Below are 72,089 nucleotides of genomic sequence, written 5' to 3' on the forward strand. Positions count from 1 at the left end.
ATTGCGAAATGTGTTTAGTCCCTTGTTTGTGCCGAATCTGGGTTGCACAAGATTTGTGGAACTCCCTCTGGTGTTGTGGGCGTGGTATATTCACTGACCTTTGGGAAGTATTTCGACATGTACATGGGTACCTGTGTGGTGTAGTGTATCTTGTAGAACAGGCCCATTGCAAGTTGCTGTACTCTGTCGTCTACTCTAAGCCAACCTATGCTGTTTTAAGTTTCACTTTCACTTTTCACTACTAGAGTTTAACTTCACATGAAGCAGAGAAAGAAGACTCTAGAGACGAGATGACATGTTACACAACAATGGCAGAGGATTTATCAATATTTTGGATTAAAACACTGCAGCAGCTTGACTGGAGAGGAACTCATAGGACCAGTCCAGACCAGCAGCTCGACTGGAAAGGAGCTCAGAGGACCAGTCCAGACCACGTGAATATTAAAGTCAACCAACTTGTGTTCGGCTTTTCTCTGATTGGCCGCGACCCCCCGCCCCCACACGCAGGCAAGCGGCAGCCGTCCCACGTCCCAAATGAAATCCAAGGAGCAAGCGGCAGCGCGGGCAACCAACTTGTGTACCAACCAACTTGTATTCAGCTGCTGTACCAACCAACTTGTGTTCAGCTGCGGTAGCAGTGGAGCGCTGCTGACTGATTATTATGTTTCGCGTTTTTAACAACCAACTACCAGATTCACTCGTCACTGTACATCACCTCTGATGTATAAACAAAGCCCATACAGTTATGAAATGCGCTGAACTAGAAAGCGTAACGTTATTATGTTTCGCGTTTTTAACAACCAACTACCAGATTCACTTGTCACTGTACATCACCTCTGAAGTATAAACAAAGCCCATACAGTTATGAAATGCGCTGAACTAGAAAGCTTAACGTTATTATGTTTCGCGTTTTTAACAACCAACTACCAGATTCACTCGTCACTGTACATCACTTCAGCTCCAGCAGCAGCAGCAGCCGTGCTCCGTTGTAGGAAGCCCTTCAATGACAGCGCTCTCATATTTTGCGAATGCATAAACTATATCTTAAATTATGGCTATGTGTCTAATATGGCTGTCGCTTATCAATGACTTTGCGACAGCCATATTAAACACTCACTGTACATCAGTGTGGAACTGTACGCTGTAACGTTATGTTATTTCGCCCGTGGAGGCTGCTGAAGCGCCAGCGGGGCGACGCGGTGGTTTGTCCCCGGCTTCCGTGCGCCGCCCATATGAACGTATGTTTGCTCCTTATTTTCTCGATCAGCTGTGAGGGAAAGTCACACAGAACAAAATATGTGTGTTTATTTCCAGTGATTAACATTATTGGACGAAAAAGAAAAATATGAAAATGTTCAGCCTTTTATAATGTCCCAGCTGTGTTACAAACGTATTATTCATGGTTTTGTTTCAGGGACGGACACCTGTAGTAAAGGGGATTTTTACAAGCATCAACGTTTTATTCATCATCTGAATTTGGCAATATGAGCTTAATATTCAACATTAAAGATCAAAGTAAGCCTCTATAGATATTGAGCATAATTTTGTAAAACCATCAACCCTAGTTCCACCTAGCGTCTATAGTCCCGAGACGTATTCAATCCTAGTTCCACCTAGCGTCTATTTAGTCCCCTGAGACGTATTCAACCCTAGTTCCACCTAGTGTTGTATAATCCCCCCCGAGACATATTCAACCCTAGTTTCACCTAGTGTTGTATAATCCCCTTGAGACGTATTCAACCCTAGTTCCACCTAGTGTTGCATAGTCCCCCCTGAGACATATTGAACCCTAGTCCCCCCTGAGACGTATTTGTTAATATGTATAATATATATAAACATTGTTGTGCACCAGGGCGGCTGAGTGGCGCAGTGGGCAAGGCGCTCGCGACCAACGCAGGAGATGCTGGTATCGAGCCCAGCTCTCGGCGTTGCTACCGGCTTGGCCGGCCGTCATACTAACACAATTGGCAGTGTTAGAGGGTGGGAAAGCAGGTGGGTGGGGATTGGACGTTGTGGACAGCGACTCCTACAGGTCGGTTGGGTGACGCCTGTACAGCAGAAACAGGAAGTATCGGGGGCAGCGTGAGCCTCCCACGCGTTACTCTAGTCCTCGGCTCCTCGCCACTGAGAGTTCGAGCTGTCTGGTGAAAAGACCGGAGGGGACACGTGATGCAAGGCTTCTATCCTCACTACAGCCGACCAGTGGGAGGCATAGTCTAGCAACGTTCAAGATAGGGGAGGGAAGAATTGGAATCACGAAATTGGGATGGGAGAAAAATAGAAAAATAGGAGAAAAAGTGGATAACAAAAAATGTGCACGAGAAACTTGATCTTCAGCATGTATACGCATGTATGCGTAGTGTGTGTTTGTGGTCAAATGAAATAAATACCAAAATAAAAAAATATTTATTTATTTTTAAAGCAATGCCCATGCCTCTTGGGAACAGCAATTGAGTTTGTCAAAAAAGAATAATATGAGCTTCTTCCGCTACACTAAAGTAGCACGACAGCCGAGGCGTTGCCCTTAGAGACGGGCGAGGGACGGAGGGCCGTCCGCCTCCAAGCGGCTCGCCTGTCGAGGGGGCTCCGAGACCGGGGGGACAGACTGTGACGATGCCGGTGGGGGTGTCTGCTGATACAAGGGGGGGCACTGGGCGGAAGCCAGGGTCGAGGCGAGGGCCGCAATCGACTGCATCATCATCCCAAACAGTTCCTTCTCGTGGGCGTGCTGAGCCCGCTGCATCTGCAGGAGCAAGCGCTCGTCCTTGTTTTTGTCGCACATGGCTTTGGAGAAGGCCTCCAGGGCGGTTTGGAACTTGGTCTTCTTGCGCCTGGCTTGGCCGCGGCTGGAGGTGGACGGTCGCTTTGATGATGAAGATGAGGAGGATTGGGATGATGATGATGTGGCAGCAGCATTTGGTCCAGTAGTATCTACAAACACAAACAAAGTAAAAATAAGACATTGGGTGGAAGAAGACCTACTACTCAGTACAATAGAGGCCTTGCACTGAATGTTTGTGTAGTTCTTTCTTCCAGCATGGCTGCCTGTAACATAGCAACCATTGTTTTAGTAAATTACAGTTATCATGCAGGTGCGCTTTTTGTAGTTTGCTAACATTCTGCACTAGCAAGCAGTGTTGTGTGATGATGAGCAGCAGCTAACTCAAGTCATGGATGATCGCTGTGTTGTAGGATGTCGTCTGGTAACGTTAGATAGATTTGCATTGTTGTATTGAGAGAATTAGAATGTGATAGCTATCACGGCAAACCACTTGGAACCATGTTACATAAGTAAGGAAATGGCTAACCGGATTTAAACGGGTTAATGACAGCAAAATGACGGCCAACGGCCATGCACATCCCGACTACATACCATCACTGTTGCGGTCATCGCCCTGGGTTTCAGCAGGCGTAACATCAGTGTGGCTCAACGGGACTGATGCATCTGCAATGGCGTCTATCCTGGTATCGAACAGAGGCTCTTCTTGGCTGTAATCGAGCTCAGAGTCCAACACGTCACCTTCACCGGGGCAGAATGACGGCCCGTCTCCAAGCACCTGGTCCAGTTCCTCGTAAAAGGGACAGCTTATCCTCTCCCTGCCGGTTATGTTGTTTGAGCCCTGTGCTTTTCTGAAAACATGCTTGAGGTGTTTGATTTTACGTTGGCATTGCTGCCATGATCGACAGTAACCATTCCCCTCCATCTTCTTTGAAATCTCCTCATAAATCGCCCGGTTGCGATATGAATCGCTCAGTTTCCGTTGCACCGACTCTTCGGCCCAAATGGAAATCAGACGGCGTGTTTCGTGTGTAGTCCATCCACAAGAATCCATTTTGGCCGCTGTTGATGAAGTAGACGGGCCTCGCTCTAATGATGACGAGGAGGATTGGGATGATGAGGAAGCAGCAGCATCCGGTCCAGTAGCATCTACAAACACAAACAAGTAGAAAATAAGACATTATACAGCCAGTTCTCATTGGGTACTAGTACCTAGAGGCCTTGCACGGAATGTTTGTGTAGTTCTTTCTTCCAGCATGGCTGCCTGGAGTGTAACATAACAACCATTGTTCTGTACGTGGCAATGGAAGAGACTAGGGTTGCTATGTGTTTGTTGACAACTTGATATGAGAACTATATCAACAAAAAATACAATCATTTGATCTCTTATTACTGGATCTTGTAAACAAGTCACAGTAGAATAGTATGCTTTTCCACTGTTTTACCTACTCTACCACTGGGCAGAAATTAGGCATTTACTTTTAAAAGACGGTTACAGGCAGCCATACTGGAAGAGAAGAACTACACAAACAGTCCGTGCAAGGCCTCTATTGAAAGCGTGACCAGAAGTCGCAGAACGTAGCGGAGTTAGCAACATTACAAAGGTTACAAGTAATTTTGAGAAAAGCATACTAATCTGACACAAATAATATTTCTTTAACCAATGAAAGGAAGAGAGTGGTAGAGAACAAATGTAACACGCCTTTTGCCTTTCTAGAGAGACAGTACTGTTGCATGGCTAGTAACTGATTGTACTGAGGGAGAGAAGCCAACTTGTCCCTCAGTGAAGATTTACACTATCGTTCTTTATTCAAAAGGGGGTACAGTTACAATACATTCAAAAGTTCTGACAGTAATATCTGACAGCTGATCTAACTGACAATGATCTAACTCTTAAGTTATACCACTTGCTAATATGGTTTACAATTACTTACTACCATAATATATTCATACTTGTACCACACTGTACATACATTAGCTTAGTTAGTGAGTGACTAATAAGTAGGATTGGGAGTTGCGGAAAAAAAAGGGAGAGGAACGCGGAAGTGGAGGGTTGTTGTTGCTGCTGCGCAATCAATTGAGATTTGTTTGGAGAGGAAAATTGAGTTTGGTCGTAGCAAGATGCCTAAGAAGAAGAAGAAGTCTTTAGTGGAGAAGGAGGCAGAGTCATTTAGAAGTTTGATTGATGGCTCGAAGGGGAGTGATAAGTGGTGGGAGGCGCACAGGTCAGTTTTTAAGACGTGTAGTTTCCATGGTTGGCCCCGGCCCATGGAAGATTATCCGGGGTTTTGGGTGGATGAAGATGGGAACAAGTTCAGTGAGGACTTGATACACAAATGGAGTCGCAAGGAGTGGGAATTGCTCATGGATAGATTGTTCATGGATAGATATCTCGAGGAGGAGAGGAACAACAGTGATGGGGGTGAGAATAGCAAGGGCAAGGATTCGGGTGGTGACGGTATGGAGTGTAGTGGGGAGGAAGTCAAGTCAAGAGTCAAGTCAAGAGTTTTAATTGTCAAGGCATACAAGTATACAATGAAATGCGGGTGGTCTTGCCCACGACGATGTGCAATACAGTGGTACAACATATAATAGAATCCAATAAAAATACAGTGGTACAACATATAATAGAATCGAATAAAAAACAACAGTGCAATAAACAGGTAACATGGTGTGACATCTCGGTATCTGTACATAGTATTTACAGAGCATATAGGACATGCTAGGTAGCTTTAGTAGTGCAATACACTGTTCCTGTTGTTATACTAATTTAAAGTGGCCTTTCCTCTTGGCCATAAGTGTGCGTGTGTGCGGCATGAGTGTTAAAGTGGCTGCTAGTGTGTGAGCGTGCTCAGCGTGCGTGTCGTGTGTGTGCTTGTGTGTGCTTGTGTGTGGATAGTTCAGTTTCTGTGGCTCTCAATGTTCATTGTTCAAGGCTCTGATGGCCTGGGGGAAGAAGCTGAGCCTAAGCCTCTCCGTCCTAGTAGCTGGGGTTCGCAGGCGTCTGCCTGACCTCAGCAGCTGGAACAGGCTGTTATTGGGGTGGTGGGGGTCTTTCATTATTCTGCAGGCTCTGGATTTGCACCTCTTGTTGTATAGAACCTGCAGGGTAGGTAGCGCAATACCCGTGGTACGCTCGGCTGAGCGCACCACTCTCTGTAGGGCCTTCTTGTCCTGTGCCGTGCTGTTTCCATACCAGGCAGTGATGTTTCCGGTCAAGATGCTCTCTACAGCTCCTGAGTAGAAGGACTGGAGTATCTTCCCCGATACTCTGAACTCTGAGGAGAGTGGGGGAGAAGGGTGGGCAAAGGTGGAGAAGAAGAGTGAGGGGAAGGGGAGTAAGAGGAAGAAAGAGAGGGGAGATAGCTTGAGTGGGTCAGAGGATGAGGGTAGAGGAAAGGGTTTTGGAGGGTTGAATGTAGTGGTGCGTTTTGAGGGAGAAAATGGAGTTGGGGATATAGAGCCGAAACAGCTGTCGAAGCTCATTAAAGCGCAGTTAGGTGAGGTAAGGTACGGGAAGGTGTTGGGGGATGGGAACTTGTTTATAGGGTGTGTAAGTGTAGTGCAGGTAGAGAGGGCAAGGGAAATGAAGAGCATTGGAAAAGTGAAGGTCTGTGGAGTAGGGATAGTAGGGGAGAAAAGGGATAGTGGGTGCAAGGGGGTGATTGGGGGAATTCCAATTAAGGTTAGTATGGATCAGCTGTTAGGGGATTTGAGGAGTGACGAACGCAATGGGAAAGTTAAGAGTGTAGAGGATGAAGAGAGGGGCAGAGAAGGAGGAGACAGGGACCATAGTTATTCAGTTTGAGGGTGAGGTTAGTCAGAGAGTGGTATTTTTAGGGTATTTGGCATATAGGGTTAGGGAGTTTGTGCCAAATCCGTTGAGGTGTTATAGGTGCCAGGAGTTTGGACATGTAGCTAAGTGGTGTAGGAAGGGACAGAGATGTGGTAGGTGTAGTGGGGAGCATAAGTATGGGGAGTGTGAACTGGGAGTGGAGCCGAAGTGTTATAGTTGTGGTGGGAAGCATAGTGTAGCGTATTGGGGTTGTGAGGCGATGAAGCTAGAGGTAATGGTCCAGCAGGTGCGAAGGGAAGGTAGAATTTCATATGCGGAGGCAGCTAGGAAGGTAGGACAGGGACAGCAAGACAAGGGACAGGGGTTTAGGGAAGGGCAGTTGGCAGTAAGGATAGTGCAGGAGGATCAGGGAAAGCAAGATAGGGGGCAGGGTTTTAGGATAGGGCATCGGGTGGTAGAGGAAGTTCAGGCGAAGAAAGAGAGGGTGTTTAGGGAGAAGTTAGGTATGGCGGCCTTTGTGGCAGGAGTAGTGAATACGACAGCGACGGTTAGCAGTAGGACAGAGAGGACTAGGTTGATAGTTTTAGCAGCAGTGGGACACTTGGGTATGGAGGGGTTGACAGTGGAGGATGTTTTGACGGAGTTAAACAGGGTGGCTGGTCAAGTAGCGTTAGAGAAGGGGGGTGTTAGTGAGCGAGTAGGTCAGAGTCAGCCCACAGGAGGCAAGGGGGGACTCATAGATTAGGTTTGGATAGGGTGGTGATGTTAGGGATGGGTTTGTTGTTTTGTGTGTTATGGGGTTGAATGGAGTGTACAGTAGGTGGCGGTATGCAGCTTTTGTGGTCGCAATCTGCCACTATACCCAGTGAAGAAGAAGGTTATTGTGGAATGGTGTGTGCAGTAGCATAGATATATATCTATGTGCAGTAGGTGGCGGTGTGCAGCTTTTGTAGTCGCGACCCGCCATAATTTTGTTTTTACAGTGATCTCACTGTCATGTGGAGGGCGGCAATACGCCTAGATGCGTAGTCCGCCGGAAACTTAAACGAAGAAGAAGAAGAAGAAGACTAATAAGTACATACTGTTATTGCCGTGGTCGCCCTGAGTTTCAGTAGGCGTGACCGTGACGTTAGTTTTGTTCGACGGGACTGTTGCATCTGCAATGGCGTCCATTGTGGAGCCATAAAGAGGCTCTTCTTCTTGGCTGTAATCGAGCTCGGAATCCAAGTCACCTTCACCGGGGCAGAATGACGGCCTGTCTCCAAGCACCTGGTCCAGTTCCTTGTAAAAGGGACAGCTTATCCTGTCCCTGCTATGCTTGAGCCCTTGGCTTTTCTGAAAACATGCTTGAGGTGTTTGATTTTACGTTGGCATTGCTGCCACGATCGACAGTAACCATTCCCCTCCATCTTCTTCGAAATCTCCTCATAGATCGCCCGGTTGCGATATGAATAGTTTAGTTTCCGTTGTACTGACTCTTCTGCCAAAATGGAAATCAGGCAGCGTGTTTCGTATGTACTCCATCCATGAGAATCCATTTTGGCTATGTTGTTGTTGTTGTGGCATCGATCTTTGTTGTGTCGCACTAACATGACGCAGTTTGCGCTTGTATTAATTACTAACCTTGTTCCCAGTTTTATCTCGAGCCTAATCCCCTCTGGCCCAGAAGCCTATTGCTTATTAACAGCGGAGGAGTGCTGCCGAGTGCTTCCACGTTTTCCCTGATTGGCTGCGACACGCCCCGCGGCAGGCGCGGCAGCCGCAGAGCGGAGCGGCAGAGCTTGCGGAATTATGTAGCCGTAATCCGCCATGATTTTCATTCAAAGCTTAGCTCACCTGGCAGTGCTGCGATCCTGCAGTCCGTTGGTGACAAGTTCGAATCCCATCAATTTTTTTTCTTTTCTTCTTGCACTCCTCCGCTGTTAAAAAGCAACACGCTTCTGGGCCGCGTGTTGCTTTTTAACAGCGGAGGAGTGCAAGAATGTGACAATGTGACCATGTGACCGCGGCAGCGCGAGAGAGCGGCAGTGCGGAAATAGGCTGTCTATTGCCATTCTCTAAGACAAACGCTAACCTTAACCAGCTCCTTAACAGCGCCTAAACTTAACCCTTCTAACCTTAACCAACTCCGAAACAATGCCTAACCTTAACCTTAACCTTAACCATGCCTAACCTTAACCTTAACCATAGAAAGAATATTGCCATTCTCTAAGACAAACTCTAACCTTAACCAGCTCCTTAACAGCGCCTAAACTTAACCCTTCTAACCTTAACCAACTCCGAAACAATGCCTAACCTTAACCTTAACCATGCCTAACCTTAACCGGCGAAAGAATACATGTTAAAAAAAAAAAAAAAAAATGTATGGGATTCGAACTTGTCACCAACGGACCGCAGGATCGCAGGACCGCAGCGCTGCCAGGTGAGCTAAGCTTCGAATCGAAATCATGGCGGATTACGGCTACATAATGCCGCAAGCTCTGCCGCTGGGGCGTGTCGCAGCCAATCAGGGAAAACGCGGAAGCACTCGGCAGCACTCCTCCGCTGTTAATAAGCAATAGGCACCCCACCTATTGATTGATTGGTTGATTGATTGAAAACTTTATTAACAGATTGCAGAATGGGTACAATACAGTACAGCTCAATACACACAATTGTTAAGGGGATGCAGACCAGAGAAAGACTTTCGTCTTGTTTACATCATGGTCCCCCATTTTGAATTCACCAGGACATATATGACATACATGACATACAGATAGACAGTACTGCTACATCTATACATTTATGACATACCAGATTTGCAAATACAGTACTGTTTGTGATACAAAAAGAGTCCAGAAAAGAGAGTACATTTGACGTAAAAACTACATTGGGGGAGGTTGGGTGGGGTTGGGTGGGTGGGTGGGGGGGGGCTGTACATTGGAGGGGGGGGGGGGGGGGGGTTGGGTAGGAGGGGGGACGGGACACTGTACAACTGTACAAGCAAAACTGTAAATTGGAATATTGACAACCATACTTGGTAATTTACTGTACATTGGAGGGGGTTGGGTTAGGACATTTACAGGGGCCAGTTTCGAATTGCAGTCTCCCGTAGGTGTTCTTTGAGAGTGGTTTTGAAAGTGAGTAGTGATTCACATTCCTTTACAGCTTTGGGTAGGGCGTTCCACATTGATGTGGCATAATTGCTAAACGTGTTTAGTCCCTTGTTTGAGCCGAATCTGGGTTTAACATGATTTGTGGAGCTCCCTCTGGTGTTGTGATCGTGGTATTCACTGACCTTTGGGAAGTATTTGGACATGTACATGGGTACCTTGGTCGTATAGTGTATCTTGTAGACCAGGCCCATTGCAAGTTGCTGTACTCTGTCGTCTACTCTAAGCCATCCTAGGTTGTCAAAGTGGGCAGGGGTGAGGTGGGTTCTAGGAGTAAGGTCAAGCAGTAGTCTTACCAGTTTGTTTTGAGATGTTTGTAATTTTGTTTTTAGCGCCTTTGAGGTGCTTTGGTACCATGAGGTGCAAGCATAGTCGTAGTACCCTTGAATGAGTGCTCCTGCCAGAGTCTTCAGGGTATTCTTGATTGATTGATTGATGGATTGAAAAGTTTATTAACAGATTGCAGAATGGGTACAGTACAGTACAGCTCAGTACATACAATTGTTAAGGGGATGCAGACCAGAGAAAGACTTTCGTCTTGTTTACATCAGGGTCCCCCATTTTCAATTCATCATAACATATATGACATACATGACATACACAGATAGACAGTACTGCTACCTTGTTTACCAGAGAGGAGATCCGGTACAAGAATCGAGTTTGTTGGTTGACTTTTTTTATTACATTGGATGCCATTTTGTCACAGGAAAGATTAGCCTCTAGGATGGAGCCCAGGTAGGTAATTTCATCTTTCCTTGTGACAATATTGTCACCCACTGTAACTGAGAAGCCGTCGGTCTTGCTGTGTTTGTTATTTGAACCGAAGAGAATGGACTCTGTTTTGCCCATGTGTAATGATAGTTTGTTATCAGCGAGCCATATGCAGATTTTGCCTAGTTCCGAGCTGAGGTTTTTTTCAACCTGTAACTTGTTCTTGTCAGAGACCAGCAGGGCTGAGTCGTCTGCGAACAAGAACAAGTTGCAGTCACAAGCTGACGACATGTCATTTGCATAAATTAGGAACAGTAGCGGTCCTAGTATGCTTCCTTGTGGAACACCACAGCTCACTGTGAGGGGGGGGGGGGGGGTAGGGTACCATTTACCTCCACCATCTGTTCCCTCCCCTCAAGGTAGGATTGCATCCAGCTCACTGATAGACTATCAAAACCAATTTCTTTTAGCTTGTCAATCAGAATGGAGTGATTGACAGTGTCGAAGGCTTTTTGTAGGTCCAGCATGACCATGCCGCAGTATTTGCCCGCGTCCACCTCTTGTTTGATGTGGTCGTTCAAATAGAGAAGGCATGTGTCAGTGGAGTGGGATGTTCTGAAGCCAGATTGGAATTCGTAGATTAGATTTTTTTCCGCTAGGTACTTTTCAACCTGTTCGTAGACTATTTTTTCCATGACTTTCGAGATGGAGGTAAGAATAGAAACAGGGCGGTAGTTGCCTGGGTCTAATTTACTGCCCTTTTTGTGCAGAGGGGTCACTCTCGCAATTTTGAAGTCCTTGGGGACGTGTCCCTGTTTTATGGAGAGGTTTAACCCAACCCTACCCAACCTCCTCCAATGTACAGTTTTTACGTCAAATGTATATACTCTCTTTTCTGGACTCTTTTTGTATCACAAACAGTATATTTGCAAATCTGGTATGTCATAAATGTATAGATGTAACAGTATCTGTATGTCATGTATGTAATATGTCCTGATGAATTGAAAATGGGGGACCCTGATGTAAACAAGACGAAAGTCTTTCTCTGGTCTGCAGCCCCTTAACAATTGTGTGTATTGAGCTGTACTGTATTGTACCCATTCTGCAATCTGTTAATAACGTTTTCAATCAATCAATCAATCAATCAATCAATCAATCAATCAATCAATCAATCAATCAATCAATCAATCAATCAATCAATCAATCAATCAATCAATACAGTCTGTGGTCAAAATTACCTTTTTACGAGGATCGCCCGAACGCTCCAAGCACACTAGCAGCATCTCCCACAATGCACTGCAATGCCAACGTATGCAAACAGAAACATGGCCACCGGTGTTTGACACACAGTCAGCCGCTAGCTAGCTAGTTAGCATCTCAAATTCTCTTCTATCGCTGTGTTGCTGTTGTATTGAAACGGTATATTAGTGTCTGTGCCACCACGGCGATCGAAGGACATCCCAACGAGGACCTCAGCTAAAGCAAGCGAGCCTCCTGAAACACAGAGCATTGTTCACCAGCAGACAGGTGACGTTAACGCTAATACTACGAGCTACTATAGTAACGTTACTAGGGTAGCGTTGGTTAGCTAGGCTCTATTCAGCAGAGAACATGATTTACAGCCAATGTTACCTTTAAATGTATTATGTCATTGCTTGCTATAGAAGCACTTGTAGACGTTAGTGTGAACTATTGCACGTTCTAAGTGTTTTAGCTGTGTTTTGGGGGGTACAAACTCTCATTTACGACTATTGCTAATGCTAGGCGAGTGATTGATTGATTGAAAACTGTATTAACAGATTGCAGAATGGGTACAGTACAGCTCAATACATACAATTGTTAAGGGGATGCAGACCAGAGAAATACTTTCGTCTTGTTTACATCAGGGTCCCCCATTTTCAATTCATCATACTAACGGTGTAAGTGGATATCGTAAGTGGAGTAGACATTCCCCATTAAAGAGCAGTGAAATGATATTGATTTAATGTTATTTAGTTGGCTAACATTGATTTATTTAGCAGTTGAAGGGAAAAGCCGGAAAGCCGACTGTGTTCACATGACATCATTGTGTGATCTGTCTCAAATGCCAGCATGGCAACATGCTCACATCTGGAAAGTGGGTGGGAAATGGAGAGAACTCATCCCATTTTTCTCCCAGAATGTGAGGAACAACTTTGTACCGAAACACATTAAACCTTATTAATTCCAACTAATGGATCGTGAAGGAGATGTGTCTATAAAGGAGAGAAGTTAAATCATTATTATGCCACAAGACAACTGAGGCATCAAGGGTATTGAAGGGGCCACAGTGTTCTGGTTATTCCTGTGGTGTAGGGCAGTGAGAGTCTCAGTCTAATCAATATTTGTGACTATCTATAGAAACATAAATCAGATATTTAAGACTTGGACCTGTTGTGGTGTCATAAAATTGGGAGGTGCTGCTTGATGCTAGCCGGTCTACCGACTTGAGCTGCCAACTCAACCAAGCTGCTCCAACTTGTGCAGAATACAGCGGCCTGACTGGTCTCCAACCTACTGATGTCAGCCCATGTTAGCCCTCTCACTAAAGAGCTGCGCTGGCTTCACCTTGCCACACGAAAGGGGCATTTCACCCCTTCCTCCCAAAAAAACAAAAACAAATATTGCCTAGTTTAGGAGATATGGGCTGTCACTCCCATTCAATGGAGCTGAATGGCACTTGGCTTGTGGCAAAAAAACACTTGGAAAAACTCAAAAAGCAACGTCTCTCCAGAAATCATGACCCGGTTATTCAAGATAATACACCTTGTTGTGAGCTTTTTCATGTAGGAACTATTTTCTACCGAAGTACACCCCCATTCATTATTATGGGGTGTAGTTTGGTAGAAAATAGTACAACGTGCAATACTACATACTGAGTCTTAGTCTACCCCGGAGTAAATGAACAGATTAAGTGGATTAGCAGCAATGAATATAAAATATGCATATACAAATTAGGGTTGCCACGGTGTTGTGGAATTTCCAATGACTAATAAACGCATGACACCGGTATTACCGGTGACACAGTACATTTTACAAAATGACGCTCAATATCTGATACACTGAGTGTCAGTCTACATCTGTTTTGAATACATTTAAAAAAATGTAGTATCCATTTGTTGGACAGACGGAATTGTCGTTGATGTTTAGGTTCTAATTAAAAAAGAAACCAACAGACCGTAATAAACCATCCGTCACTTTTCTATCTGTTCATTGACCAATGTAACTGCAGCCTATTTATTTACATTTATTTTCTGAGCTCCTCTCCTGTCGAACTTTCACTTGTTTTAATCCCAAATCTTTGAAGTTAAAACTAAGTGAAACCTAAAAATAGCTGCTCTCCGCAATGTTGATTTACACGCTTGATAACTCGTTTAGCACCCTTGGTCGCGCTACTGAAACAGTAAAGGAAAGAGGGATAATAGCGAGGTTTATGAAGTACTTCGAAATAACAGAAGGGAATGTGTGCGTGTTTGTGTGTGCCACTGTGCCCTACCCGCACTGAGCCCCTCTGATGAACATGTGGCGTTTATGTGTGCACTGCCCGCAGTCGGTGATGGAGCTGCTCTGTCACAGTATTGTAAAAATCATTTTATTTATTTATATATATATTATATATATATATGAAAATTTGCCACCGATACCGATTGTTCAACTAACACAATCGGCCGATACCGATTCCGATATTTGTGGCAACAATTTTTTTTATATATTTTTAAAATTTTCTTTTTTTTGTAATATTTTTTTTTGTCATTTTAATTTTTTTTTATGAAACTACTGTATATTTGTGTTACAAATTGTGCTCACCGATATGAACATAGGCCTCTTTACTTACTTAAAAAAAGGAAACATCAAGAAATAGCACTATCAAGAAATAGCACTATCTCTCTCCCAGTATGTTCTGCAGGGCTGCAGCTAGATACTAGTTCTCCCAGCATGGTCTACCTGCTGGGCTGCAGCTAGATACTATTGTCTCAACCAATGAAATTTTGATTGACAGTCGATTCTGCCAATTACGTCACACACCGCTTGCACCCGCCTTTGCTGTTACCACCAATCGGCAAGCACGTATACATTTTTTACTTCGGCTTTTGTCCGCCATTGATTTTGAGTTGACGAGAGCTTTTCTACAACAACAATGGCGGCGCGGGGGGGCAGGTGGCGCACGGAGATTACGTTCGTCACCAACACCGGGAGACACTAGGATTCGCCTGTTCGAATCCAGCTCCCGGCGTTGCTATCAGCTTGGCTGGCCTCTCACACTGATACAATTGGCTGTATCAGGGGGTGGGAAAGCTGAAGGGTGGGTCCTGGGCGTTGTGGACAGCGACCCCTACAGTTCGGTCGAGGCGCCTGCTCAGCGAGGGTTGGAACTGAGGAGAGATAGTGTGGCCTCCCACACGCTACACTCTCCCCGGTGAGAACCTGCGCGGCCAGGTTGGCCTGCCCCAGGCTGCACATGCGTCGGAGGAAAGCATCAGACAGTCTCCGGTCTCCCGGACCAACAGTAGGGGAAAGTACGCAACAACCAGGAAGGGTGGGATGGGAGAAAAATCGGGAAAAAGGAGGGGAAGAAAGATAATAAAATAAAAAAATAAAAAACAATGGCGGCGCGGCTGACGTTTAGCTTTTAGCTCCGCAGGATGACTTAAATGAGGCATAATGATTTTACTGCAACTAATGTTATAATAAAACAAAGCCTTTCTATACATGTGTCTGATTGAAAACGTTATTAACAGATTGCAGAATGGGTAAAACTCAGGGCTCTGTGAGCAACAGAAGGAACTGAGCTAGTATGAACGCTTGCTACGTTCGGGTAAATAATATGCTGATGTTATTGAACGTGTAACACTAACTATATAACGTTAATGCCACAAAACGAATGCCTTGTTAATCATAAGTAGTAACTTTGATGCAGTAGCTTGTGTGTGTGTGTGTGTGTGTGGGGGGGGGGACTGGGGACGGCGTTGTGCAGGTCGCGAGTGAACTTTTTTTTGTCTTGACGCTACACAAATTGATGGATATTTATCGGCTACTGCCATCGGCACATTCGAGCTTATAGGCCGATTGCAGTCAACAAGGCACTTATCGGCCGATACCGATACCCGACCGATACATCGGTGCACCCCTAATTTAAATGTATTTGAATGTAGGCACTAGGGCTGGGCGATTCTTGCTCAAATGTGAATCATGATTTTTCTCTAAGAATTGAGATCACGATTCTCTCACACGATTCTTGTTATTTTTTCAATAAAATCATTTATTGCACTCTTTCTTAAACAGACAACATAACATATATGAAAGTGCTTGATTTAAAGTCTCTTGTAACATACAAAATAACTCAAGTCAAGGCGGCTGGGTGGCGCAGCGGACATTGCGCTCGTCACCAACGCAAGAGACACCGGGTTCAAATCCGGCGTTGCCTCCGGCCTGGGCCGGCCGTCATACTGGCTCAATTGGCTGAGTCCGCGGGTGGAAGTCGATGGGTGGTAATCTGGACGTTGTGGACAGCGACTCCTACAGGTCGGTTGGGGGACGCCTGCACAGCAGAGACAGGAAATAGCGGGGGTAGTGTGAGCCTCCCACACGTTACACCTCGCCAATGAGAGTCCGTGCTGGCCGGTGAAAAGATGTGACAGGCTGCCTCCTCATGTACCGGAGAGGACACGTGATGCAAGGCTTCTATCCTCCCTACGACCGACCTGTGGGGGGCATATGCGAGCAATGTTCAAGACGGGGGAGGGGAGAATTGGAAACAGTGAAATTGGGATGGGAGAAAAATAGAAAATAAGGAGAAAAAGTGGACAAAAAAAATAACTAGTCAGAATCGTCATTTAAAAAATGTAAGTAAAAAGTTAATTATTTTTAATGAAATAAATAGTCATAATTTAGAAATGAGATTGCATACGTCTATGAATCGAGATAGCGATTTTATTTCGATTAATCGCCCAGCCCTAGACTAGGCACTGATAGGCACAAATTTACTAAATGGGTTTGCCTGAACACAGAGTGTTGTGAAGGATCAGATTAAACCGAATATGTATATTTATTTATATATATATATTTAATTGTATTTGTATATCGTTTGATATCCCCTGTATATTCCTTGTACAATATACATTGAATATCCCCGTTTCTACTAAACAGCCCATAATAGTTTCATTCTACCATTGGACGAGAACCTGGCGCCAGGTTGCCATACCCCTAGGTTCAAGTTCAATCGTGCCGCCTAACATGTCGAGGCAACCCCCGGTTCCGTGCAGTAATATGCCGGGCGAAATACGTGTGGTACTATTTGTTCATAGCGCATATATATATGGCGCTCGTAAAGTAGAACTTTCTTTTAGTCCAGTTCTTTACCCTCCAACAGAGTGACAGACGCAAAAGCCTCCCCACGAAGCACGTGCGGTGTAGTAGGGCCTACTTGGCCCAGAATAGGCATTGAGATATCGTGTAGATTAATAGTTGAATGGTCATAGTTTGGCACCATACCGTCGAGTTGGACGTATTCTATTAAGCTAATAATAGTCTATTTATGTATGGTGCATCGTTCGGTTCGAGTTCTACAGTTATCAGTACCCCCATCGTTCCTGACGTTATCTGGACGCTTATCCAGGCTGGTCAGACCCCTAGTGGTGATTGCATCCGAGGAGCTCCGGGTCAAGAGCGACTGGACCTGTATATTGGATTACTCTACCCGACGACGGCGAGCCTTCCACGGCTCTTGGATTATGCTTTATGTGCTTTGATTATTCCATGGATAAAGGCCAACACTGTCGAGTGTTGGAATTACCCCCCGGAGGACTACAGGTGAGGCGGCGCTCTACACGTGAGGTCGCACCACGTCTCTCCGTTGTGGACCGGCAGATACCGTTCCACAGAGGGTCCAGCTGTGTTCGTCTACGGCCCGAGGTTCTGTGGGCACTGGGTCTAAGACTTTGGATTCTCCCAAGACACCGTCGGCCAGATGGGATACCGCCAGCGACTTCTCTAACCCCCCCCTCCTACTGTCTTACAACCAGCGGGACCCCCCCCCCCCCTTAGTGTATCCAGCTATAATCATTTAAGTACTATCGCTATCGTTTCCTAAATATTCCAGGTTGTATACTTACTCCCTGCGCAACCAGAGATTGGACATTCAATGTTGATTTACCTACAAATACTCATTTGCGATAAAAGTGCATACTTAACATTTCAAATCATAAATGTAATTAAGTGAATGTTGTATACACCCTTTGCTGTATTAAATATTCGATTTGGTCCATTTGTGTTGGTTCGTTTCATCAGGTGGGAAAGTGTTCATCATACTTATATCTTGTACTGGGTGGCCAGAAGTTAAAGTACATGAGGTAGTGGTATTAAATATCATATCTAACAATACAGTCAGGGAATTGTACCCCTCAGCTACACAGAGTAACACCGGTATCACAGACTACCATGGCAAGCCTAATATAAATAAGATCTAAGGTGCTAGTAAATTAATGAGTGACGTGTGTGAGTCCTTGTGCAAGGTGCACCAGAGTCTGTGCAGGGTTCAGAAGTCAAAGAGTCCAACAGTTCTCCAGCCGTTGTCCAGGCCGGTCTGTCGCCCGTGGTTGTGGAGCCTGGTGGCTACCGGCACAGGATTCAGTACCGGCAAGAGCCGGCTGCGGTGATTTAATGATTGATATGCTCTCCACTTTAGCAAATGTGTAGGCCGCTTCTCTTTCACCATGGCTTAGGTCGGTAGGATGGAACTAAGTTAAAAGCATTATAATCTATAGTACTTAAACAGCGTTTTGTGAATGGATATATGCACATTTGATTTCACCTTTTAATCATGGGCATGGGACTAACTGTTGAATATGAAACATTGTCTTTCAGTGTGAGTCAAAATGGCAAGTCCAAGGACCAGAAGAGTTCTGAAAGAAGTGAGAACCAACGATGAAAATAATGTAAGTATTAACTAAGCTCTGTAACTGAGGAGCCATGCTTTGTTTGTTTACAGTCATTTACAAAACCCTCCTTGGTCTCACCCCTCCTTATTCAAGTCAAGAGTCAAGTCAAGAGTTTTATTTGTCACGGCATACAAGTATACAATGAAATTGGATACACTTGTTATAATTGTCATCTACTCCCTATAACACCAGAGCTGCTCACCATATCTGTATAACACCAGAGCTGCTCACCATATCTCTATAACACCAGAGCTGCTCACCATATCTCTATAACACCAGAGCTGCTCACCATATCTGTATAACACCAGAGCTGCTCACCATATCTCTATAACACCAGAGCTGCTCACCATATCTCTATAACACCAGAGCTGCTCACCATACCTCTATAACACCAGAGCTGCTCACCATATCTGTATAACACCAGAGCTGCTCACCATATCTCTATAACACCAGAGCTGCTCACCATATCTGTATAACACCAGAGCTGCTCACCATATCTGTATAACACCAGAGCTGCTCACCATATCTCGCCACTGCCAGATGTTCCCCATGTAACACTTCCTTTGGTCAATCCTCCTTCCAATCTGCTGCTCCCAGCTGTTGGAACAAGATGCAAAAACTTTGAAAATGGACAAATTTACTCTCCTCACTACTTTTGAGGACTCTTATCGCAGAGTTGTTTACACACACACCTGCAACTGTCACGGGACCTTTTAACTGTAATTTGTCTGTTCTGCTTCATGTATTACATACCTTGTAATTTCATTTGTTTGTTTGATGTGTGTTTTAATTATCTTCCTCTGTATGTATCATCTGTCTCTTTTCTATATATATTTATATTTTTTTGTCGCCATTCCGTTACCCTTCGAGGGGACCTTTTGTCCTCTCGCCAGGCCGTCATTGTGAATAAGAATTTGTTCTTAATTGATCTGCCTGGTTAATTAAAGGTTAAATAAATAAATAAAAAAAAAGTTTCAATGCTTGTTCAAAAATATTGCCAGATCGTAACCATGGTTGAGCTCGGATGAAATATGCCGTCTACACCAGTGCCTCCAGTTACTGTGGCTACGTTCACACTGCACGCCTTAGTGCTCAGTTCTGATTTATTGCTGATATCTGATTTTTATTTTATTTGGCACATTATTATAATTTTTTATGTGGCCAATATCAAGATTCCAGTGTGAACTGGTCACACGCTCCTGAACTGACCTTCATGCGCAAATGAATAAAGAAGATGGGCGTAAAAGAAATTGTGACAAATGTCAATCTAGAGTCATGTAAAAGCTTGAAAGTCGCATTACTGTTCAGACTGAGGTCACATTGCAAAAGATCAGACCTGTATCTGATTTAGGACCACATATGAAAGTGGAGATCAGATTTGATGAGATTTGTGCTGTTCACACTGAAAAAAACAGATCTGAGTCACATATGAGCAAAAATAAATCCGATAAATTTTTCCTGCAGTCTGAACGTAGCCGTAGTGCTCATTTTGGTGCCATGCATGATTCGGTCTGGGACTCTGGGTAGTATCGACCATGTTTGAACTGGTTCCACTAGGTTCTTGATAACCAACCCTAATCATAGGTTGATGGTCATAACCATATGAGGCATGTAATAAGGTAGCAGAGTTGAAACAAAAACGATTTACTCACTTGAATAAAAAAAAAAAAAAGTTCCACATATTTACAAAACAGATTTGTATTTTTATACTTGGGTCTTGGGGAAGGTGTAGACTACCACATGCTGCCCTACTGTCGGTATGGGGAGGGTGTAGACTACCACATGCTGCCCTACTGTCGGTCTGGGGAGAGTGTAGATGTAGACTACCACATGCTGCCCTACTGTTGGTCTGGGGAGGGTGTAGACTACCACATGCTGCCCTACTGTTGGTCTGGGGAGGGTGTGTAGACTACCACATGCTGCCCTACTGTTGGTCTCGGGAGGGTGTAGACTACCACATGCTGCCCTACTGTTGGTCTGGGAGGGTGTAGACTACCACATGCTGCCCTACTGCTGGTCTGGGGAGGGTGTAGACTACCACATGCTGCCCTACTGTCGGTCTGGGGAGAGTGGATGTAGACTACCACATGCTGCCCTACTGTTGGCCTGGGGAGGGTGTAGACTACCACATGCTGCCCTTGGCCCTACTGTCTGTCTGGGGAGGGTGTAGACTACCACATGCTGCTCTACTGTTGGTCTGGGGAGGGTGTAGACTACCACATGCTGCCCTACTGTCGGTCTGGGGAGGGTGTAGACTACCACATGCTGCCCATGGCCCTACTGTCTGTCTGGGGAGGGTGTAGACTACCACATGCTGCTCTACTGTTGGTCTGGGGAGGGTTTAGACTACCACATGCTGCCCTACTACTGTCGGTCTGGGGAGGGTGTAGACTACCACATGCTGCCCTACTGTCGGTCGGGGGGGGGGGTGTAGACTACCACATGCTGCCCTACTGTCGGTCTGTGGAGGGTGTAGACTACCACATGCTGCCCTACTGTCGGTCTGTGGAGGGTGTAGACTACCACATGCTGCCCTACTGTCGGTCTGGGGAGGGTGTAGACTACCACATGCTGCCCTACTGTCGGTCTGGGGAGGGTGTAGACTACCACATGCTGCCCTTAGCCCTACGGTCTGTCTGGGAGGGTGTAGACTACCACATGCCTCCTCCGATACAGAGGAGAACATCCATTGTTACTGCAACATTCCATTATACAGTAGAAAACTGCAAAATATGAGGTTGTTATGAGTAAAATTGGTTATGTAATGGCAGTAACACAGTTAAGGTAGTGTTATATTGTGATCTTGGCACTGCTGTGCTGATCCGTAGCAGTTGGCTTCCACATGTGACAGTAGCACAACAGTGCTAAAACTTTATGCTGTACTAGCAATTCGTCTGTATTACTGCTTAAAATTTCAGGTTTAGTTGTATTTGTCACACATACGGTACATGTACAGTACAGTGAAGTGCTTGGTTCTGTATGAGCCCCCTAAGATTGTGCTTCATACAGTAAAAAGAATAAAGACCAAACACTACAAAATAATATACAATACAAAACTAAAGTACAAAATGCAACAAATGCAAAAATGAGGCAGATGTAGTGCAAATCTTTTAGTAATATAGATAAAATATGGTGTCGAGTTCAAACGTGTTTAATGTGTCTCTAAGCGAAAGTTAAGTGAGTGTGTGGATGTGTGTGCAATGCATGTAGAATGAATGTAGAATGTAAATGACTGTGAATCTGATGCAACAGCGTTGCTTCATTCTACATTATATCCGACAGAAATGGCTCTTTTATTCAATAATTTATTGAGTTAATTCATTCATTCCAAGTAGGGTTGCAAAAGCTTGGGTATATTAAGTTGGAAAGTGAAACCTTCCATGGGAATTAACAGGGATATATGGGAATTAACAGGAATAAGGGTTATTTTCACAGGCTGTATTTATAGAAACAATTTACTTATGAGTTGACCTTTTAAAGAAACACTTTAGCTAGGGACACTTGGCACATAATTTCACACATATACATATACCAAAGTTGTAAACAGTTTTGCCACATTAATTTAGTTTGACAGTTATTGAGAGTTTGAGTTCAAATGACATAACTACTAGTCATGACACAGAATCTCTTGTATTCATTATAGCTCAATGAAATGATGGATGTGGAAAAAATAGCAAATCCCTATTGATACTTTTTCAACACAAGGATTCAATGTCCGCCGATGACATCACTGGAGGACGGACATAAGTCAAACTCTAACTATCAAACTAAGTGAAGGTGTGCAAAATGGCTTTTGAGTTGTGCAATATGTGAGATTATGTGCAAAGTAATCTGCATTGTTGTCAATTGAAAGAGTTGATAAAAGAAATATGTCCCCTATGATCTCACTCCAAAATATAGCTTTTCAGCATAAACATCTGTAAAACGTATTTATTTACTATATTGTGGGCTCAACATCACTGCATTAGTGTGCAATATCCTGAGAACTATCAGTATGGGTGATGGAAGACTGCTCTGTGCAGGGAGAGGATTGTAATTCTACTGAATTACAAACTAAATTTGATGCTGAAAATTACCTTTACATGTGATGGGAATTTTACCGGAAAGTTTCTGGAAATTTGCCGGAAGGTTTCTGGACATTCATCAGAAAGTGTCTGCCCCTTTGCAACCCTAATTCTAATCAATACCTATTGTGCTTTTCTCAGCTTTGCTTTGAGTGTGGGGCTTTCAACCCACAGTGGGTTAGTGTGACCTATGGGATCTGGATCTGTCTGGAGTGCTCTGGCAGGCACAGGGGCCTGGGGGTGCACCTCAGGTAAGGTTCCTGAAATATTCAATGAAATTCTATTCAAGTATCACTATCATATCACAATATTTCCTTCTAGTTTTCCAGTACAAGTTACAATGTGATACGACATATTTTTCTTTTAAATTTCTTATATATATATCTCTCTTTATCGTTTAATACAATTGTCATGGTGTGATTTAATTCAAAGTGGTTTATTTTATTTGACTTTTTGAAAATGGCTGCAAACATATTTTTTGATCAACGTAAAAATATACAGTAATGTATATATTCTTTACGAATATGGACAACAGTATTAAAAAAAACAAAAGAAAATCCATACCTTTATGCCCGCTCTTAACTGGGCGATTTTCTGCGTCGTAGCCTACGACTCTCATCGCACAGTGTACATGCATCAGATTGATGGTCGTACCCAAGATTATTCAATTTGTGTCGCACAGTGTGGCTTGCAAGGAACTTATAAGATGCAAAATATCTCCCAGTTAAGAGCGGGCATTACATGAACCTTCATATTCAGTATACCTCTCAGCCCTAATTCTATTCTAATTTTACTCTCCATTGTCATGGTGGTCTGGTGGTAATTCGTATAACCCAGGCTTTCCCCAACATTGGGGTTGGAAGTGGGGTCCCTTGATATTAAAATAGGCTGGTTAGCTGCCATGTTCACATCCGCCTTCCCCCGGTCTCTAAATACACACCCTCAAGACCCCTACGCTCTACATCTTCTGGCCGCCTCAGACCCACTCTTATCCGAGTTCCGGGGGGGGTCATCGAAGAGAAGCAGGCTATTCTCGGTCCTCGCTCCACAATGGTGGAACAAACTTCCCACCGCAGTCGGGACAGCTGAAACCTGCCCAATCTTCTGTCGTCGACTAAAAACACACTTCAATAAAAAAAAATAAAGAAAAAAAAACCTTTGTACTGTCTTTTACTAGTATGCACTCTGCTACTAAGGAATCCACCTTGCCTAATTTACTACCTACTATGCTAATATGCACTCAATTCTGTAGCACTGAAGTCCAACACTGTTTGACGAACAATGTTACTTACCCTTAGCTGCCAGAGTTGTACCCTTCCCTACTGACTCGTTGTACACAACTTGTAAGTCGCTTTGGATAAAAGTGTCAGCTAAATGACTAAATGTACATTTTTGGGAGGGTGCGTATTCGTCCTGACTGAATGCACCTGTTGTGTCTCCTCCGCAGCTTCGTGCGCTCCGTCACCATGGACAAGTGGAAGGACTTGGAGCTGGAGAAGATGAAGGCGGGGGGCAACGGAAAGTACCGCCTGTTCCTGGAACTCCAGGATGAATACAATCCTAATTGGACCCTGCAGGAGAAATACAACAGCAAAGCTGCCGCTCTCTTCAGGGACAAGGTGAGTTCCTGGTTGTTGCGTCGTCGGTCTGGGCAGGGTGTAGAATACCACATGCTGCCCTACTGTCAGTCTGGGGTGGGTGTAGACTACCACATGCTGCCCTACTGTCAGTCTGGGGTGGGTGTAGACTACCACATGCTCCCCTGCTGTCATAGCTGTCAACCATCCAGTTTTTCCCGGGATTGTCACGTATTTCAACCTTCCTTCCCGCCGTCATCCCGTTGCCGTATTTTTCCCGTTTTTAAATTTAAAATAAAATTTTTACAAAATGGCTGCAATTCCCCTCCATGACGACAGGTGGCAGCAGTGTAGATTAGACCGTTAGCACAGGAAGTCAGACCGGAAGACGGTTACCACCGGAATAACAGCGACCGGCTAAAGGAGTGATTTAGGGCGAAATGTATTACATTCTAAAATGACCTACCTACAAAAGCCAGAGATGCGATACCGGCAAAGTGGGGTTGTTCCCGGAGAGCTCACTCTCGGCCGTGGTTTCTCAGTGTATAATGTATGGTGCTCTCTCTCAACATGCGAGTAGGGTGAGACAACACCATTCTTTAGTCCAAATAATACCCTACTTTATACTATATTATTGTCATTCGTTTAATGTAAAGTCAGTATTACATTGGCACTGCTTTAACGTTGCATTTACCCATAATCCATTGCTGTATTAGACTGTGCCAGTATAACTTTTGTAAAGTAATGAAGAGCAAATGTAAAGTTAATCAATACACAATGAAACAATATCTTTATCTATATCACATGTCAAAACTACTTTAATAAAAGAAGATTTCCGTTTTTCATTTCTACTCATTCATCCAAAACAAGACAGCAATTCCTAAATTCTGCATGCACCAGGAGAATTGAGCTCATAGCACAGATTTGGAGTTGATAGAATGGACATTGCTGTTCTTAGGAAATGTTGCACATGGTGGAAATAATGGAAATTAACATTTCTAACATACACGTTTAAAGTTGATACATTGAGGCATGGTAGAATTTCACTTTATAGTACAGCAGTATCCGTTTTTAACATTACAATTAGTGTCTGACACTATAGACGCATGTTAAAAGTCAGTCAACTTTGTCATTTTCCAATGTGTGCAAGACATACAGAAAAATTCAATTACGTGCCCCCCTTCCCACGGTGTATATAGAAAGAGACAATAAACACAAAAGTAACATAGGACACAATATACAACACACAGGACTATGTACAATATAAACAGTGCCTACAATTAAATTAATGAATGAATTAAATAAGAGGTAAAAGAGAACTTAGTGTAAATATTCTTTAATTTGTGTCAACGTTATAAAAATCCTATTGTATTCAACAAATTAATTATGATACACCAATGTGCCCTTTCTATCTATTCTAAATCTATGGCCTCCCGATTCCACGGCTGCGCAGTGCAGACAATATATATATATAATTTATATATATATATATATTAGAGCTGGGCCGTTAACGGCGTTAACGTGCTGCGTTAACGCTATACTAGTATCGCGCGATAATATAATTAACGCATTAATCTAATTTTCAGGAGTTGACCTAGAGCCCACCAAGATCATGCATATCAAGTTTGGTCAATGTCAGACCTTGCAATACACTGTAAGGCTACTGTCCTGCCTCACTTCCAGTGATGAAGCTAAGCTATGCTAACGGAGCGTCTATTCCCAAAGCTAAAATGCACGCACAGAGACAAAAAAGGTATGTATCTTCTTGTCTAACTCCAGGGAAGATGTTAAATAAGCTAATTTCCCAAAATGTTGGAGTTCCCCTTTAAGCCCTGGCCATATTTTCAAGAGAATTCGCCTGAAAATACATAAGTAAATGGAAGATTGTTCCACTTCTACAAGGCCATTTGCATGTTCTTGTTATCTAGGGACATCTATGGATCTCCGGGAATATATTCCCACTGTCAGAAATATTGTGTCCGTTACTAGGCTTGAGTAAATTGTAATGAACCAAAAGAGAATATCAATTTTCTTTTTCTTTTATTTCTTTTTTTTTTCATCTTTGATGATGAATAACACCATGCTAACATTGACCAGACGTGACATTTTTATTTTTGGGGTCTTAAGCAAAAAAAAATCTAAGCAAATGAATAAAGGGCAGATGATTTACAGGGTTTTTGTTGATACAGTACTGAATTTTGCCATCCGGAGTCTCCGGACACATGCAATTTGAAATATGAATATAGAATATCAGGCCTATAAATTACCTTATTATGGCCAAGTCACACATCTATGGATCGGGCCAAATATCTGGATTGACAGGGCAGAGAAACCGTGAATGAAATCTACTATATTAAGTACAGTTACTTTTTTGTAATATAAATAGCTCTGCCATTTTTCATCTGATTGAGCCGCTTTTTTTTCTCTAGACGTTCACAGAAGGGTAAGGAAACGAACTACGTTGTATTTTATGGCAATAACGTTCAGTTTTGAGATATGATCCCGAAAATAACGAGAAGGGGGAAGAAAGGTTCATATTGGAAGTCAGATGATTGACGGGCTGGTGTGAGCTGGGAAGTGTAGTTTTATGAAATTAGAAAGCCCATCGAAAGCCCTGGGTCTCCTCGTTCATAGGACTACACAGTACACACACATATGACAGTTTCCTTTATTTCCGTCGAATTCATCCGTTTTCCGTCGGGATGTGCCGAGATTTCTATGAACTCATATGTATTCATATAACACTTAAAATCATTGGTAAACAAACGTAGTGCTGAAAATATACACTTTGACTGTTTTCATAGGGTTAGCATAGGGACATAGAAGAAAAACTGCACATTGTATAGGAGTGTACATAGGATCCAGTGCCTTTAAGCGATTTATTAACATTACCATGTCTATTCTAGTTATCTTTTTATTATTATTACTATTGTTTTATTGCACAATCGTAGCAGGCATAGCCAACCGCATTTCACTATGCCCTGGTATGTATGTGATGAATAAACTCTTGAATCTTGAAGGGTCTTTACTCTTGGCTACATTAATTAATATGGACTGTATTGATCTATTTATGGTTTGAAATTATTGTTGGTCCGGTACCGGACCGCTCGGGCTTAACACATTGACCGCCAATCACGTTGTACGACGGGTTTGCTGGTCATGCGAATTCTGCCAAGCCACGGCGTACGACGTTATTGAGATCATATTTCATTTTTTCGCCATGGTATTCATAATTCCGCCACCCAGCCTCTGCTGAGACATTGGGACTCTGCACAACAGTGCCATGCTTCAATACCGCCGCCTGGTGGATGATCGGGCGAGTTACAACCGGAAATGGATCTGGTGATCTCGGTGCATCTGGGAAATCCGTCCGGCAGTCACATATTGTTGCAGGACTCTAGACACACATCCGTGTATATGGATCGCTGCCATAACTCAATAATCGATATGATTTGGGCGTTTATTGCGCCATACAAACCGGAAATGGATCTAGTCGATCGACGTCAAATAAGTGGGATCTTTTTCCTCCAGTCTCATTGGCGAACGGTAAGAGGACAGTAACGTTATTTTCAAGGCGATTGTACATTTCTTTATTTACAAACCATCTGATCAATAAATCAACCCATACTACATAAAGCTATTACGGAATTATAAACGACCCCCCCCCCCCCCCCCCCCGTTCATCCACGCATGATGAGTCATAACATTTAGGATCATGTACAGTTGACATTTTTTATATAGCGTGTATCGGCAACAAACGGCAGTTGATAATCTATATATGCGTTTATGCCTATAACTCACGTTCTAGGAATTACTGCAGAAAACGATAAAAACATACTTATATTCTAGACGGTATTTTTGGAAGAATCTATGAATGAAAAAGTATAACGTTCCTACATCCTGAACGATAGATAATCGATGTTGAATTGAATGGGCCATAGTAATGTCAATTTAGCAATACAATTTAAAAGGTTATAGCCCTGCAAAGAAGGTGAACATCTCCATAGGCTTAGACTGGTGGCAGTGATCATACATTGATGGATAGAAGCGTGGCAGTCAATGTGTTAAGGGGTTATGTGGATGTTGTGTGTAATGAGTGTAGAATGTAGAATGGAGAGTAGAATGAATTTATTTGGTAGTGGTCGTGTCTACTTTAGTGAAATGATAATCTTTAATCTTTGCATCGTATACGACAGGTTGCAACAGAAGCAGATGGTAAAGAGTGGTCTATTGAGACATCTTCTGCCCAAAACTGGACATCTCCTCAACCCAAGATGGGCCTTTCGTCCTCTCATCGGTAAGGGTGAAAGACATCTCTGAGAGCTCTTGTGTGTTGAAGCCTCTGAATCACCTGAGGGGCATATGACCCTGTGGCAGACAACAATCATGAATCAGATTTCCACGTGTCTCGATGCAGGTCAGGGGGTCCTGGGCAGAGCTCGTCCAAACCTTCAGACAAGGCTTTTGAGGACTGGTTGAGTGACGACGTCAACTCCTATCAAAGGTGAGAGCTGGCCGAAACATCGGAGTGGCTGCTGAACCACTGCCTCATACACATCACACACCTGGGCGACAGTGGCTCGGGAGGTAGAGCAGTCATCTGGTAATCCGGAGGCTCCCAGTTCAATTCCCGCTCCTCCCGGGCAGCGTGTCCAAGTGTCCTTGAGCAAGACACTTAACCCCCTAACTGCTCCCGATGAGCAGGTCGGCACCTTGCATGGTTGCTTCTGCCGTCGGTGTGTGGATGTGTGAGTGAATGGGTACAAATGTGAGGAACAAATTGTAAAGCGCTTTGGATAAAATCGCTATATAAAATGCACCATTTACCATTTATACACATCATACACATCCAACCAGTGCCTTCTCTAACCTGACAACATGAACATTCTAAATGGGGCCCAAGTTAATTTCCTGTTGCAATGTTTGCTAATACAATAGCAGACAGGAAATATCCAAACTCCTGGGGGGTCCGAGCTCCTGGGGGGGGGTCCTTCAAAGAGAAGCCGGCTCGGTTCTTGCTCCACAATGGTGGAATGAACTTCCCACCACAGTCGGGACAGTTGAAACCCGGCCAATTTTCCGTCATTGACTAAAATCACACTTCTTTAATTGACATCTGGTGTCCCGCTCTCTAGTCTTCCTATAGTAATTCAGTGGAGAGCATTAAATAAAACACAATCTTCACGCGCTACGCTGAAGTTCTTGATCCCCTGTTATTTTTTACACACTGTTACACACATTGCATGTCTGTGTTCCTGTGTGTGTGCCGCCCATCGCATGCGTGTGTCACTGCATGACGACATTGTCAATGTGTGCAATGAATAAAGACTTCTTCAAAGTCCAGATTGATTAATTATTTACTGTTCTACTGGGGGTAAAGCACATTTCAATGCTGTAGTTTCAATGTATTTTCTTTTGTACACTTCTGCAGTGGCAGCGGTTACAGCGGGAATCAAGAGAATCGATACGTCGGTTTTGGGAACACGGTGACTCCAGACAAGAAGGAAGATGACTTCCTGAACAACGCCATGACCTCCATTTATTCAGTACGTCACGACTAGTCTACAAACAACATCTGAATCTGTGTTCTCCCTCGCTGTAGAATGCCAGCTTTATAATATGTGCTTATTCTCTTTCTTAGGGCTGGAGCAGTTTTGCTGTTGGAGCAACCAAGTTTGCTTCTGTTGCTAAAGATAATGTAAGTATATCTATAGTAGTATGCTATATCCTGATGGCATGTGGACACTGAGTATTTTTATTTTTTTATTTATATATATTTCTTTTATTACCGTATTATAGTTTTTTTTAATACATTTGAATGAAATCTTATTTTCTCTGGATGTTTTAATGTCAATTCTCTGCTCATTTTATGCCTATTTTATGTCTACATTACTGGTGTGAAGCACTTTGGGCTGCATTTCTTCTTGTATGAAAGCTGCTATAGAAATAACATTTGTTATTATGAGTGTAGGGCAGAGAAATGTCAACTGCTCTCGAAAAGCATACAATTTAAATGTCAATTGAATTCTATTTAGTCCTTTGACTTAATTCAACAATAGTTTGGTAATGATAATGAAGACCTAAATAAATAAAAAGATTACACAAATAATATATTTCTCCCTCCTCTTCTCACAGACTACTAAATTGGCAAACCAAGCAACCTTAAAGGTATGAGCCGGTTTTTGTTTGTACACGTAACTTACAGTCTTACCTCAATATTACCTTACCTGACCTTAATGTGAGTTTTCACTTTTACTAGGGCTGTCACTAATGGCTGTTTTAATAATCGAGTATTCTATCGATTTTATTCAGACGATTATCGGATAAAAGAAAACACTGCTTTTCAAAAGCTTTTATTCCTCCCCGTCCTTCTAATGGAAAAATAAGCATCCTCAGTTAAAAGGAAAATCATTTTCACCACTGATACAATTATACAAAAAATGTAACGTTTTAGTGTGTGGATGATGAATTTGCTGTTGCACAGCGAATATACAGCAACATATTTGGGGTTAAATGAGCTGTAAGTGGGATTTCCTTGTTAAAATAATATCTCTACATTCCAAACAGACAGTCTCCCAGTCCCTCCGCTTTGCAGTAAACACGAAACATTTCCTGGTATCCCGTTCCCACTTTATCCAGGAGAGAGAACCTCACACTGCAAAAAATAGTCTTGACAAAAATAAGAAATAAAAATGAGTTTTAAGCAAATATGTGCTTGAAACAAGTACAATTATCTGTAAGATAATAAAAGTATGCAAATCTGAAGAAAAAAAATCTAGGGTTCTCTTTCCTGTTTGGATAAAGTGGGAAGGGATACCAGAAAATATATTGTTTACTGCAGAGCGGAGGGACTGGGAGACCCATGTTACTGACCTAACACTCACTATCGGTGATGACTGTCAGAATGTAGAGCTACATAACACTTATTTGAACAAAAGAAAGACCACTTACAGCTCCTTTCCGCCTGCACACTTGAATTGAGCAAACTCTTGTTTAACCCTCTTGTTATCCTCAAGTTTACTTTACACTCTTTATCCATGGGGTCATTTTGACCCCAGCCATTTAGACCTCCAGAAAATGATTATAATCAAAACTGTTACCCAAATTAGTTTCAGGTGCTTTATGTTTCTTTGTTGACTACCTAAATAACCATTTCAATAAATCGTTTGCCCCACTCCCCCCACCCACCCCATTATACATCCGGAATACCTACATAATAATTATGTGACCATCGAAAAATATATGAATCACCATAAAATCTGGAGGTTTTTACATGTTCGCTCCTCCCCTATGTTGCGTAAACTACCCATATCCTTGCGGGGAACTATATGTCTCCATGTTGCTGGAAATATCAGTTGTTCGGTCATGTGCACATCCCCCCTCCCCGTTTCACAGGAAATATCAGAGTTCTCGTGAAGTGGGTTATATGCACATCCCCCCTGCCCGTTTCACAGGAAGTGCTTAAGTAGTCTCCCCTCCCCCATGTGAACTTGCACTGCAGGTATGGTATGTTAGATTAGGGCCCTAAATAACCCTTTTTAAGATTATACATTTGCATGTAATAGTTGCATCAATATCACCCTAAACAATCAAAACAAATGTGTAAAATGTTGACATTTGCATATAGTTAACTTAAAACACCCCAAGACCCCTACGCTCTGCATCTTCTGGCCGTCTCAGACCCACTCCTATCCGAGCTCCGGGAGGGTCATCAAGGAGAACCTGCCTTTTCTCAGTCCTTGCCCCACAATGGTGGAATGAACTACCCACCCCAGTTAGAACAGCCGAAACCCGTCCAATCTTTCGCCGTCGACTAAAGACGCACTTCTTCAACCATTATCTGAAATAAAAAATAATAATAATAAAAAAAAAGTCTAACCCTAACTAACCTTACTGTCATGCACTTGTCCTAATAAACTAACCTACACTGTAGCACTCAACACTTTATGAACATTGTTACTCAGCCGATAGAGTTGTGCCCTTCCTGATGACTTGTCGTACAGAACTTGTAAGTCGCTTTGGATAAAAGCATCAGCTAAATGACAAAATGTAAAACAGCCTGGGGACACAGCTGGTGTACAAAGTGTGTACAGGACATTGAAAACATAATACATTTTTATGTTTACCCATTTGTCCTCATTAAATTAGGAAAAGTCATGAAATAATAAGCAAAACAGATAGTCAACCATTTATCTATATACGTTAAACATTGGATGAGGTCAGATTGACCCGAAGGATAACAGGAGGGTAAACAGGGTTTAGAAATGTTTTGAACCTCATGCTTCCGAATCAAAAGATTCTTCAAGGCTGTAAATTTGAATAGTTGGTAATGTTGTGTTGATAATCAAATTTGTATTACTCGATTAATCGTGACAGCCCTACACTCCTGATCAGATGTATTGTACCTTGTCCACGCGACGGCACTTTAGCGTGAGCCTTGAATGTGCATGAAAGACTGACTCATTGAATATTGCGGTGCTGTGAACTGACTTCTCTAACCTCTCCCTGCCTTCTCTGGATCTAGTTAAGGGGCTATAAAGAGCCCCCAGAGCCGGTAAAAACAATACCAGCTGCATGGCCCGTTGTCAGCATTATGTTTGCATTTCAAGTACTTTTTATTTCAAAGGAATGGATATCAATTCAGACCTTGTCGGCCTGTTGTTGTATTCTTTTAGCACCTCTATTTTTAGTCCTTATGTTACCTCTTGTAACGTTCAAACTTGTTTATGCAGCTTAAAGGAGCTGTAAGTGGTATTTCCTTTTGTTAAAATAAGTGGTCTAACATGTTAAAATAATAGCTCTACATTCCGACAGCCATCACTGATATAGAGAGTTTGGTCAGTAACATGGGTCTCCCAGTCCCTCCGCTCTGCAGTAAACACAAAATAAATGTTCTGGTATCCCGTTCACACTTTATCCAATCAGGAGAGAGAACTCCACATTGCCTGACAAAAATAAAAATGCACAAATACTGTGTGTGCTTGAAACAAGTCAAATAATCTGTAAGCTAATTTGGCATGGCCAAAAAATATCTATCCTGATTGGATAAAGTGGAAACGGGATACCAGAACATTTATTTTGTGTTTACTGCAGAGTGGAGGGACTGGGAAAACCATGTTATGGACCAAACACTCTAATATCAGTCTTTTTCTATGTATAGCTATTTAACACTTATTTTAACAAATAAATACCACCTACAGCGCCTTTAACTGGCTTCTGCTTGGATATAGTAACACTGTCTTGCCTTGGCATCTGCACTCTTTGAGTTGATGGATAATCTCTATGATGACACAGTGGCATTTCAGTATGATAATGCCAATTATGTAGAAACGATGGGAAACTGACCTGATCTCAAACCCCGCCCTTTTTTTTCTCTTCTTGGACCTCCAATCACAACTGTTGCTTTCCTCTGACAAACTCAAAAACAAAGAGGGCGGGGCTTGAGACTGGTCGATGGTTGAATAGATGGAACAGTGATTGGCCTTAATTCTTACCACATGTGGACAATAACATTTAACTATCATTCATATTAAACGTTTAGTTACATCGATCACTCCTTTCTGAATGTTGACCATAGGTTATCCACTCATTGCATGGCACTTTCATATGTTCTCTGAATGTGTTTCTTTGCTGCTGACGATGCTTTTATAGAGGTGTAATGGTGTGTGGGCAATAAAGAACACAAAACTCACTTTTCGGTTCGACCCCCTTTGGTATGTACTCTGCTAAACACAATTATGCCTTGAAGTACTACTAAAAATATTAATTAATTCTGGTTACTCACGAGTGGTACATTGTCCCTTAAGACAAAAATAAATATGAAGCTCTTGGCGATGTTGTGTTGCCCGGCTATAGCCAGGATTCTTAAGCCTCTTCAGGCCACAACCCCTACTGAGTAAATGTAGATTCCCACTGGAACCCTGCCTTGTTGAATCATACTAGTGCTCTCGTCATGTGGCCCAAACTGAGTAAATAATGATTTATCTTCCTGGGTTCCTAGGTTCATTAAAACATACCTCTTTGTCATTTGGGAACCCGCACCAGTTTACCAAGGCCACATGTTGCTCTAAGTTAAGTTACTAAAGTATGGATGGAAGTGTTTGTATTGTATATTACAGGCTGCTTTTGTATATAAGAATTTTTCTTAATTGCTTGCCTGGATAAATAAAGGTTAAATGAGAAAAATAAATTTTATCTCAGTAGGCATCACGAACCAATCCATACCCGTATGCTTTATCGCGTAAAAACAAAAGGACATTTAGTGTGTGCAATATGTACTGAACCATGGTCCTAAATCGGAGGTGTGTACCGAATTGAGTTTTTGTGAGTTATTACACCTCTAGTGCTCGCCAAGTGTTCATGTGAATGGAATCATCACTCATGGCAGGTGTTTTGCATTACTGTGAATGTTGAACCCTGTTTTCATTCAAGCATTATTTTCCCTTCTCGCTTCCAACCAGGCCACAGAGTTAGGACAGACAATAAATGAGAATGTTATCAAACCTACCCAGGAAAAGGTAACATTGGTGTTTGAAGTTGTCCATCTGGTGGTGGGTTTGGCAGCGCTTCATGAAAAAAAAAAAAAAAAAAAAAAACTGCTTCAGATGTGAATGTGCTTCTTTTTTTTGGAACATTGCCTGTTTGTTGGAATCTGTGTGCTTCATGCCTACATTACAACGAAACAACAAAATCTATGAGGTTGTCTAATATATTAAATTAATATGAATTAATATTAATTGGGGATGGGCAAGACTTAATAAATTACTAATAAGTCATTTGGAACTATTCGAATACTAATAGAAAATCTAAACGATATTCCCATAAACGATTACATTTTTTAATTTTACGAATATTCGAAAATCGATGCCCATCCCTAATGTTAATATTAATGACGGCTTGCTTACTAATTTGCAGTCTGAGGCTTGGGCCAGTGACTTCTTGGAGCATACAGCTGACGCTCGGAGGCGCTAGACTAGAGCTAGTTAGTTTCTTCGGCCCTCGTATCAAAGCCAAGTCTTATGTACGACTCCATAGAAAAAGGATTGGAAGACATGGGAACGCTGTGACAGCACCCTTGAAGATTTTACGGGGGTTAAGGATACATTTCGAGGCGCGATTGTAACGTTCGTTTGGATATGAACATTTAGACAAACGTCAAAATGAGTCTATAAACGTCAGTCTTCTATGTTTCTTTAGTTGTCGGTGGAGAGGCTCCTGTCTGTTCCTTGGCCATGACATCACGGATCATTGTCTAGATCCCAAGGTTTCTAGCACTGAGTAATTAGCAGAGAGAGACGGCATATCTGCGGGGTGTTAAGTCTTTAGAAGTCTTACATTTCATTTGCATAGGTATTACATTTTTTGGGGAGGCAGCCTGGCTGTCGGGAGATGAAATTATATTAAATACATGAAATGTTTTTGTATTCAAGTCGTTGTTTGTTGCGGGGCTACCGGGAGCGTGGTGCGTCTAGCGAGAGCTTGTATGTAATGCACAATCATTTTAATTGCAGTGCAGCCACCAGTTAAATGTCAGTGGTTTTTCTTTTGCTAGTATAGTCGTGATATTGGTATTCATTTTGCTCTAAGTGGTATTAAAGTCTTTAAACCTGCAGATACCCTGGAGAGAGAAAGAGAGAGACGTTGATGTTTAATGGATATTTGAGAACTTACTCGTCCAACGCTAGAAGTATTGAGGCTCTATTCTGTGATGTTAACAAGAGATAGAATCTGGAGCCGAGCCAGTGTACAAATGAATAGGAGACAGACTTTGTGGACTCTAAACCTCAGTTCCTCTGAACTTTTACACTGAAACAATCTTTATTTTATTGTCATACTCAAATATATGAACTGGAAAATACGGTGGTATTCCTATTCCGTCACTGTTTACGTCTGTGCTGTCACACTTTCCACAAAGGCAGTTTGCCACATGTTTCCAAAAACAATAGCCCCAGGTTTTGTCTTTTGATGACATCATGAGGGGAGAGGCTTGGCTCGTTTTGTTTCTAGCTTCAGAACAACCGTTAAAATAACATTTTGTTCTGTCGTTTTGTCAATTGTTTGTTAGTTGATTTTCTTTTACCTAATGCGATTCTCTATGGTCTGGTAATGAGATTGTGTAAATACCACCACTATGAAGGAAGGACTACATAGTTAAAGAAACCTGCTCTTAAACATGTGCTGTGCGATATTTAGTTGTGCTTTAGTCTCCCGATGTGCGGTTGGCATCTGTCCTTGGCAGTAGGCGCTAGTGTGTAGTACAGTTGCTTGTAGAAAACAACCCCCCGCTGCATTAATCTAGATCCTAGGCTCATGCAATCAATGTGTTTCTCTCTGGAATTTAACAGTGATTCTTGCATCATGCTGTTGATTTAATATGATTAATAACCGATTATTAATAGGCTAATCAAAATTACAATCGCACTTGATTTGCTGCATATTCTGACTGATAAAAGTTTGTTGAGGATTGTTTTCCTCTCCGTTGTTATTAATGATCATTTGGCTCATCCAGGTGAAAGATGGAAAGTTGCTAGATGAAATGGCGGTCGGCTTCACTGGGCTGGCGAACAAGGTATGGGTGGGGCAGACCTCTGCCTCGGTGCACAGATCCATAACCAGTCTCCTGAACGGGGACCGCTCAGGCCACCAGTCTTGTACTTGTCTGCGTTGGCCTGGGCTGACGCCATTAGCGGCAGATGGGACTGTAGCACTTGTCCCTCCCGTTTTGTGTCCTTAAAGGGAGACTGGTTTGGGTCTGTTGGTTTTCATTTGCATAATATTAATGTGTTTCATCTTCCTGCTTTATTCCTGCTGCCATTTCTATTGTGGCGGTAAGTACTGTGTAAACATTTTCTTTTTTTGGGGTTTTTTGATCTGTTGAGGTGCTGGAAACGAATGTACCGGTAAATGTGAAGTCAAAATGCATAACTTAAAATGTACCATAACATAGATATCGCTGCTGGCGGGACAAAACCTCATAACTCCAAAAACCCAACTTTTCAGCAGATGAAAAAACACAGATTTGAGGGCGAATATAGTTAGGAGGTTTAGACAAATGATCGGTTTAATGCTTTCCCATTGTTTAAACTTTGTAAAACCCACACACACATATGGAGGATGATCTACGGAGTTGATTTATATAAAATAAAAATGAAAAATGGAGTTATGAGGTTTTGTCCCGCCGGCAGCGATATGTAGAACATGAGTTTCACTTTGATAGACTAGTACTTTTTGTAGTTATTTGACAAAAACATTGTAAATAAATACTGTGCCTTTTTAAGCAAATCGGTGCAAAAATTCAAGGGGCTGAATATTTTCCAAAGAAAAATTAAATGTTGGTCACTTTTATACTGTATCTTTCCTCAGGTTCAGGGAGCCGGTGCGAAATTGACAAATCTCTTCACGGGAAAACCAGAGGACGGGTAATAGTAACATCTTTTCATTTAAAACAACACCAGGCTTCTTAATCTTGTTTTCCGTGTGACTCAGAACAACAGAGATGATATTATTGAGATTTTAATAGTATTTCATTCAACATAAGATTTGTCTAAGGCCCCGTTTAGACGGAAACGCTAGCAGGTGAATCCGCAAAAATATTTTTTCGGATGTGCCTTTCGTTTATACGGAAACGGCGTTTTTACGGGGTGAAACCGCAAAAAAGTGAGACTACCTTCCAGGGTGGAATTCCTAGAAACGCAAAAGCTTTGCGCTCTCGTCTAAACTGTTAAACCGTATAAATCTGTTAAAACGATGACGAAAGGGTTGTCACGGCTCTGGTCGCGCGTACTGCTTACGTCACAGGTAGCAGGTATGCGCCAGTAGCCGAGACGTAAACAAAGCAAGTATGTCTGACTATATCAACGGAGATCACCTGAAGGCTACATTGGCAGTACTTTTAACCCTTTCACTGCCACACGACAGAAGGTTAACCCTTTACTATCACACAACCGGCTGTCGTGTGGCAGTGAAAGGGTTAAATACACAAGAATCTGTCCCGCGGCGTGAGTGGACCCACTGTCTGCGAGTGACTCTGCTTTGGTCCAATCACATTCCCCATCCACAGTCTGCGAATCAGAGGCAGAGTAGGGCGGGTCTTCACAGCACGTCATGTGACATATGCGCCAATCGTGTGACAGCGGGGCTCCGTCGTTACAGCGTCGTCTGCACGGAGAATTCCACCCCAAAACGCTCGTCTAAACGTAAAATTAAAAGTGAAAACGCAAGATGACTTTTGCGGTTTCTGTTCACAAAACGCTCGTCTAAACGTAGCCTAAGAAGCAGAGCTCTTTATGTCTATATCCCTCCAGGTCAGGAGAGAGCTACCAGAACATGGACGCCACCGAGGGCTACCAGGGCAGCTCCGCCCAGGCGCCCTCCACGGACTTCTGGGAGACGTTCGGCAGCAACACCTCCTTGAAGGCCAAGCAGTCCCCCAGTAGCGACAGTTGGACCGCCGTGGACAACTCGGCGGAGAAGAAGAGCTCCGACAGCTGGGACAATTGGGGCTCGGAGGCGGCGGTGGCAGCGGCACCGGCTGCACCGTCTGCACCGTCTGCAGAGTCGTCCGACAACAAACACAGTACGGGAGACAGCTGGGAGGCCTGGGATAACAACTGGCAGAACGCCGGCGAGACCAAGGCCAAGAAGAGCCCCACGAAACCCGCCGAGGAGACCTGGGAGAACGCGGACTGGTAGTGGGGCATCACGCTCCTGCTCCATCTCCATCTTCTCCTCCCTGGCCCTCTTCTCCTCCGTCTCTCTCTCTCCATCTCACAGGCACTTTGAGGGGACAGAGCTCGGTTTGGCTCAGTTCCTGTCAGTACACTCTGTATCTTATTTGCCATAAGCCCCCTAAGTAAGAATGAATCGAACCTGAACTTAAATTGAGATAATTACGAAAGTTATTCCTGAATATTTACAATTGTGGTGAGTTTTGTCCCTTTTTTTTTCGTGTAAAGTTTTTTCCTCATCACAAGGAATTACATTCTAAATCATTGTAGATATTGTCATGTTTCCCGAACTGTATGAACTACTGAACTCCAATATGTGGAATAAGACACGGTGATATCTTCATATCATAGATTTATCGCTGCAGGTATTCAGTACATCCTACAGTTTGCAGCGATCTACTTTTTAAGTGAGGGAAGAGAGGGAGGCTGTCTCTTCAGAATTTATGCATGAGATAAAGAAACTGTAAATATGTCTGAACAGTTAAGATCACTCAACGCACCTTTTTAGTTGGACAATTTAGCCTTTTTTTTTTTTTATACACATGTATTATTTTCTGACCTCACAATCGGGTACTTTTTCAAAAGAACACGTAACAAAGCCTGACCGTAAATGAGACACTGATGCTCAAATCTTCTCTACACCCATGTGTGTGCTGCTAGGCAGTCGCCTTGCTTTCTCTCTTAATATCCCGAGATTAACTTCTTTCATTTTCATTCATGTTTGTCATTTAGAGATGCAGTAAATTATGTCTGAAAAGTTGTTTCGCTCCATTTTACCCAATCATGTCTAACAATAAGTGCATTTCTTCATCGGTGAAACCCTCCGCTCTCACTCCCATCACGTTCCGTCGTTAGAAGAGATATGAATCCCCTTTCACAAGTAAATAATACCTTGTCGTCTGAATGCTGTGCAGAAATGCAAGATCATCAACTTTGTCTTGCGTAGGTCGGCGTTGACGTGCCGCACCAAGTGTTCCGTTCCGCTTCTGTTCTTTTGTAAATCGACCTGATGAGTTCTCCACAACGCTCCTGAACAGCGAGCCTTTTATTTAATGAAAGCCACTTGCTGGACTCCTGTGATCAGTGGTTTTGTCTTTATTCCGTGAAAATATAACGTGCTGCAGCATCTGGGTGAAGATCCAGAGTCCCAACAACATAGTTCTTTATACACTAATTAAGCTGATTTATTAAATTGACGATATATCTAGGTGATGTCCCTCTGTACAGTGTAGATGTTAATTTCATCCGGCTCTCACGGTTGGTTTATTTAACGTGTGGAACATCACTGTTAACAGTGGCTGAATACGGATGAGGCACTGTAATAACGGGAGCGTGTTTCATTGCTTGTTGCGACCAGACTTGTGGGGAACTGCCACAGCAACCTTTTGTGACCTCCGCTGACCTGAACTACATTTATAGTGAACTGTAACCGCATCTGTTGTCTAATATCAAGTAACACTTTCTTTTGTGAACTGTTCTATATACCTCCGTCAGGCGGCATCGTGTCGTGGTGAGGAAGGGTCTGCTTGCGCTAACTATATCCATCAAACACATCCCCTCTTTGTTCTTTTTATTTGTATTAAGCCAGGAAAATTTTCCAGAACTCAATGCAAATGCTGTCCAATTTAAAATGGAAAATGTGCTTCATATTCGAAAGGTCAGATGGGTTTTGTAGCCACATTCTTGCTCACACGTGTGCTTCTAAGTGTTCTTGGTGAAGCACGGTGCTTGAGCAGATTTGTAAGTGTCCTTGCAGAGGCAAGCACTAATGAGAAATTGAAATGTGATTTTGTCGAAGCAAGGACACCAAAATGGCTTTTCAGAGAGAACCACCACAAATTAAACCCGATGGCTGTTTTATGAATGAAGCAATTGAAGTGAGCCACCGTATGAACTCGAGCTCATCACAACCATTCCATAGGAGATTGTTTTATTTCAAAGAATTCTGGAGTGTGTTCAGAATAATTTTCACATACTCTAAGAAAGTGGGGGGAAAGAAATGTTGAATGGCTTAACCAGGGCAAGTTTAATAAAACAAATAGCTTACATCTGATTAAAACCATAGCTTACACCATATTCCACGAGACTGAGCTTTTACCAGCAGTGACTTACTAATCACTCGAGCAGTATGAATATATAGATATATTTAAGCAAGAGCGTTCTAAGCTGGCCCTCCAACACGACATACGGTAGACTAACGACTTGAACCAAGAGGACAAAAGGGATTTACTATAACCTCATACGTTACAAATTCCTCGTCCTGTTTTCTCTGTCCCTACAGTGTTCAGTCCACTGTGTCTCTTTAAGTGTATATTCAGTATAGTGTAAACGGGACGTCTCACCCCCCCCCCCCCCCCCCTACCCATTATAACGCCACAGCCGTCGTATGCAATGTCTTGTAAATCTAAGAAAAGTGAGTCGTACTAAATGAAACGAAAAGACATTTTTAAAAAGGATCTGCATGTTTTCTACATCAAATGATAATGTATTGATGACGTGAACCAGATGAAATGTGACAACTGTGCAACGCTTGTGTAGTGGACCCTCTGCAGTCGTGTGCCCTGCCTGTTCTATGCCTTAAAGAACTATCTTTGTCTTTCTGTTGATGCTGTGTTGTCATTTTGCTTTGAAGGTTGTTTGCTCGTGTGGGTGTGTGTGTATCATACAATAAGTTGTATGTGTGTAGTTATTCGATGAACATGTATGATCAAATGTTAGTCGAGGGATGCCCCTTTGGTCACATCCCCATCCCATATATTTCCGGTGTTTTTTCCCAGTGACTATTTGGTATTCTATATTTGTTTCAGAAGCTTTTGTCTTTTTGTTTTTATGCTTATTTTAATTTTTTTTTGTAAACCTGTTAAAGAAGGACTCTGTGCTGTGATGTGGCACAGATGTTTTAAAGAAAATATTTGAACAGCTAGTGCGACAGTGGCTCAGGAGGTAGAGTGGACATCTGGTAATCGGAAGGTTCCCGGTTCCATTCCCACTCCTCCCGGGCAGCGTGTCGAAGTGTCCTTGAGCAAGACACTTAACCCCTAATTGCTCCCGATGAGCAGGTTGGCACCTTGCATGGTCGCCTCGGTCATCGGTGTGTGATTGTGTGAATGTGAGGAACAAAATTGTAAAGCGCTTTGGATAAAGGCGCTATATAAAATGCACCATTTATTCATCTCATTTGATGACTGAATTAAATCTGTCCTGATGAACTGTACGTTCAAAAGTAACGTATTTTCCATGCACGTCGTAGAGTCCTCAGTTTGATTTGTGGATGAATTTGCAGAACCCGCTGGTGCTAGGGATATATCTTGGGCCTATTAAGCATATAATTTGGGTACACTGTCATCCCAATGAATATTTTTTTAGTTTTTAACCCTAATTTCTCAACATCAGCATAAAATATCTTTGCCACATATGGGAAAGTGTATGTGGCAATCTTTGTCGATATAACTCATCAGAAATACTATTTTTTGATATGTGCATGCATCATGATATAAGTATAGGTAACATAATTCAAAGATTGTGTTTTATTTTTTTTAAATGGTTTCTTCAGTAGATTACAGATGTTTACCCCCCCCCCCCCCCCTCCAATTCCACTAGCAACCATTCCATAAGGTGAGCTGGTGTTCTGTGCTCAATTCAGATTGTGTATATTTTTTCTGTACCAGTTGTCTGTGAAATAAAGATTTGTGCTGTGCATGTGGCATTATGTCGTGGATTAGGGTGGTCAGGGAGGCGTGTATCTTGAGGATAATTATCCTTTTAAACTAGATATTACTTTTCTCTGTAATATCTAACATCTGGCAACATACCAACCAAGATCTCATAGGTTGGAGGTGTTTTTCTGGGCTCTGGTTGGCTGCAGGTCTCCCAGCTACAATTCAATCCCGCAGGGCAACTAGGAATGTCACCCAAAACAATGTTTGTAACACCATTTGATGGCTGAGAACATTTGTAAAGACTCCTAGCCATTTTTCTTTTACTTTCTACCAATGTTGTCTTCCTGTACAAGCCCTGAAATAATTGCCAAAGCCTACTTCACATCTCACCCAATGCAAAGAAGTTTGATTTTGAGTGTTTTAAGTGTTTCTTTTTGATTTATTTAATTAAAGTGTATATACAGTGGCCCCATTTAATTGTGCATTGGTTTCATGGCTAACTTTTAAGGAGGAGCTGGGTGAATAAAGCACAGCATGGACTGCGCTGAGAAAGGATTCTTTGACAACATAATTGATGAGAAGGAAATAGGATTAGGGGCAACATTCTGAACTTTGCCTTTAAGACAATGAGTCTCACCGTGGACCCAATTCATGAGTAAATTAGGCTCACCCTGAACCCATTCATGGGTAAATGAGTCTCACCCTGTCCATCAACATTAAAACATGCTGGCACTCTATACAGCCAGATCTTGCTTTATACCACATGACAAGGGTACATAATGTATGATATGTCATAGCCATACATAATGTGTATACGTAATGTTCTCTGTTTCGTATTTGTAAAAGGCCCAAAAAACAGCACAGTATAATACAATGTAGATATATTACGTATGGCTATAACATTATGTACGTTTTTTTTTTTTTCGTGTGGTCAAGATTAGTACTTTATTTACGTTTTCTGATGAGACCGTGTTGCTTTATCATACATCATATACCCGTGATACAGCTATTGGGTCTCAGCTGTCTGATGGAAGTAGACCTACATCAATTTTTGAAAGTAAAAATAGGCAGTGTAAACAATATAATTAACTCTGAATATACGCATCTGAGCAAGTATAGGCAGTGTGATCAAAGGTGCAGATGATGCCCTATCAGTTATATTATACATTACAATAAATATGGTTACAATAAACACTCTAAATGTCTATCCAGCTTTCCCATAGAAAGGGGATAGATGAAGCTGTTTCTATCCATTTGGTATGTACCCACCACTGTGTCCTTTATGAAAAGGTTGGATGGCCTTCTCTGGTTGAAAGGCTAACTATGATTGGTATTTGTTTATTTTTAAAGCCCTTATTGGTAAACGTCCCCCTTACATCACAACACTGTTTCGAATGGAATCTTGGAACCTAATCTACACATTGACAGGTTGGTTCTTAGAGTTTCTCGAGTTTGCTCTCAGCTAGGAAAAACTGCTTTTTCCTTTGATGCTGTCTATACGAAATTGCTGATAAACTTTGGGCTAAATCCACAAAGAATGGATTGCACGGAGCAAGTTGCACCCTTACTTACAATTCATTATGAAATGAAAATGGGGGACCCTGATGTAAACAAGACGAAAGTCTTTCTCTGGTCTGTTAACAATTGTGTGTATTGAGCCGTACTGTATTGTACCCATTCTGCAATCTGTTAATAAAATGTTCATTCAATCAATCACCGTGCAGATTGATTGATTGATTGAATGAATATTTTATTAACATATTGCAGAATGGGTACAATACAGTACAGCTCAATACACACAATTGTTAAGGGGATGCAGACCAGAGAAAGACTTTCGTCTTGTTTACATCAGGGTCCCCCATTTTCATTTCATAATGAATTGTAAGTAAGGGTGCAACTTGCTCCGTGCAATCCATTCTTTGTGGATTTAGCCCTTTGTCTTGTTGTGCTCGTCGTCGCTGTAAATGAGGGTAACCTGTTGTCTTACAAGTTGAAATAAAGGTTTGAAATTAAATGTAAACAAGGCAATTGAAATGAGTCTGCATATCCCTCCTATGCCCCAAACGCTCTTCTTCAGAGAGAGAGAGAGAGAGAGGGTCAGAGCAGAGGGCTGCCTGAAGTGCAATACCCCTGGAGCAGGTTTGGGTTCAGTGGGTTCACTGAAGGGCACTTTGGCAGAGATGGGAACAAAACAGTGACCTTTCCGTTACTCGTCACCCTCGATGTGCCTCTAGGCTCTCCAGCCACTGTGTGGCCTCGCTAATGTGATAGGAGTCACTAAGGTTGTGTCATCCACACATTTAGTATAACAAACAGGTTACCAAAGGTGCAATGCAGGTAAAAGCAGTTGGAAAGAACACTAGTGGGGCCCCTGTGCTCATCAAGAGAAGGTAATATAACTGCATATAACATAAGGTCTAATATACCTGCATATAACATAAGGTCTAATATAACTGCATATAATAAGGTCTAATATAACCCCTCGATATACTTACTTATACACCTGCATATATATATATATTTTTTTTTTAAACCTTTATTTAGGTAAGTTCGCTGAGCACAGGTGCTCTTTTTCAGGAACGCCCTGCTTCACATTCACACAGTTCCATTCACACCTGGGAGCTGCCCAGTACAACCACAGTCGACACCATTGGCCACTGAGCAACTCCACTGGAGCAGTTGGGGGTTAAGTGCCTTGCTCAAGGGCACTTCAGCGGTTGGTGTTCCTGCCGGTCCCGGGGATCGAACCGACGACCTTCCGGTCACAAACCCGCTTCTCTAACGAACAATGAACACTACACAACAACAACCACCAAAACGCACATAGCACACACATCCACACGCACACACTCACTTTAAACAAACACACTGTAGCACCCACTCCACACACTTTATAGCACACACCCACTTTAAACAAACACACTGTAGCACCCACTCCCCACACTTTATATTTATTGATGAAGGATTGCACTACAACTCGTACACCTTACTGTAAATTGTACCTAAATTGTACCTCATCCCATTTCTGCTTTGCACTATATAGTACTGTACATTAGTACACTGCATAGTATTGTATATTATATGGTAACTCAGAACATTGTACATATGTCTATACCGAACACTGTGACCTCATTTTCTTCTTCTAAATTACATGCTATACTATGTTATTTGATGTTATTTGATACTATCTTGTCTTAGCACAGTCTCTGGAGCGTAACAGTAAGAAGCATTTTGTATGAAAGTATTCTGTACTTCTGTATGACAACTATTAAAGAAACTTGAAAACTTGAAACTAACCTTTAGGCCACCGCTGCAACATAAGGTCTAATATACCTGCATATAACATAAGGTCTAATATAATTGCATATAATATAAGGTCTAATATACCTGCATATATAACATAAGGTCTAATATACCTGCATATAACATAAGGTCTAATATACCTGCATATAACATAAGGTCTAATATAACCCCTCGATATACTTACTTATACACCTGCATATAACCCATAACTCTGTATGACAGCACATACAATAATGCTGTATATATATGTGCTCTAGCATAGTGCAAATGTAACAGTAAAGTGCAATAGTACTATACAATGCACAGGTATAACATTTACTGGGTATGAAAATATAAATGAGTACTACTGAGTAATAGTGCTAATCAGATGTCATAATCAAATTATATGTAGTCAAGTAAAGTCAAGAGTTTTATTTGTCACGGCATACGAGTATACAATGAAATGCGGGTGGTCTTGCCCGCAACGATGTGCAATACAGTAATAGAATCCAATACAAAAAACATTGTGCAATAACAGGTAACAGGCAACATGGTGTGACATCTCGGATGATCTCGGCATTTGTACATAGTTATTTACAGAGTATATAGGACATAGGTAGCTTTGGTAGTGCAATACACTGTTACTGTTGCTAATACTAGTTTAAAGTGGCCTTTCCTTTTGGCAATAAGTGTGGGTGTGTGCGACATGAGTGTGTGCCCGCTCATGTTAAAGTGTCAAAGTGGCTGCTAGTGTGTGAGAGTGCACATCGTGCGTGTCGTGTGTGTACAGAGTTGTAGTACAGTGATACAGGTATAAAGACATTATGGTAGTAAGTCTGGCCAGCAGCGTAACTACTAAGAGTAGGTAAGGGATGTACAGATATAAATATAGTATCTACAAATATGTAAAAAGGATTATACGCAGACGTTATGTACAGACACAGACTCATTCAATTCATTACATTGAATTCTTGTATCATGCAAAACTAAAAGTGTCACAGAGAGCCTATTATAAAAGCTCACCGCAAGACGTAGACTTTTATAATTGATTGATTGATAACTTTATTAACAGATTGCAGAATGGGCACAGTACAGTACAGCTCAATACATAAAATTGTTAAGGGGATGCAGACCAGACGAACTCGATTCTTGTACCGGATCTCCTCTCTGGTAAACAAGAATACCCTGAAGACTCTGGCAGGAGCACTCATTCAGGGGTACTACGACTATGCTTGCACCTCATGGTACCAAAGCACCTCAAAGGCGCTAAAAACAAAATTACAAACATCTCAAAACAAACTGGTCAGACTACTGCTTGACCTTACTCCTAGAACCCACCTCACCCCTGCCCACTTTGACAACCTAGGATGGCTTAGAGTAGACGACAGAGTACAGCAACTTGCAATGGGCCTGGTCTACAAGATACACTACACGACCAAGGTACCCATGTACATGTCAAAATACTTCCCAAAGGTCAGTGAATACCACGATCACAACACCAGAGGGAGCTCCACAAATCATGTTAAACCCAGATTCGGCTCAAATAAGGGACTAAACACGTTTCGCAATTATGCCACATCAATGTGGAACGCCCTACCCAAAGCTGTAAAGGAATGTGGATCACTACCCACTTTCAAAACCTCTCTCAAGGGACACCTACGGGAGACTGCAATTCAACACTGGCCCCTGTAAATATCCTAACCCAACCCCCTCCAATGTACAGTCATTTACCTAGTATGGTTTTGTCAATAGTCCAATGTACAATTTTGTTTGTTTGTACAGTGTCTCCTCCCCCCCCCCCCCCCTCAATGTACAGTGTTACTTGTTTATACAGTGTGCCCCCCCCCCCCCCAACCACCTCCAATGTAAATTACCCAGTATGGTTGTCAATATCCCAATGTACCCAACCCCCCCCCACCCAACCTCCTCCAATGTACAGTTTCTACGTCAAATGTATATACTCCCTTTTCTTGACTCCTTCTGTATCACAAACAGTACTGTATTTGCAAATCTGGTATGTCATAAATGTATAGATGTAGCAGTACTGACTATCTGTATGTCATGTATGTCATATATGTCCTGATGAATTGAAAATGGGGGACCCTGATGTAAACAAGACGAAAGTCTTTCTCTGGTCTGCATCCCCTTAACAATTGTGTGTATTGAGCTGTACTGTACTGTACCCATTCTGCAATCTGTTAATAAAGTTTTCAATCAATCAATCAATCAAGAGAAAAACTTTCGTCTTGTTTACATCAGGGTCCCCCATTTTCAATTCATCATAACTAACATATATGACAATAGGTTCTGTGATCCCTTTTGTTTTGCATTAAACAATTCAATGTAATAATGAATTGAGTGGCTCTCTGGATCTGGGGGCCAAAGTTCCTTCGGCTTGTTGTGGCCCCAAGTCTGCACGCATCATTTGCGGTGACAAATGCCCTATGTCCCGCCTACAAGGCGTGGTATTGTATCCCATATCCAAAGTGTCTCACTGGCAGCAAAGGCAGCATCGATGGTCCAGTCCAGGCACAGGGTAAGTAACGTTGCCATGATGATGATACAAAAGCGGTTATTACTGCTCTAGTATTATTGATCAGATAACCATTAAATATAGAACGTATCGCTTGGTCAGCGACATCAAGTGTCAGGGTTCCCAGTATGAAGAACGAGCAGGCTACTGGGGAAATTGAATGGGGACTGGGGGAGTACTGGGAAACAGGCTCTAGCGTGACGATGATGATGGTGATGATGATGATGATGATAATGATGATGATGGAACGAGCAGACTGATTGAGTGACTGCATGCATATTGTGATTTGATGTGCCTTTTTTGTTGTTGTTGCTTAACTCTGTATGTTTTGCTTAACTCTACGTACACTAGACGTGACTGTAAATGAGGGAGCAGTCAGTTGCCTTTCGAGTCTAAATAATGGGTTGAAATTAAATGAAAATTCGCTGTTATTAAACATTATGCGAATGATTAGAGAGTAAACATAGCGATTTTTCTAGGTGCCAATACTAAAGAGACATTGTTTCCTATACGATGCCGTGTATGTGTGTAGTGTAACATGTTGACAACACATGTTAAATACTATTTCATGTGTAAATAAATATTACACTATTACTATATTATACAAGTTACAGCATTTAATTTATTAATAATAATCATTTCACATCGAGAGCCTGGCGTTTTGATAGGGCTAGTATTATGCGGTGTGTCGTTGCGAAGTTCCTCTCGGGCTCGGAGGAGTGATCTGGGGTCGGTTTCGCGATCCCCCCCATCAACGGTTGAGGTTAAGAAAGGGGGCGGGGGAGCTGATCTCCAGTCAGCGCTCGAGACGGAAACATAACGGGCACCTTGTAAAAAAAAAAAAAAAGCCGCTAGCTTACTTCCTGGAGAACATGCACACCTGTGTCCCCCGGCCGTAACTAACGACACTGCAGCAGGTGTTTATTAATAAAGAGAAGCAACTGCCTCTCTGGTCTGTTTTGCTTGAACTACACTAACTGCATGGCAGGTAAAATGGCGTCAGAAACATCCGGGCTATGGAGAAGGAGGAGGTGGTGGTCTGGTGGTGGAGGAGTGATTTTGTAGCCGACCATATAAGTGACCAGAGGCGGCGATGAAGTTTTCGTGGTTTCAAAGAAGTAGTCTGGGGATTTGGGGGCACCCCGAGTAGCACTTAATTTCCCCCACATTATGCTCACAGTTTGTCTGTTTTTCTCTCTTGTGAAAAGTTGTTTAATACATTTTTTTTATTTTTATTTTTTTTATCTCTCTTTCTCCGATTTTTCTCTGTTTTCTCCCCGTCCCAATTTTAGTCGTTGTGCCAATTCCGCCCCCTCCCCTACCTCGTTGTTGTGCGCATGTTCTCCTACTGGTCGGTACAAGGGAACCCTGAAGTATCCGCACGCTTCCTCCGAGCCACTGGCTCTCTTCTCACCTGGCAGCGAGGGCTCTCATTGGTGAAGTGTAACGTGTGGGAGGTCACGCTGCCTTCCTCAAGTCCTGCCTCCGCTGAGCAAGCACCCAGACCTGACCTGTAGGCGTCGCTGTCCACAACGCCAGTTTCCCACCCACGGCTTCCCTCCCCCTAACCCAGCCAAACGAGTTAGTATAGCGATCAGCCCAAGCCAAGGCAATGCTGACTCCGGGAGTCGAGACCGCAGTCTCTTGCATCGGTGACGAGCGCAATCTCCGCTACGCCACCTGACCGCCTTGTTTAATTAATTTATGCCCAATTGTTTGGAACTGGAAAGTAGCTGAAACAAAGAACATTTAATATATCTGTAAATTGGCCATCATTATTATTACACTCTCAACGAGAAATTAATTGGCTTACACTCATTTACAAAACCCTCCTTGGTTTGACCCCTCCTTATTTGATACACCTGTTAAAATGGCCATCTACTCCCTGTAACACCAGAGCTGCTCATTGATTGATTGATTGATTGAAAACTTTATTAACAGATTGCAGAATGGGTACAGTACAGTACAGCTCAATACACACAATTGTTAAGGGGATGCAGACCAGAGAAAGACTTTCGTCTTGTTTACATCAGGGTCCCCCATTTTCAATTCATCATAACATATATGACATACACGACATACAGATAGACAGTACTGCTACATCTATACATTTATGACATACCAGATTTGCAAATACAGTACTGTTTGTGATACAAAAAGAGTTTAAAAAAGAGTGTATATACATTTGACGTAGAAACTGTACATTGGAGGAGGTTGGGTAGGTGAGGTGGGGGGGGGGGGGGGCTACATTGGAGGTGGTTAGGTGGGTGGGGGGGGGGGGGGACTGTACAACTGTACAAGCAAAACTGTACATTGGAATATCGACGAAACCATACATGGTTCCAAGAGGAGGGTCTTGTGTATTCTTGGGTTAGGTAATTTACTGTACATTGGAGGGGGTTGGGTTAGGACATTTGCAGGGGCCAGTTTCGAATTGCAGTCTCCTGTAGGTGTTCTTTGAGCGTGGTTTTGAAAGCACTGGTTAGTGATTCACATTCCTTTACAGCTTTGGGTAGGGCGTTCCACATTGATGTGGCATAATTGTGAAACGTGTTTAGTCCCTTGTTTGAGCCGAATATGGGTTTAACATGATTTGTGGAGCTCCCTCTGGTGTTATGATCGTGGTATTCACTGACCTTTGGGAAGTATTTTGATATGTAGTACATGGGTATCTTAGTCGTGTAGTGTAGTCTGTAGTGTATCTTGTAGACCAGGCCCATTGCAAGTTGCTGTACTCTGTCTTCTACTCTAAGCCATCCTAGGTAGTCAAAGTGGGCAGGGGTGAGGTGGGTTCTAGGAGTAAGGTCAAGTCATCATTATTGTCTGAGATGGACTGAGACATACAGGCTAACATTACACCATATTTGTTCACTGTCGGTTATCAGGGTCTACGTTAGCATACTTGTCACGGTAGTACCAAGTATCCGTATCCGTTCGAAGCACTGACCTCTAGGGGTTGGAGGGATATTTGTGGGCAGGATATGAAGATAAAAAGACCTTATCTCAAGAGGTTGACCGACCCGGGGATATGAAACATTAATCCAGGAATAGCCTCCTGTCGGACCTCTGGCACCTGTTGTCATAAACAACATCTCTGTTTCTTATGGGTCTACAGGGGAGCTGATGCAGTGTGGATGAAACGACAAAATTGGGAGCGTGTCTGAGCCACTCAACTCGTCTCCATCAGGTGAGGTATTGTATATAGGCTGTTACACTGCAGTGTCTTGGGAGTGAAAATGCTGACTTGGGAATGCTGCAACTCACAGGAAATTAGCTCCTGTGTGCAACTGTGCACAGACACAAAGTTAAATTTCCAGTAGGGGAGATTGAGCTGAATTCTTAGCTGTTGCTATTCCATAAGCTTACAAGTTTTTTTTTGTCTAGTTTGTTTTGCTATTAGTTACGCTGCTGGCCAGTATGACTACTACTACCATACTGTATTTATACCTGTATCACTGTACATATTACTACTACAACTCAGTACATACATCCGATTAGCACTACACTTAGTAGTACTAATTTGGATATTTTGTACCCAGTTTAATCACCTGTAGATTGTATATTGCTGTTGCACTTTACTGCTACATTTGCACTCTGGTTGGATGCCAAACCTCTTTTTGTTGTACTGTACTTGTGCTGTATAATACATTTGAATCTAATCTAATCTATTACATGTGTCATGAAAGAACCGGTGTCATTTTACCTATTAGCTTTGCGTGCAATAGACGACGAGTATTAATTGGTTGTGGTGGCTTTTATGCACCTCCTTTTCCTCTGCATCAATTCTTTATCCACATTATATTCCTAACATGAAAAGCAACCTGCACAGCCAAGGACATACCTCCTGGCTCAGAGGCATATTTCTATCCATTGTAAAAACAAAGGATATGGTAACCACTTATACCAAACGCTGGCATAATTGCTGACTATGCGCACGTGAATCTCTGTGTAAAACGGGAGACGCCGTTAGGCCGGTGCCTATAATCACGGTGACAAATTGTCAATGTTGTTGAGAGGTTGAACTGCAGAGAATCTGGTCCAAAGTAAGACGCGGTCAGACATAGGAGTGCTTTTTATTAAAGATGATCTAGTCCAAGTCCAAGAGTCTCTTCTCTGCCAGACGGCTCTATTCTGAGAGCACCCCGGTGGGCCTTTGTGTGCGTCTGTTTGACGTGTGCGAAGCTCCTCCCTTCAAATTGTCAATGTTGATGTTGGCATTGTGTCGGGCCACGGAATATTCCACTGAAGCAAAAAAAAAAGAAGCTCATTGTCAAGGCTTCCACATTGAGAAGGGTTTCCTATTAATAGGGGTGGGAATTGATCGATAACGATGCCATTATTGATTCTGCTTATTGGTCCAATTCTTTACAGATTCCAGATAGATTTTCTGTGTGGAGAGAAAAAAACAGTTTTTCACAATAAAAGTAATAATGTTGCTTGGGCAAAGCTATCTCCATCACTGGACAGACTTAGTGGGAAATGGAATAACAATGGAATGTTTCTCTTTCCCCCTCTCCTTTCTCTCTCCTTTCTCTCTCTCTCTCTCTCTCTCTCTCTCTCTCTCTCTCTCTCTCTCTCTCTCTCTCTCTCTCTCTCTCTCTCTCTCTCTCTCTCTCTCTCTCTCTCTCTCTCTCTCACACACTTGCTCTCTTTGTCTCTCTCACTCACTCTCACTATCAGACAAGCGCTCTACTGCCACTCGCACTGATTCACTCTAAAAAACTCAGCTACATGGACTTTATGATTAAAAGTTTATAATACCGGTACTTCATTAAGTGTCCGTGAAAGGACAATGCAAGTACACTTTGTGCTTACTGTGGGAGCTTACTGGCATGATTCCAGTAATAGTTATCTCGTTTTGGAATCCTGTTAAAGTAAGCCCACTTTATCGATTATGAGGCTATCTAGCTCATTACCGATTAGCATTAATGCAACGTTGGCTATCTTATAACTATCAAATCATTCACTTACGGTAGTAGATTGTCAAGAGGCTCATCCTTTAGTGTAGCCTCTCTGCCGTGACTTCTTCTTGTTGCAAGTTTCTGACGTCAACTGTCAGAAAAAACGGCGGGGTGGGGGGGACTGTACATTGGAGGGGGTTGGGTTAGGACATTTACAGGGGCCAGTTTCTAATTAGATTTTGGGATTCCCCAACTGTGTTAAATATCTGTTTTATTGATTAATTATACATTTGAAAGAATGCAGGTTTTAGCTATATAAAATGACAAATGTCTGTCCCAATGGGATATATTGCATGTTGGCTATAACCTGCATTCTTTCAAATGTATAATTAATCAATAAAACAGATATTTAATTAACACGGTTGGGGAATCCCAAAATCTAAGATGTCTTAAATGGCCCTAAGAGCAAAGGTTTTGTCTTAAGTCCATTGGAGAATGAGACCCATTGTCTTTGCCGGTAAATACAAGGGGAATATATATAGACAACAGCCTGCTCCTGAACATTGGTAAAACCAAGGAGCTGATCGTGGATTATAGGAGAGGACAGCAGGAGACACACACACCACTGATGATAAACGGGGCTACCGTGGACAGGGTGAGCAGCTTTAAGTACCTGGGGGTCCACATCTCAGAGGATCTGACATGGTCAACACACATAGACACAGTAGTAAAGAAGGCGAAACAGCGCCTCTACCACCTGAGACAGTTAAGGAAGTTCAGAGTATCTGGGAAGATACTCCAGTCCTTCTACTCCGGAGCTGTAGAGAGCATCTTGACCGGAAACATCACTGCCTGGTATGGAAACAGCACGGCACAGGACAAGAAGGCCCTACAGAGAGTGGTGCGCTCAGCCGAGCGTACCACGGGTATTGCACTACCTCCCCTGCAGGTTCTATACAACAAGAGGTGCAAATCCAGAGCCTGTAGGATAATGAAAGACCCTCACCACCCCAATAACAGCCTGTTCCAGCTGCTGAGGTCAGGCAGACGCCTGCGAACCCAAGCTACTAGGACAGAGCGGCTTAGGCTCAGCTTCTTCCCCCAGGCCATCAGAGCCCTGAACAATGAACATTGAGTGCCACAGAACACTGAACTAATAACTATCCACACACAAGCACACATGAACACACACACGACACGCACGCTGTGCACGCTCACACACTAGCAGCCACTTAACACTTTAACATGAGCGGGCACACACTCATGACGCACACACGCACACTTATGGCCAAAAGGAAAGGCCACTTTAAATTAGAATAACAGGAATAGTGTATTACACTACCAAAGCTACCTAGCATGTCCTATATGCTCTGTAAATAACTATGTACAGATACCGAGATGTCACACCATGTTACCTGTTACCTGTTTATTGCACAATGTTGTTTTTTATTGGATTCTATTATATGTTGTACCACTGTATTGCACATCGTTGCGGGCAAGACCACCCGCATTTCATTGTATACTTGTATGCCGTGACAATTAAAACTCTTGACTTGACTTGACTATTTGAGACTAAATAATATTCTAATTATTCAAATCTTGACCACTATATTGAGTGGTTCTTGAAAACTGCTCTCATGATGACAATCTGTCTGACAAGTAGCATCTCGCCCCCCAGGGTGGTGCCGCAGCCCAGCAGCCATGCCCCCCCCCTCTGACATTGTGAAGGTGGCCATCGAGTGGCCAGGCGCCAACGCTCAATTCATCGAGATCGACCAGGTTTGTACTTTTATATAGAAAATAGAAAGGCAAAAAAACTAAACGGAAACAGTCTGAAGACTGAATAAAGATGCTCCTCAGTGGATTCATGTTAATGGTCTGTTCTGTGCTTGTGTGAAAACAATAGAGCTGTCCCCGAAGCCTGTTTTTGGGATTCGAACTTAGCCAGGGTTTATCGAACAGATGTTCGAACCATCATTTTTAATCATGCAAAAAAAAAATCTGGTTCAGTACTGTCGAGTCTTGACTTTAGGCACATAGCGCACATATACGCATATAACGTAAATGTATAATATGGCCAGTGATGCCACAGATTACTTGTAAAAGTAATCCGATTACTGATTACTGATTACTCCTTTAAAAAGTAATCCAAGTTACTTTACTGATTACTTGATTATCAGAGTAACTTAGTTACTTTGAAAGTAACTAGGTTACGAAGTCGTCGTCATTCCCCCAACAGTTTTTTTTAAAACGCTTTATTGAAAGTGCATAAATTGTTTTTAACTTGTTTCTCTGCACATAACGTAAATTGTTAAACTAGTGCTTCAGCTTCTGTACCATCAAGTATGGTAAAGCAACAGTCTATGATGCTCACAGCATTAGAGCAACCAGCCAGTGGTTTTACAAAACCAGTGTATCCATTCACATCTAACAAATGCAGGCTGAACTATTCAATTATATCAACTGTAACTATTAAATTGTTTTTATAAATGTCTCTCTATAAACATACAATCAGTCTCTCTTTAACATGTAAATTAACTGTAAATCTGGCAAATAAGAGCTTTTGCTCTGCCACCATCAAATATACATTAATCAATAGGGAAAGAAACAATCTCTCTCTTTTGCTGTTTGGCTGGCCTCCGAGTCCTCCTGTACCTACTAGTCGAAGCGTCGTAGTGTTGTGATTCCAGATGCTTTCAATGCAATTGGATGTGCTGTTTTTAGCGGTAGACAGTATTTACGTTTAGGTCGCTTTCACATATAGTTTTGGTGGACTCGGTGCGGTTCTGGGGGTGAAGTTGAAACATCTGAACAATGTCACGCGGTCGAAAAGGGCGCTTGTCTATTGGACAGTGGAAATGTGTGTGTGGCTGCTGCGATCCCGTGTGTGCGCGCGCGCGTGTGTGTGTGGCTGTGTGTGTACTGCGGAGCCCTTCAGATAAGCGGAGCCGAGTTTTGACATGGCATTGATCCATTGTTCTATTGAAGCACATTACCACCATCCTCTCGCTAAACAACTTGTAGACCACGGTGTTTTTATGAGTGCCCACAAGTAGCTGTTTTAATAATATAATAAGCCGCGCGCCTCGGTAATAATAATAAGCCGCGTTTTTTCTTCCTGTAAGCGTTTTGGGGTGGAATTCTCAGACGAATGCAACGGAGCCCTGCTGTCACACGATTGGCGCATATGTCACATGACGTGCTGTGAAGACCCGCCCTACTCTGCCTCTGATTCGCAGACTGTGGATGGGGAATGTGATTGGGCCAAAGCAGAGTCACTCACAGACAGAGAGTCCAGTCACGCCGCGGGCCACATTCTTGTGTAACCCTTTCACTGCCACACCACGTCACTCCCAAATAAGAAAAACAGCTCAAAAATTTATTTTTGACTGTCGAAAACGAAATAAAATACTGCATTCCGCCTGCATTATGAATTTATGATGAGATAGTAACGAAATAGTAATGCACAGCCACTTGGACAAGTAACTGCAATCAGATTACTGGCTTTTAAAGATTAACGCGTTAGATTACTATTTTCGGGGAAAAGTAATCAGATTACAATAACGCGTTACTTAGTAACGCGTTACCGGCATCACTGAATATGGCGCATATGTGCATATTGCTGTGGTTATTAAAAGTAGTAGTACTTACTTACTTACTGGTCACGGGAGGCTTCAATAACGTTTGGAAGGTAATCCATTTTGTGAATCCATTTGTTGAAACAACATCTTTGTTGGCTGACGGCTCCTGCTATCTTAACGTTAGCCAGCTAAACGTGCATAGCTTAATTCATGTGCATAACATACCTGTGTAACGTTAAGTAACTTGTGTTCCGCTGGGGAAGTTCAGCATCACTGCATACACTTGGCTTAATCCAAACGTCCATTCAGAAACGTTGTATTATGAAATAAGACGGGTGAGTGTGAGTCACTCAACTCAATATCACATTCTGATATATATGTTTAGTGTAAAAAAATGTATAAAAATAAAAATAATTTTTTTTATAGAAAAATAAAACCGGAGGTTCGAACCGATTAATTAAGATTCGAATGCCAACGTAATGAATTAAGGTCTGAACGTTCGAACGTTTGGGCTCAGCCCTAAAACATACCATTGACGGCATCTATTGAACTCCTCTATCCTGTAAAACTATTTATAGAAATGTGTCACCCACTTTATGCTGAGAATCTGTTGAATTATTGAAAGGGACGCTTCTGTCTTTTGTGGTGCCTAGACGTACAGTATGTTGTTGCTGAGATCTTCTTTTCTAGCTGTTGAGCACATCTGTCTTACTCTGATCTGACCTCAGAAGAAGAAAATTACTTTAATTGTGAATTAATCTCAAACCCGCCCTCTTTTCTTGACCCTCCAATTGCAACCGTTGCGTCTGAGTGAAGCAGTTTGGAGGATCAAGAAAAGAGGGCAGGGTTGCCCACAGTGTGGCTTTGGGGTTCAGTGCCTTGCTCAAGGGACACTTTGGCAGAGATGGAGGTTTTATAAGGTTAAGGCAGGATTGTCAACTGTATCTGATTTTCTGGGACTATCCCACACAAATATAGATTGTTAGCTTGAACATATTATATTAGGCATTAAACATTTATATTAGTAATTTAAAAGTATTACCCGCATGGCAAAAAAAAATTGAAATATACAGTAGCACACTTTCACCGCACACAGAAAAGTTATTGAATATTAAATAAAATATTACACACTTATTTCCTTTTCACTCCAAACTATGGAGCAAACGGCACATTCACAGCAGTGTTAGAATGATAATGATGATTTTTGGTGACCTGTCATGACTTGTGTGTCTCCAAGAATCTCCTCTGTTCTCATATTTGCAGAAGAAGCCACTGTCCGCCATCATTCGGGAGGTGTGTGACGGGTAAGCAGCCCCGCTCGTCTTTTGTCTGAGAAATGGCACAGCAAGTAGAATTTCCTGTGTTTATAGTACGGTAACAGTTTGAAGATGAACAACTCCATCATTCAGGACATGTTCAAGTTTCAAGTTTCAAGTTTCTTTATTAGTTGTCATACAGAAGTACAGAATACTTTTATATAAAATGCTTCTTTCTGTTTTGCTCCAGAGATTGTGCTAGATAAAAATAGATAAGTATAAAATAAGTATAGTAAGTATAAAGTCAAGTATGTAGACAAAGGTGTTCAATATACACATATATACAATGTACAATGCAGAGTAGAAAAGTAACTGAGTTACAATACAATATACTATACAGTACAATGCAGAAATGGGATGAGGTACAAATTAGGTACAATTTACAGTAAGGTGTAATGAGGTATGGGTTGTAGTGCAAATTCTTTGCCAATAAATATAAAGTGTGTTTAGGTGTTCTAAAGTGGGTGCAGCAGTAAGTTGTTTGTTTAAAGTGAGTGTGTGCGTGTGGATGTGTGTGCTGTGAGTGCATTTGATGGTTGTTACATAGTGTTATTGTCATTTAGCATCCTGATGACCTAAAGCAAAGTGTGCTGGGTAAAGCAGCGCGTGTGTCTTTTGTCTGAGAAATTTGATCAGATTCAAATGTATTGTCATTATACAGCAAAAGTACAGTACAACGAAAAGAAGTAAGAGTAGGTATGGGATATGTACAGATAGGTATAGATATAGTATCTACTGATATGTAAGAAAGATTATATGCAGGTATGTACAGACAGATGTGGATAGATATATATATGGTAAGAATACAAATATATATACAGTATATACATCATTATTGTACATGTTTCAAGTTTCTCAAGTTTCTTTAATAGTTGTCATACAGAAGTACAGAATACTTTTATACAAACATGCTATCATACAGGGTTATATGGGTTATATGCAGGTGTGTATGAGTAGGTATATAGAAGGATTATATGCAGGTATATAGGTATGCAACTTGGCACAGCAGACGAAACCTGTGTTTATGGTATGGTAAAGGTTTGAAGATTAACAGAAAAATCTTGATAATCTTCCCAGTGACCACTGTATCTATCATGATGTTTTTAAAAAGAAATTATTGTTGGCGGCTACGTGGCGTAGTGGGCAAGGCGCTCGCCACGAATGCAGAGACGCTGGGCTCGCCTGTTCGAGCCCAGCGCTCCACATTGCTTTCAGTTTAGCTGGTCGTTCATACTAATACACATTGGCCGTATTAGGGGGTGGGAAACTGATGTCTGGGGATCGGGCGTTGTGGACAGCGACTCCTACAGGTCGGTTGGTGCGCCTGCGCAGTAGAATCAGGAAGTGTCAGGGGCAGCGTGAGCCTCCCACGCGTTACTCCTCGCCACTGAGAGATCGAGCTGCGCAGGTGAAAAGATGCGACTGCTGTTACCTCAAGTACCGGAGGGGACTTGTGCTATGTATGACTTAGTCCACATTGCAGCTGGCTTGTGGGAGGCAAGAAACAGCGTTCGTGACAGGGGAGGGTTGAATTGGATGATACGAAAATTGGGATGGGAGAAAATATATAGAAAATGGGAGAAAAAGTGGATACAAAAAAAAAAATTATGGTTAAGCAAGTACATTGAATTGCTCATTTGTGGAGCTGTGTGTGAGAGACAGAATTCCTAAGAATTCCCCCCAGGGGAAGCAGCAGTTGTGGTTGGAGTGAGGAGGATCAATAAAAGAGGGCGGAGCTTGAGATACCGTGTAGGTTGATAACACAGGCGATGACGGGGAGTTCTGATAATGTGGGAAAAACATCAGGTGTTTTTCATAACGAGAGATAATCGGTTGCCGGTTGGTATATGGGTTTCAGACATCCACGAGAACAAACATAACATTAATTTGACAAACGACAACAATTTGATTACATTCACTTAATTATTTCTCACCGCCATCTGTCAAACAGAATAGTCCTGCTTCGAGGAAAATCCCCAGCTAGTATATTTCTGTTGCTTTTCCCTGTTGTTCTCTCTCTCCTCTCTCCTCTCCTCCCCCCTCTGTTTCCCGTAATGAAAAAGCCACTCTAATGGTTCACAGATCACAGCCAGGCCTGACTAGCAATGTGTTCCACAGCTTACATAACCAATTTGATTACCTTTTTACCCTGTCTGGCTCTGTTCCCCGTTTCTGAGCTGTGTATTTCATAACACTGAGCTATGTATTAACACTGAGCTATGTATTAACACTGAGCTATGTATTAACACTGAGCTATGTATTAACACTGAGTTGTGTGTTAACACTGAGTTGTGTATTATTAACACTGAATAGTGTGTTACCACTGAGTTGTGTGTTAACACTGAGTTGTGTATTATTAACACTGAATAGTGTGTTAACACTGAGTTGTGTATTAACACTGAGTTGTGTGTTAACACTGAGTTGTGTGTTAACACTGAGTTGTGTATTAACACTGAGTTGTGTATTAACACTGAGTTGTGTATTAACACTGAGTTGTGTATTAACACTGAGTCGTGTATTAACACCGAGTTGTGTGTTAACACCGAGTTGTGTGTTAACTCTGAGTTGTGTGTTAACACCGAGTTGTGTGTTAACTCTGAGTTGTGTGTTAACACTGAATAGTGTGTTAACTCTGAGTTGTGTGTTAACACTGAGTTGTGTGTTAACACCGAGTTGTGTGTTAACACTGAATAGTGTGTTAACTCTGAGTTGTGTGTTAACACTGAGTTGTGTGTTAACTGAGTTGTGTGATATGAACACTAGGGCTGACATTCGAATACATTTTTGGAATTCGAAGCTTCGGGGCCGAGATTAGATTTTAATTCTGTTCCCCGTTTCTGAGCTGTGTATTAACTCTGAGTTGTGTGTTAACACTGAGTTGTGTGTTAACACTGAGTTGTGTGTTAACACTGAGTTGTGTGTTAACACTGAGTTGTGTATTAACACTGAGTTGTGTGTTAACACTGAGTTGTGTGTTAACACTGAGTTGTGTATTAACACTGAGTTGTGTGTTAACTCTGAGTTGTGTGTTAACACTGAGTTGTGTATTAACACTGAGTTGTGTGTTAACACTGAGTTGTGTATTAACACTGAGTTGTGTGTTAACTCTGAGTTGTGTGTTAACACTGAGTTGTGTGTTAACACTGAGTTGTGTATTAACACTGAGTTGTGTGTTAACTCTGAGTTGTGTGTTAACTGAATAGTGTGTTAACACTGAGTTGTGTGTTAACTCTGAGTTGTGTGTTAACACTGAGTTGTGTGTTAACACTGAGTTGTGTGTTAACACTGAGTTGTGTGTTAACTCTGAGTTGTGTGTTAACACTGAGTTGTGTATTAACACTGAGTTGTGTGTTAACTCTGAGTTGTGTATTAACACTGAGTTGTGTGTTAACTGAATAGTGTGTTAACACTGAGTTGTGTATTAACTCTGAGTTGTGTGTTAACTCTGAGTTGTGTATTAACACTGAGTTGTGTGTTAACTGAATAGTGTGTTAACACTGAGTTGTGTGTTAACTCTGAGTTGTGTGTTAACACTGAGTTGTGTGTTAACTCTGAGTTGTGTGTTAACTCTGAGTTGTGTATTAACACTGAGTTGTGTGTTAACTGAATAGTGTGTTAACTCTGAGTTGTGTGTTAACACTGAGTTGTGTGTTAACTCTGAGTTGTGTGTTAACACTGAGTTGTGTGTTAACTCTGAGTTGTGTGTTAACACTGAGTTGTGTGTTAACACTGAATAGTGTGTTAACACTGAGTTGTGTATTAACACTGAGTTGTGTGTTAACTCTGAGTTGTGTGTTAACTGAATAGTGTGTTAACACTGAGTTGTGTGTTAACTCTGAGTTGTGTGTTAACACTGAGTTGTGTGTTAACTCTGAGTTGTGTGTTAACTCTGAGTTGTGTGTTAACTCTGAGTTGTGTGTTAACACTGAGTTGTGTGTTAACTGAATAGTGTGTTAACACTGAGTTGTGTGTTAACTCTGAGTTGTGTGTTAACACTGAGTTGTGTGTTAACTCTGAGTTGTGTGTTAACTCTGAGTTGTGTGTTAACTCTGAGTTGTGTGTTAACACTGAGTTGTGTGTTAACTGAATAGTGTGTTAACACTGAGTTGTGTGTTAACTCTGAGTTGTGTATTAACACTGAGTTGTGTGTTAACTGAATAGTGTGTTAACACTGAGTTGTGTGTTAACTCTGAGTTGTGTGTTAACACTGAGTTGTGTGTTAACACTGAATAGTGTGTTAACTCTGAGTTGTGTGTTAACACTGAATAGTGTGTTAACTCTGAGTTGTGTGTTAACACTGAGTTGTGTGTTAACACTGAATAGTGTGTTAACTCTGAGTTGTGTGTTAACACTGAATAGTGTGTTAACTCTGAGTTGTGTTTTAACTGAGTTGTGTGTTAACACTGAGTTGTGTGTTAACTCTGAGTTGTGTGTTAACTCTGAGTCGTGTATTAACACCGAGTTGTGTGTTAACTCTGAGTTGTGTGTTAACACTGAGTTGTGTGTTAACTCTGAGTTGGGTATTAACACTGAGTTGTGTGTTAACACTGAATAGTGTGTTAACTCTGAGTTGTGTGTTAACACTGAGTTGTGTGTTAACTGAGTTGTGTGTTAACACTGAATAGTGTGTTAACTCTGAGTTGTGTGTTAACACTGAGTTGTGTGTTAACTGAGTTGTGTGATATGAACACTAGGGCTGACATTCGAATACATTTTTGGAATTCGAAGCTTCGGGGCCGAGATTAGATTTTAATTCGAAGCTTCGAGATACAAAAATAATAATAATAATAAATACATTATTTTAATAATTTTCTTTAAACAAATCTTTTTTTATGTTGTGGGACTTGTACAGCACTCTTAGACAAACGAAACACTTTGCTTGCATGAAATATTGTAAGCCGACGGCCGTCATTTGAGGCTTTATAAAAGCAGCACAATGAACACAAATCTGTCAGTGCCGAGTCCGACCTCATCTTAAATAACAAACAGCATTGCTTGTTGTAATTAACAAAGAGAGGCAGAGTTGATTTCGCAAAAAAATATAAAAAATAAAAAAAAATTAAAAATAAAAACATTTTATTTTATTTTTATTTATTTATTATATATTCGAATTTTATTTTCATATTCGAATCCCATGCCCATCGAATGAAGCTTCGAAGCTTCGAAGTATTTAAGACAGCCCTAATGAACACTGAGGCTCGTATCAATGTCCATCTCTGCATCTTATCCAAATAGCATAGTTACACACATGAATGGACATGTGATTTTTATTCTAGCTGCATAATAAATTATATAGTTATACCTTGTTTTTTTTTATCCACTTTTTCTCCTTATTCTCTATTTTTCTCCCATCCCAATTTCGTATCGGCAATTCTCCACTTTAATTCTCCCCTCCCCTGTCTTGAACTATGGTAGACTATGCCTCCCACTGGTCGGCTGTAGTAAGGATAGAAGCCTTGCATCACGTGTCCCCTCCGGTACACGAGGAGGCAGCCTGTTGCATCTTTTCACCAGACAGCGCGGACTCTCAGGCCATGGTTACACTGGTGTAAAACAGCGACGTTCTATTTTCAAATGATTACGTTTGCATGTTCAAGTTAAAAAGAAACGCAGTTTTGGCAGGAAAACACGTTTTTCTAGCGGCAACGCTGAAAGGGTGTTTTCGTTTTCGAAAACTCGCCGACAATGGTGCCATGTAATTTGCGCGAGCCGGATACGGAGCAGTTCTGCCCAATGCCCATGCGCAGTAGAGACCGATGCCAAATTCTCCCCTGGCTGGACCTCGACTCCGTCCATTAGTTATTTCCAGTGTTTACAGCAGAGCTGTCCCAAGTAGCTGCGGCTACCAACTTGTTGTCAAGTTATTGTTATAAGGAGCCCAGTCCAAGCTACAACAGTCTGCATTCCCTTAACAATTGTTTGTATTGAGCCGTATTGTATTGTACCCATTCTGCAATCTGTTAAATAAAGTTTACATCCATTCATTCTGCTAGCATTAACTGCTAGCCACAATGCTATACTGTTATAATGGCATATCCCAATCACGTTAGCACGTAAGCTAACATAATCGGCGATATTTTTGTGAGACTAAACTCCGCTCTTGGTGGTCAATTATGTTGATGTTAGTTTTGTTTCATCAACAAATCATCAACAAATGAGGCAGAACACACAGTGAATGTATCCGTTTTTGTTTATTGCACTTTATTTCTTGCTGAAAAATAAATGCTATGTAGCTAAATGGCTCATGCGAGGTATAAAGATGGTGGCTTTTCTGAGATTTTGAGCAGGTTGTGGAGAGACTGTTCAACCTTTCTGATTGGTTGAAAATGGCCTTCATGTTTGAACTACATCGCCACCTACTGCTTTGGCATTGTACTACATGTATATAATAGACGAGACAAAACAACATCTAGCTTAACTCTTAGTTGCCTGCCAATACGCAGCGTTCTGAAAAACGAAATGAAACGAAATTAAATGGCCCTAGTGTAACCGCAGCCTCAGTGGCGAGGAGTAACGCGTGGGAGGCTCACGCTGCCCCGATACTTCCTGTCTCTGCTGTACAGGCGTCACCCAACCGACCTGTAGGAGTTGCTGTCCACAACGTCCAATCCCCACCCATCGACTTTCCACCCGCTACCTCTGCCAATTGAGATAGTATGACGACTGGCCCAAGCCGCAGGCAATGCTGACTCGGGGAGTCGAGACCGGAGTCTCTTGCATTGGTGACGAGCGCCATCTCCGCTACGCCACCCAGCCGCCATAATTATACCTTGTTGAACATTATACCTCTTTGACTTTTTGCCATTTTATTATAAAACCAGCATAGAAATAGATAGATAGATAGATAGATAGATAGATAGATAGATAGATAGATAGATAGATAGATAGATAGATAGATAGATAGATAGATAGATGGATGGATGGATGGATGGATGGATGGATGGATGGATGGATGGATAGATAGATAGATAGATAGATAGATAGATAGATAGATAGATAGATAGATAGATAGATAGATAGATAGATAGATAGATAGATAGATAGATAGATAGATAGATAGATAGATAGATAGATAGATAGATAGATAGATAGATAGATAGATAGATAGATAGATAGATAGATAGATAGATAGATAGATAGATAGATAGATAGATAGATAGATAGATAGATAGATAGACAGACAGACAGACAGACAGACAGACAGACAGACAGACAGACAGACAGACAGACAGACAGACAGACAGACAGACAGACAGACAGACAGACAGACAGATAAGATAAGATAAGATAAGATAAGATAAGATAAGATAAGATAAGATAAGATAAGATAGATAGATAGATACGGAAGAGTAAACGACCGATCTAGATATATCAAGATTCTATGTCTTACTTCCGCGCACTGCCAGCCAGCCTTCAGGTGATGGAGAGATACACTTTAAAGTGAGTCTTTATCACAAACGGTTCCAAAGATATTTCATGTTTAGCAAAACATTTAGTGTCGTGTGGGCGCGAGGGTTAGAGGGTTAACAGCGCTGTGTGTTAAGATAGTTGTGTATTAACAGAGCTGTGTGTTAACAGGGTTGTGTGTTAACAGGGTTGTGTGTTAGTTGTGTGTTAACAGAGCTGTGTGTTGACTGAGTTGTGTATTAGTTGTGTGTTAACATAGTTGTGTATTAGTTGTGTGTTAACAGAGTTGTGTGTTAACAGAGTTGTGTATTAGTTGTGTGTTAACAGAGTTGTGTATTAGTTGTGTGTTAACAGAGTTGTGTATTAGTTGTGTGTTAACAGAGTTGTGTATTAGTTGTGTGTTAACAGGGTTGTGTGTTAGTTGTGTGTTAACAGAGCTGTGTGTTGACTCGTTGTTCTGTGTCTTCTCTATATCCATTCCTTTGTGTCCTCAGCTGTGTACACTGTGTCCACGATGAGACACTGCAACACTGTCCTCTTAACCATTTCATCCCTCCTTCCTCTCCTCCTTCCTGCTGACTCTCTTCACACATATCTGAGGGTGTTTCCCAGCTCCACCTATAGGCCCTGACGCCCACTCACAGAATAACTTAGTTTTCGCAATATCTCCATCTGTTCCTCTGGTGAATGTGAGTCGTGAATGTGTATGTGTGTGAGTGAATGTAAATGTAAGGTGAGTGTGAATGTGAGTGTGAATAATATGAGTGTGAACGTGAAGGTGAACGTGAATATGAGTGAATGTGAGTGTGGATGTGAGTGAATGTAAAATGTGAACGTGAATGTGAGTGTGAACGTGAAGGTGAACGTAAAGGTGAATGTTAGTGTGAGGGTGAATGTGAGTGTGAGTGTGAGTGTGAATGTGAGTGTGAGTGTGAGTGTGAACGTGAAGGTGAACGTGAAGGTGAATGTGAGTGTGAGTGTGAACGCTGCAGGCAGCAGGCTGACTCCTGCTAGCCTTTTGTACACGCTGGTAGTTGAAGGCTGCACAGCCGTCAGCACATGACAAATGTCTGTTTTGGTTTTTGTCTCCAGTTCTTTAGTGGGAAATGGAATAACAATGGAATGTCTCTCTCTCTCTCTCTCCCCCCCATTTCTCTCCTTTCTCTCTGTCTCTCTCCGCCCCCTCTCATTTATCTCTCCTGTCTCCTCTCTACTCTCTCTATCTCTCTACTTTCTCTCCTTTCTCTTCCTTCTCTCTCTCCTCTCTCGATCTCTTCTTTCTCTATTTCCTCTCTCCTTTCTCTCCTCTCTTTCTCCTTTCTCTCTCACTCTCGTTCTCTCTCTTCCCCTCTCTGTCTCTCTCTCTCCCTCTCTCTGTCTCTCTTCTCTCTCTTCCTCTCTTCTCTCTCTCTGTTCCTCTCCCTGTCTCTCTCTCTTTCTCTCTCTCTCTCTCTCTCTCTCTCTCTCTCTCTCTCTCTCTCTCTCTCTCTCTCTCTCTCTCTCTCTCTCTCTCTCTCTCTCTCTCTCTCTCTCTCACTCACTCATGCTCTCTCTCTTCCTCTCCCTCCCACTCTCTCCCTCTGTCTCTCCCTCTCTCTCCCCCCTCTCTCTCTAGCTGGTCTCTGTCTGGCTTTGAGCAGTTTGCCTTGCGTTATGCTGACGGTCCTCAGCTCTACATCACTGAACAGGTGTGTGCTCTGTCCTGCCCAGGCTTGTGTTGATGCAGGGCGTTGTTAATTAATCACAAGCCCGTTGTTACATGTCTCCTCCTCTCCCTCCTCCAGAGCCGTGGTGAGATGAAGAACGGGACCATCCTCCGACTAGCCATCTCTCCCGTGAGACACTCCTTTCATTCCTGTGTTTTTAGTTGTCAAAAGCAACACAGTCTCATCAGAAAATGTAAATAAAGTACTTAATCGAGCACAAGAGAAAAGGTACATAATGTATGCTATGTTATATATATATATATGTACATTTCGTATCAGCAAAAGTCCCCAAAAAAAGAGCACGATTGGGAGTTGAACTAGCAATGCTTGTGGTGGGGAGTGAGTGCTCTCACCACTAGACTAAGATACAAACACAGCAATACTATGATGATAGAAAGTTATGGTTAAGGTTATGGTTATGGTTAGTTTAAGGTAACAGTGTGGTTAAGGTTAGGGTTAAGGTTATGGTTAGGTTAGCCCTTTGATTGCCAAAAATGTAGATCTATGTTTCTGTGGCCCAGCGGTTGAGTGCCGGAAACGTAGATCTACGTTTCTGTGTCGTTATTTCTTTTATTAGCTATTTCCATTCATAATTCATCCTGCTAAGCTGTAGGACTGTGTAGCACTCTGTCTGAGACCGCAACGGTCCGATACCGCCGCCTAACGCCTTGCGGCCGCTATTGCACTCTGTTTGAAACGATGTGGTTTGTTTTCTTGGCCGAGCTGCGGCGTGGGGGCGGGTTCTAAACACTCCGCTTATAGGGCATTGACAAGCGTCCCCGCCCGCCTGTTCATGTGCAATGCTGGATAACGTTGGACACAGGATCGCTGTGGATATTTGGAATGGCGATCAGATAATTGGATTACTCTTTTTGCAGTACATCAGAGACAAGGTAAGGACTATATGTTATCAATCTTGCGTTGATCCGATATTTTTCCCCCCGCGATCGCAGCGTGGGTCTGTAATGTACTGTGTAATGTATGCCGTTGGTGGTGCTCGAAGCATAGAAAAACGATCTCCCCCCCACCCTTTCGTGCATGCATGATGAAACATAATACCGATAATCTAGCGTTGATTTCAGATCGATTCAATAATCAGGCGAGAAATGGCACGATTTATAATGAAATGCAGTGAAGCGCTGTTTGCCGGAGTTTCCTGGGATTACACAGGATCACTCTAAAACTATACTCATATTCACCACGGTATAAAACGGAAATGTATGGATGAAAAAATTATGTGTTTTTTGCATGTTGACCGGAAGAAACTCACTGACAATCGCCGGTGTTATTAGATCCATAGCTATAATATTTAATATAGGTTTAGCACTGCAAAAACCGGCATTTATCCCCATTGAACAGAGCGCTGGCACTCACGGCCCACAGCGCCCCCTGCTGAACGGCACTTGTGTTAAGCTAACAGTGTGGTTAAGGTTAGGGTTAAGGTTATGGTTAGTTTAAGGTAACAGTGTGGTTAAGGTTAGGGTTAAGGCTATGGTTAGTTTAAGGTAACAGTTTGGTTAAGGTTAGGGTTAAGGCTATGGTTAGTTTAAGGTAACAGTGTGGTTAAGGTTAGGGTTATGGTTAGTTTAAGGTAACAGTGGTTTGATTGATTGATTGATTGAAAAGTTTATTAACAGATTGCAGAATGGGTACAGTACAGTACAGCTCAATACATACAATTGTTAAGGGGATGCAGACCAGAGAAAGACTTTCGTCTTGTTTACATCAGGGTCCCCCATTTTCAATTCATCATAACATATATGACACACACACATTTTACACTGTACATTGGAATATTGACAAAGCCTTACTTGGTCATTTACTGTACAACTAGGTTAGGACATTTGTAGGGGCCAGTTTCGAATTGCAGTCTCACGTAGGTGTTTTTTGAGAGTGTTTTTGAAGGTGGGTAGTGATTCACATTCCTTTACAGCTTTAGGTAGGGCGTTCCACATTGATGTGGCATAATTGCGAAACGTGTTTAGTCCCTTGTTTGAGCCGAATCTGGGTTTTACATGATTTGTGGAGCTCCCTCTGGTGTTGTGATCGTGGTATTCACTGACCTTTGGGAAGTATTTTGACATGTACATGGGTACCTTGGTCGCGTAGTGTATCTTGTAGACCAGGCCCATTGCAAGTTGCTGTACTCTGTCGTCTACTCTAAGCCATCCTAGGTTGTCAAAGTGGGCAGGGGTGAGGTGGGTTCTAGGAGTCAGGTCAAGTAGTAGTCTGACTAGCTTGTTTTGAGATGTTTGTAATTTGTTTTTTAGTGCCTTTGAGGTGCTTTGGTACCATGAGGTGCAAGCATAGTTGTAGTACCCTTGAATGAGTGCTCCTGCTAGAGTCTTCAGGGTATTCTTGTTTACCAGAGAGGAGATCCGGTACAAGAATCGCGTTCGTTGGTTGACTTTTTTTATTACATTGGATGCCATTTTGTCACAGGAAAGATTAGCCTCTAGGATGGAACCCAGGTAGGTAATTTCATCTTTCCTTGTGATAATATTGTCACCCACTGTAACCGAGAAGCCGTCGGTCTTGCTGAGTTTGTTATTTGAACCGAAGAGAGGTTCAAATAAGGGTTAGGGTTGGGGCGAGGCTATCTTGACACGTGTCTTGGTAGTCTTGAGCAGCCCGATCTAGCTTAAAACACTAACTTTGGACCTTCGCTGATATGAAATATAAATATATTACTTATACAAGGCATACATATATTACATATGGCTATAACATTATGTACCTTTTTCCTGTGGTTGATATGTACTTTATTTACATATTTGAAGCGAGATGGGGCTGTCAAAAGACAATCCTCCTATGTGGGTCTTTAGTTGGCAAAGATGGAAGCCTCTCCGTTATCATAATGAACTTTACTAATCTAGATCTATGGGCAAGTCCTAGAATTCTATGAATTAGAATCCATCTGCGTTAAGGTAACCAATGGCTGTAGGTAAAGTGTATTTTTTATTTTTATTTTTTTACTTAAATTTTTATTTTCAGTTTCTTGATTTACAAACAAACATCCACGTACAACATTACAATTGGCGGTCAAAATGATAAGAGACAGTACAATACAATTCGACAGATAAGAACTAAAAGATATAGTTGATAGTAGAAAATAATATCAAAATCAAATGAAGAGTTGACCTAAAATAAATTAACTAAAAAGAAAAAAAGGAGAGAGAGAATAAAGTGACATGGGTTCTTTGGTACCTTCATAGTTCATTTTCCTTTCGATTTCTATTTCTCTTCTTGTCTCCTTTTCACTCTCCTGTGTCCTAAAGTGTATTATGGCAGCTTGGTGAGAAATTAAAGGAACATGCCAACATTTTGGGAAATTAGCTTATCGTCTTCTCCAGAGAGAGACAAGAAGATAGATACCAGTTTCCTCTCTGTGCGTTCAGTAGAAAGCTATCTATCTATCTATCTTCTTGTCTCTCTCTGGAGAAGACAGTAAGCTAATTTCCCCAAATGTTGGCGTGTTCCTTTAAGCCCAGGTTGTCTGTGGCTACAGGGCGGCCCCATCTTAGTCATGTAATCAGTCGGTTTGGTCTTAGTCAACCAAGACCCATGTGGGAAACGCTATTTTACAGATTCGTTGATTTTAAAAGAAAGAATGTATTAGTCGACAAAATCCCTATGACTATTAGTCAACTAAGAATGTCTTGGTCGAGGACGACAGCCTGATCTAAGATAAAATATGATTTTCCTTTATTGATCCCCTTGGGGAAATTCGGGTGTCATATAGCGGCATGGGGGAGGGGGGAGGGGAGGTACAGGTATGGCCAGGGTAATAGTAGAAAGACATAAATATAGGCAATACGATTAGATCTGAATATAAATATATGAGAAAAAATAAACAGCGTAAACATTATAATTAACTCTGAATATAAAAATATGAGAAAAAATAAACAGTATAAACTATATAATTAACTAAAATTAAATAAAAATAAACAAAATACCAGCCACTAACAAATCCACCTTTGGATCGGAAATCTTATCTTGGCCGGTCAAAAAAGTGAAGGTGGGTGATGAATTGTGGAACCAACCTGAACCAACCACCCACTGTGGACAGTGGACGACAAGAGGTAACTCTCCTACCATCAATCACACCATGTCTGTTCTGGCCAGCAGGCCCGCGCGGCCCGGCAGCTCCTGGAGAGGATCCAGTCTCACGGTATCGACGCGCGCCTGGAGGCGCTGAAGGAGCTTGCCAAGCTGTCGGCAGACCCCACCTTCGCTACGGAGTTCATCAACATGGAGGGGATCGGGACCCTGGCTCGTCTCGTAGAGAGCGGCACGCAGTGAGTGCTCCATGTTGTGGATTAGATTACATTAGATTACATTACATTAGATTATATTATATTGGATTGGATTAGATTAGATTAGATTAGATTAGATTGGATTGGATTATATTAGATTTGATTTGATTCGATTCGATTATACAGCACAGTACAAGTACAGTACAACAAAAATAAGTTAGGCATCCAACCCTGGTGCAAATGTAACAGTAAAGTACAACAGTAATATACAATGTACAGGTTATTAAACTGGGTATAAAATATAGAAATTAATACTACTGAGTGTAGTGCTTATCAGATGTATGTACAGAGTTGTAGTATTATTAATATGTACAGTGATACAGGTATAAAGACACTATGGTAGTAAGTCATACTGGCCAGCAGCGTAACTAGTAAGAGTAGGTAAGGGATATGTACAGATATATATATAGTATCTATAGATATGTAAAAAGGATTATATGCAGGTATGTATGCATAATAACAAAATGGAATATATAAATTAAAATTAAAGTACAATAGAATATATAGGACAGGGCTGTACAATTGTGCAGGATGTAGTACATACACTACATTACAATACTGCCAGAGTTGTACCCTTCCTGCTGTACTTGTTGTACAGAACCCGTAAGCTACCTGTCAGCTAAATTAA

General features: G+C 42.1%; 2 protein-coding genes across 6 annotated transcripts in view; both read left to right on the forward strand.

Moving 5' to 3' along the window:
* Positions 1-11,772: 11,772 nt before the first annotated feature.
* arfgap1 (ADP-ribosylation factor GTPase activating protein 1) lies at positions 11,773-42,457 on the forward strand. Of its 3 annotated transcripts, XM_084317386.1 has the most exons (13): positions 11,773-11,965; positions 18,320-18,390; positions 22,599-22,708; positions 23,905-24,076; positions 28,231-28,331; positions 28,452-28,538; positions 29,466-29,580; positions 29,676-29,732; positions 30,170-30,202; positions 34,495-34,551; positions 36,543-36,602; positions 37,397-37,452; positions 38,338-42,457. In XM_084317386.1, the coding sequence occupies exons 2-13, from the start codon at positions 18,331-18,333 to the stop codon at positions 38,723-38,725; spliced, it is 1,296 nt and encodes a 431-aa protein (XP_084173512.1). In that variant the 5' UTR covers positions 11,773-11,965; positions 18,320-18,330; the 3' UTR covers positions 38,726-42,457. The 3 variants fall into 3 exon arrangements, with proteins under 3 accessions (XP_084173512.1, XP_084173514.1, XP_084173513.1); XM_084317388.1 differs by lacking the exon at positions 34,495-34,551; XM_084317387.1 differs by lacking the exon at positions 30,170-30,202.
* A 5,736-nt stretch (positions 42,458-48,193) lies between these two features.
* elmo2 (engulfment and cell motility 2) overlaps positions 48,194-72,089 on the forward strand; it is a 62,116-nt gene continuing 38,220 nt past the window's right edge. For 2 of the 3 annotated variants that reach the window (XM_084317165.1, XM_084317166.1), the window contains exons 1-7: positions 48,194-48,237; positions 51,350-51,421; positions 54,814-54,914; positions 57,980-58,020; positions 67,055-67,127; positions 67,224-67,274; positions 71,274-71,443. In XM_084317165.1, coding sequence (XP_084173291.1) covers positions 54,837-54,914; positions 57,980-58,020; positions 67,055-67,127; positions 67,224-67,274; positions 71,274-71,443 — 413 coding nt within the window. In that variant the 5' untranslated portion in view covers positions 48,194-48,237; positions 51,350-51,421; positions 54,814-54,836. Of the gene's footprint in view, positions 48,238-51,349; positions 51,422-54,813; positions 54,915-57,979; positions 58,021-67,054; positions 67,128-67,223; positions 67,275-71,273; positions 71,444-72,089 lie in introns of those variants that run through there. The other variant, XM_084317167.1, reaches the window with a different exon arrangement.

Source organism: Notolepis coatsorum (assembly GCF_963971535.1).
Source record: "Notolepis coatsorum genome assembly, chromosome: 6".
In the NCBI taxonomy this organism is placed as follows: Eukaryota; Metazoa; Chordata; class Actinopteri; order Aulopiformes; family Paralepididae; genus Notolepis; species Notolepis coatsorum.

What these genes read in the sequence shown, in the direction of transcription:
- arfgap1 (XM_084317386.1), top strand. Translation starts at nt 18,331, where the DNA reads ATGGCAAGTCCAAGGACCAGAAGAGTTCTGAAAGAAGTGAGAACCAAC. An exon ending in CCGCTCTCTTCAGGGACAAG is followed by an intron (nt 24,077 to 28,230) that starts GTGAGTTCCTGG and finishes CGTATACGACAG; the next exon opens with GTTGCAACAGAAGCAGATGG. An exon ending in ACGGGAAAACCAGAGGACGG is followed by an intron (nt 37,453 to 38,337) that starts GTAATAGTAACA and finishes ATATCCCTCCAG; the next exon opens with GTCAGGAGAGAGCTACCAGA.